The 72,089-nt window shown below is 35.5% G+C and overlaps 3 protein-coding genes across 4 annotated transcripts; 2 read left to right on the forward strand and 1 right to left on the reverse strand.

Moving 5' to 3' along the window:
• Positions 1-25,857: 25,857 nt before the first annotated feature.
• LOC139880727 (ABC transporter I family member 21-like) lies at positions 25,858-29,272 on the reverse strand. Of its 2 annotated transcripts, none has more exons than XM_071865497.1 (6): positions 28,949-29,269; positions 28,513-28,673; positions 28,184-28,235; positions 27,748-27,884; positions 27,390-27,476; positions 25,858-26,430 (listed from the first exon to the last, which is right to left on the reverse strand). In XM_071865497.1, the coding sequence occupies exons 1-6, from the start codon at positions 29,082-29,084 to the stop codon at positions 26,143-26,145; spliced, it is 861 nt and encodes a 286-aa protein (XP_071721598.1). In that variant the 5' UTR covers positions 29,085-29,269; the 3' UTR covers positions 25,858-26,142. The 2 variants fall into 2 exon arrangements, with proteins under 2 accessions (XP_071721598.1, XP_071721599.1); XM_071865498.1 differs by having other exon boundaries at positions 26,333-26,466; positions 28,949-29,272.
• A 1,245-nt stretch (positions 29,273-30,517) lies between these two features.
• Positions 30,518-37,742, forward strand: LOC139880753 (dolichyl-diphosphooligosaccharide--protein glycosyltransferase subunit 2-like). The gene is made up of 20 exons (XM_071865499.1): positions 30,518-30,655; positions 30,758-30,903; positions 31,682-31,874; positions 31,970-32,059; positions 32,301-32,363; positions 32,478-32,547; positions 32,723-32,787; positions 33,352-33,406; positions 34,244-34,368; positions 34,457-34,572; positions 34,671-34,740; positions 35,140-35,241; positions 35,317-35,403; positions 35,489-35,631; positions 35,831-35,942; positions 36,023-36,106; positions 36,687-36,767; positions 36,857-37,081; positions 37,176-37,298; positions 37,392-37,742. The coding sequence occupies exons 2-20, from the start codon at positions 30,761-30,763 to the stop codon at positions 37,506-37,508; spliced, it is 2,064 nt and encodes a 687-aa protein (XP_071721600.1). The 5' UTR covers positions 30,518-30,655; positions 30,758-30,760; the 3' UTR covers positions 37,509-37,742.
• Positions 37,743-40,874: 3,132 nt separating this feature from the next.
• On the forward strand, positions 40,875-41,330 carry LOC139843949 (uncharacterized). The gene is made up of 2 exons (XM_071834136.1): positions 40,875-40,965; positions 41,008-41,330. The coding sequence occupies exons 1-2, from the start codon at positions 40,875-40,877 to the stop codon at positions 41,328-41,330; spliced, it is 414 nt and encodes a 137-aa protein (XP_071690237.1).
• The last annotated feature ends 30,759 nt before the right edge of the window (positions 41,331-72,089 follow it).

Consider the following 72,089-nt stretch of genomic DNA (forward strand, 5'->3'; position numbering starts at 1 on the left):
ACAATCAGAAGCAGCTATGTCAAAGGTGTGAAAAGAATCACTCGGGGTTCTGCACCAAATTTTGCAACAAGTGTAAAAGAAATGGTCATAGCGCGGCGAAGTGTGAGGTCTACGGACCAGGGGTTAATAGAACGAAAGGAACAAATGGTGTCGGAACGAGTAATGGCGGAGCAAGTAGTGTCGGAGCAAGTTATGCCAATGTAGTTTGTTATAAATGTGGAAAACCAGGCCACATTATTAGAAATTGCCCGAACCAGGAGAACACGAATGGACAAGGCCATGGAAGAGTTTTCAATATTAATGCGGTAGAGGCACAGGAAGACCCGGAGCTTGTTACGGGTACGTTTCTTATTGACAATAAATCTGCTTACGTTTTATTTGATTCGGGTGCGGATAGAAGCTATATGAGTAGAGATTTTTGTGCTAAATTAAGTTGTCCATTGACGCCTTTGGATAGTAAATTTTTACTCGAATTAGCAAATGGTAAATTAATTTCAGCAGATAATATATGTCGGAATCGAGAAATTAAACTGGTTAGCGAAACATTTAAGATTGATTTGATACCAGTAGAGTTAGGGAGTTTTGATGTGATAATCGGTATGGACTGGTTGAAAGAAGTGAAAGCGGAGATCGTTTGTTACAAAAATGCAATTCGCATTATACGAGAAAAAGAAAAACCCTTAATGGTGTACGGAGAAAAGGGCAACACGAAGCTACATCTTATTAGTAATTTGAAGGCACAAAAACTAATAAGAAAAGGTTGCTATGCTGTTCTAGCACACGTCGAGAAAGTACAAACTGAAGAAAAGAGCATCAATGATGTTCCCATTGCAAAAGAATTTCCCGATGTATTTCCGAAAGAATTACCGGGATTACCCCCACATCGATCCGTTGAATTTCAAATAGATCTTGTACCAGGAGCTGCACCAATAGCTCGTGCTCCTTACAGACTCGCACCCAGCGAGATGAAAGAACTGCAAAGCCAATTACAAGAACTTTTAGAGCGTGGTTTCATTCGACCAAGCACATCATCGTGGGGAGCTCCTGTTTTGTTTGTCAAGAAGAAAGATGGTACATTCAGGTTGTGTATCGACTACCGAGAGTTGAACAAACTTACCATCAAGAACCGCTTACCGAGAATCGACGACTTATTTGATCAACTACAAGGCTCGTCTGTTTATTCAAAGATTGACTTACGTTCCGGGTATCATCAAATGCGGGTGAAAGAAGATGATATTCCAAAGACTGCTTTCAGAACACGTTACGGTCATTACGAGTTTATGGTCATGCCGTTTGGTTTAACTAATGCACCAGCTGTGTTCATGGACCTTATGAACCGAGTGTGTGGACCATACCTTGACAAGTTTGTCATTGTTTTCATTGATGACATACTTATTTACTCAAAGAATGACCAAGAACACGGTGAACATTTGAGAAAGGTGTTAGAAGTATTGAGGAAGGAAGAATTGTACGCTAAGTTTTCAAAGTGTGCATTTTGGTTGGAAGAAGTTCAATTCCTCGGTCACATAGTGAACAAAGAAGGTATTAAGGTGGATCCGGCAAAGATAGAAACTGTTGAAAAGTGGGAAACCCCGAAAACTCCGAAACACATACGCCAGTTTTTAGGACTAGCTGGTTACTACAGAAGGTTCATCCAAGACTTTTCCAGAATAGCAAAACCCTTGACTGCATTAACGCATAAAGGGAAGAAATTTGAATGGAATGATGAACAAGAGAAAGCGTTTCAGTTATTGAAGAAAAAGCTAACTACGGCACCTATATTGTCATTGCCTGAAGGGAATGATGATTTTGTGATTTATTGTGATGCATCAAAGCAAGGTCTCGGTTGTGTATTAATGCAACGAACGAAGGTGATTGCTTATGCGTCTAGACAATTGAAGATTCACGAACAAAATTATACGACGCATGATTTGGAATTAGGCGCGGTTGTTTTTGCATTAAAGACTTGGAGGCACTACTTATATGGGGTCAAAAGTATTATATATACCGACCACAAAAGTCTTCAACACATATTTAATCAAAAACAACTGAATATGAGGCAGCGTAGGTGGATTGAATTATTGAATGATTATGACTTTGAGATTCGTTACCACCTGGGGAAGGCAAATGTGGTAGCCGATGCCTTGAGCAGGAAGGACAGAGAACCCATTCGAGTAAAATCTATGAATATAATGATTTATAATAACATTACTACTCAAAAAAAGGAGGCGCAACAAGGAGTTTTAAAAGAGGGAAATTTAAAGGATGAAATACCCAAAGGATCGGAGAAGCATCTTAATATTCGGGAAGACGGAACCCGGTATAGGGCTGAAAGGATTTGGGTACCAAAATTTGGAGATATGAGAGAAATGGTACTTAGAGAAGCTCATAAAACCAGATACTCAATACATCCTGGAACGGGGAAGATGTACAAGGATCTCAAGAAACATTTTTGGTGGCCGGGTATGAAAGCCAATGTTGCTAAATACGTAGGAGAATGTTTGACGTATTCTAAGGTCAAAGCTGAGCATCAGAAACCATCAGGTCTACTTCAACAACCCGAAATCCCGGAATGGAAATGGGAAAACATTACCATGGATTTCATCACTAAATTGCCAAGGACTGCAAGTGGTTTTGATACTATTTGGGTAATAGTTGATCGTCTCACCAAATCAGCACACTTCCTGCCAATAAGAGAAGATGACAAGATGGAGAAGTTAGCACGACTGTATTTGAAGGAAGTCATCTCCAGACATGGAATACCAATCTCTATTATCTCTGATAGGGATGGCAGATTTATTTCAAGATTCTGGCAGACATTACAGCAAGCATTAGGAACTCGTCTAGACATGAGTACTGCCTATCATCCACAAACTGATGGGCAGAGCGAAAGGATGATACAAATGCTTGAAGACATGCTACGAGCATGTGTTATTGATTTCGAAAACAGTTGGGATCGACATCTACCGTTAGCAGAATTTTCCTACAACAACAGCTACCATTCAAGCATTGAGATGGCGCCGTTTGAAGCACTTTATGGTAGAAAGTGCAGGTCTCCGATTTGTTGGAGTGAAGTGGGGGATAGACAGATTACGGGTCCGGAGATTATACAAGAAACTACCGAGAAGATCATCCAAATTCAACAACGGTTGAAAACCGCCCAAAGTCGACAAAAGAGCTACGCTGACATTAAAAGAAAAGATATAGAATTTGAAATTGGAGAGATGGTCATGCTTAAAGTTTCACCTTGGAAAGGCGTTGTTCGATTTGGTAAACGAGGGAAATTAAATCCAAGGTATATTGGACCATTCAAGATTATTGATCGTGTCGGACCAGTAGCTTACCGACTAGAGTTACCTCAACAACTCGTGGCTGTACATAACACTTTCCACGTCTCGAATTTAAAGAAATGTTTTGCTAAAGAAGATCTCACTATTCTGTTAGATGAAATCCAAATCAACGAAAAACTTCAATTCATCGAAGAACCCGTCGAAATAATGGATCGTGAGGTTAAAAGACTTAAGCAAAACAAGATACCAATTGTTAAGGTTCGATGGAATGCTCATAGAGGACCCGAGTTCACCTGGGAGCGTGAAGATCAGATGAAGAAGAAATACCCGCATCTATTTCCAGAAGATTCGTCAACACCTTCAACAGCTTAAAATTTCGGGACGAAATTTATTTAACGGGTAGGTACTGTAGTGACCCGAACTTTTCCATGTTTATATATATTAATTGAGATTGATATTTACATGATTAAATGTTTCCAACATGTTAAGCAATCAAACTTGTTAAGACTTGATTAATTGAAATATGTTTCATATAGACAATTGACCACCCAAGTTGATCGGTGATTCACAACGTTAAAACTTGTAAAAACTATATGATGACATATATATGGATATATATATAGTTAACATGATACTATGATAAGAAAACATATCATAAAGTATATTAACAATGAACTACATATGTAAAAACAAGACTACTAACTTAATGATTTTTAAACGAGACATATATGTAACGATTATCATTGTAAAGACATTTAATGTATATATATCATATTAAGAGATATTCATACATGATAATATCATGATAATATAATAATTTAAAATCTCATTTGATATTATAAACATTGGGTTAACAACATTTAACAAGATCGTTAACCTAAAGGTTTCAAAACAACACTTACATGTAACGACTAACGATGACTTAACGACTCAGTTAAAATGTATATACATGTAGTGTTTTAATATGTATTTATACACTTTTGAAAGACTTCAATACAATTATCAAAATACTTCTACTTAACAAAAATTCTTACAATTACATCCTCGTTCAGTTTCATCAACAATTCTACTCGTATGCACCCGTATTCGTACTCGTACAATACACAGCTTTTAGATGTATGTACTATTGGTATATACACTCTAATGATCAGCTCTTAGCAGCCCATGTGAGTCACCTAACACATGTGGGAACCATCATTTGGCAACTAGCATGAAATATCTCATAAAATTACAAAAATATGAGTAATTATTCATGACTTATTTACATGAAAACAAAATTACATATCCTTTATATCTAATCCATACACCAACGACCAAAAACACCTACAAACACTTTCATTCTTCAATTTTCTTCATCTAATTGATCTCTCTCAAGTTCTATCTTCAAGTTCTAAGTGTTCTTCATAAATTCCAAAAGTTCTAGTTTCATAAAATCAAGAATACTTTCAAGTTTGCTAGCTCACTTCCAATCTTGTAAGGTGATCATCCAACCTCAAGAAATCTTTGTTTCTTACAGTAGGTTATCATTCTAATACAAGGTAATAATCATATTCAAACTTTGGTTCAATTTCTATAACTATAACAATCTTATTTCAAGTGATGATCTTACTTGAACTTGTTTTCGTGTCATGATTCTGCTTCAAGAACTTCGAGCCATCCAAGGATCCATTGAAGCTAGATCCATTTTTCTCTTTTCCAGTAGGTTTATCCAAGGAAATTAAGGTAGTAATGATGTTCATAACATCATTCGATTCATACATATAAAGCTATCTTATTCGAAGGTTTAAACTTGTAATCACTAGAACATAGTTTAGTTAATTCTAAACTTGTTCGCAAACAAAAGTTAATCCTTCTAACTTGACTTTTAAAATCAACTAAACACATGTTCTATATCTATATGATATGCTAACTTAATGATTTAAAACCTGGAAACACGAAAAACACCGTAAAACCGGATTTACGCCGTCGTAGTAACACCGCGGGCTGTTTTGGGTTAGTTAATTAAAAACTATGATAAACTTTGATTTAAAAGTTGTTATTCTGAGAAAATGATTTTTATTATGAACATGAAACTATATCCAAAAATTATGGTTAAACTCAAAGTGGAAGTATGTTTTCTAAAATGGTCATCTAGACGTCGTTCTTTCGACTGAAATGACTACCTTTACAAAAACGACTTGTAACTTATTTTTCCGACTATAAACCTATACTTTTTCTGTTTAGATTCATAAAATAGAGTTCAATATGAAACCATAGCAATTTGATTCACTCAAAACGGATTTAAAATGAAGAAGTTATGGGTAAAACAAGATTGGATAATTTTTCTCATTTTAGCTACGTGAAAATTGGTAACAAATCTATTCCAACCATAACTTAATCAACTTGTATTGTATATTATGTAATCTTGAGATACCATAGACACGTATACAATGTTTCGACCTATCATGTCGACACATCTATATATATTTCGGAACAACCATAGACACTCTATATGTGAATGTTGGAGTTAGCTATACAGGGTTGAGGTTGATTCCAAAATATATATAGTTTGAGTTGTGATCAATACTGAGATACGTATACACTGGGTCGTGGATTGATTCAAGATAATATTTATCGATTTATTTCTGTACATCTAACTGTGGACAACTAGTTATAGGTTACTAACGAGGACAGCTGACTTAATAAACTTAAAACATCAAAATATATTAAAAGTGTTGTAAATATATTTTGAACATACTTTAATATATATGTATATATTGTTATAGGTTCGTGAATCAACAGTGGCCAAGTCTTACTTCCCGACGAAGTAAAAATCTGTGAAAGTGAGTTATAGTCCCACTTTTAAAATCTAATATTTTTGGGATGAGAATACATGCAGGTTTTATAAATGATTTACAAAATAGACACAAGTACGTGAAACTACATTCTATGGTTGAATTATCGAAATCGAATATGCCCCTTTTTATTAAGTCTGGTAATCTAAGAATTAGGGAACATACACCCTAATTGACGCGAATCCTAAAGATAGATCTATTGGGCCTAACAAACCCCATCCAAAGTACCGGATGCTTTAGTACTTCGAAATTTATATCATATCCGAAGGGTGTCCCGGAATGATGGGGATATTCTTATAAATGCATCTTGTTATTGTCGGTTACCAGGTGTTCACCATATGAATGATTTTTATCTCTATGTATGGGATGTGTATTGAAATATGAAATCTTGTGGTCTATTGTTACGATTTGATATATATAGGTTAAACCTATAACTCACCAACATTTTTGTTGACGTTTAAAGCATGTTTATTCTCAGGTGAATACTAAGAGCTTCCGCTGTTGCATACTAAAATAAGGACAAGATTTGGAGTCCATGTTTGTATGATATTGTGTAAAAACTGCATTCAAGAAACTTATTTTGTTGTAACATATTTGTATTGTAAACCATTATGTAATGGTCGTGTGTAAACATGATATTTTAGATTATCATTATTTGATAATCTACGTAAAGCTTTTTAAAACCTTTATCTATGAAATAAAGGTTATGGTTTGTTTTAAAATGAATGCAGTCTTTGAAAAACGTCTCATATAGAGGTCAAAACCTCGCAACGAAATCAATTAATATGGAACGTTTTTAATCAATAAGAACGGGACATTTCAACAGCTGCCCGCCAGTTCATCTGGACGGCGTCCCATAATCTGGACGGCGTCCAGTCATTCAATGTTGGACGGCATCCCAAGTTTTTGGACGGCGTCCCAACTAACTAGGAAAACAGGATGTTACAACAAATATAATGGTTCTTCGGAGAGACTTAAGCCAATGAGTAATGAAGTTGCTGGTAAGTTTACTGCTAATGTGGTGGAATATAAACGGTTCTACTGTAACGATGATGAAGGGCAAACTTATATATCAAAGTTTTAATAAGGTTTATTCGAATGAAAAATTGAAATTGATTTGCTGGAGCTGTGACAAAACTGGCTACTTGGAGAGGGATTGCAAAGTTATTTTTGGTAATGACAATGCTAAAAGAGCTAGCACAGATATGTGTTAAACGTTTACTCAGGTTCCGAGTAGTTTCAGGTGCATAACTATATGCATCAATCTTTTCTTCCGTAGATGAAGTGCGGTTGGTTCATCCTCTCGATTGAGGTGTTTTCAAGAATCATGAAAGGTTTGAACGCATATTGTAATCGTCAAGATACAAATGAGGTTTAGGATAAAATCAAGTGGCAAACTTGAAGAAATTTTTAGTTTCATATGTTATAATCAATATTTTAATTCATTTTAATTGTCCAATGTTGGTAGTCCACAGTTAATAGTCCACAATTAGTAGTTCAACAATTCATATATAGTTTAATATATAATATTCGAATTAATTAATACGTATCGTGACCCATTGTATACATGTCTCAGATTCGATCACAATTCAAAGTATATATATTATTTTAGAATCAACCTCAACCCTGTATAGCTAACTCGATCATTATTGCATATAGAGTGTCTATGGTTATTCCAAATAATATATATAGATGCGTCGATATGATATGTTAAAACCTTGTATACGTGTCTCGATATTTAAAATGCGTAAATAACAGTATTTAAATGACGATAAATAAAGTGCATAAAATAAATAACAGAAATTAAATGACAATAAATAAAATTGGGAGAATTAAATTGCGATAAAATAAATTGCGATAATTAAAATATAATAAGGAATTAGCAGTTAGCTAGGAACAGTTAGCTAGGATTTTGTTAACGTAGATTCTTAACAAAATTTCTCATAGTTAATTTGTTTGTTTCTAACAAATTTTATTTTGTCCAATGTTTTCTTCATTATGCCACTTGTTAGATTCTGATAAGTCAAAATCCAAATATGAAATTTGAATGAAAATGGTTATTCTGTGGTGAACGGATTCGTATATCTGTGGATGTAAGTAGGATAGTATATGACCGTTGAATCAGATTCGAAGAATGTACAGTGTAACTTATTAATGTGAAATCTAAATATTCCTCGGGTATTACCTACCCGTTAAAATATTTTCACCACTTAACAGTTTGTACAAAAGAATTTTTAATTACAATCTTTATGAAAACATATAGACATATATATTTTCTTCAGATGTAATCATAGATTTAATGAGTTAATATGATATTAAACTCATTTGATTTACCGTTAGAACAAGAATATATAATCTCTAAAACTTTAGAGATTACATAATCACCATGTCAAACGAAGATAAATGATGTAGAACATCATGTAGAACGAAGATAATCGATGTAGGACATCATGTAGTATGATGATTATGTTGGAGGTACAGACTGTAAGTTTGAGGCGTGTAGTGTTGAGGCTTGTGCTGTGGATGTTGTTGTTGGTGGTACTGGTGTTGCCGGTGTTGTTGCTGAAGCTGGTAGATTTTGCACCACATTTTCCAAATTGATTACTCGAGCGCGAAGCTCGTTGACTTCTTCCATTACTCCAGAATGATTGTCGGTCAGGACGAGCTGATGAATAAGATTTAGAATCTGAGATAGTATATAATCGTGACGAGATACTCTGGAAATGAAAGGGAAAATGGTGTCTTGAACAGGTTCGTCGGTAAGTGCTTCAGGTTCATCGCCAAGAGGGCAATGTGGTGGATGGAAGGGATTACCTTCTTCTTGTCTCTAATGATTTAGTGGACTACGAACCCATCCCCAGTTCATCCAGAATTGATGATGACTGATTAGTTGATCCATTTCGGTTACACTGTTTTCAGAGCTCGTGTGAAAATTCATAACGGAATAGCTGTCGGAATCTAAGGAATTTGAACTAGTTGCGAGTTCCGTCTTGTACGGTTAGATAAAGGGTTTTCGATATGAAATGATTTTTGAATATCGGATGATATTCTAATTACATAGAATACCTAATATAGTACAGAAGATCCCGTAGATTACGAAGAAATTTACGGAATATGTCAGGCAAAGTTTACAGTAACAGATACGCTAAGATATGAATTAGCAGATACTCTAAGATATGAATTTTATCTATACACTATTTATGCAATCAATGTAGTAAGATGTGTCTAGACTAAGAATAGTAAGCAGGTAATTTCCTAAGGAGGATAAGCAGATGATTTCCGACTACAAATGATAAGCAAAACTTTTGACATGCAGCTAAGGTCGAAGTCCAGACTCATAATGCATCCTAAAAACTACTAGTTAGACACACTAATGCAAGACCTGGTTCGCTAAGACCACCGCTCTGATACCACCTGTAGAGACCCGTCCTAATCCATAAGGACGAATACATTACATTTGGTAACATTGCGAGGTATTTGACCTCTATATGATACATTTTACAAACATTGCATTCATTTTTAAAAGACAAACTTTCATTACAACGAAAGTTGACAGGCATGCATGCTATCTCATAATATATCCAAACTATGAATGACTTATTATCAATCTTGATGAACTCAACGACTCGAATGCAACGTCTTTTGAAATATGCCATGAATGACTCTAAGTAATATCTTTAAAATGAGCAAATGCACAGCGGAAGATTTCTTTAATACCTGAGAATAAACATGCTTTCAAGTGTCAACCAAAAGGTTGGTGAGTTCATTAGTTTATCATAATCATTCATTTTCATTTTTTTAATAGACCACAAGATTTCATATATTGACACGTGTAACTCGCGAATTAAAATTCATTCATATGGTGAACACCTGGTAACCGACCTTAACAGGATGCATATAGAATATCCCCATCATTCCGGGACTCTCATCGGACATGATAAATCGAAGTACTAAAGCATCCGTAACTCGGATGAGGCTTGTTGGGCCAAATACATCTATCTTTAGGATTCGCGTCAATTGGTGGCAATTATAATAAACACCAATTCTTAGGCTACCAAGCTAAAAAGGGGCATATTTAGTTCGATAATCCAACCATAGAATGTAGTTTTGATCACTTGTGTCTATTTCGTAAAGCATTTATAAAAGCAGCGCATGTATTCTCAGTCCCAAAAATATATATTGCAAAAGCATTTAAAAAGGGAGTAATGAAACTCACTCTACAATATTTTGTAGTAAAAATATTCATACGACGATACTGAACAATGCAAGGTTGGACTCGGATTCACGAACCTATATCATTTATATATTTATTAACACATATAATTAAAATCGAACAAATTTTATATATATTTAGTAATATAAATATTATCTCAATAAATTATGTGTTTCATTAATAACTTAATATTTATTTTATATACTTTATAAAGAAAATCTTTAATATAGTTTTATTAAGTATATTTTTATATGATTAACTCTTAATGAAAATAATAATAATAATAATAATAATAATAATAATAATAATAATAATAATAATAGTAATATTGATAGTAATAATAATATAGTTGTAACAATAATAATGATACTAGTAGTAAAAATAATAATGACAATAATAATAAAAATAAATATGATACTAATAATAATAATACTAATAATAAAACTGATAAAAAATAATAATAATACTTATTTTATTAATACCTAAAATGATAGTATTAATAATAATAATAATAATACTTATATTAATACTGATAATGGTACGATAATAATAATAATAATAATAATAATAATAATAATAATAATAACAATAACAATAATAATAATAATGGTAATAGTAATACTACCTCATAGAAGTAGTCCTTAAAAAAATGCCCAAGTCCGGGTTTGAACCCGCGACGTCCCGCTAACCCGATAACATCCTTAACCATTGCTCTACTCATGTTTTTCTGATATTATTCCTAACTTAAATCTATATAACCCGTTTCTGTTTTCCTTCTTCTTCCTCTAAACTCATTTCATGATCATCATTGTATCATGTATTATCATTATCAACATCTATCTATCTCATACGATCATAACAACTTTGTGATCCTAATCATTAATATTTTAACTTCGTTAATCACCCCCTCATCATTTTTAATCTACCATCATAACCATCATCAACGTGAAATCATAGTATCTACTTCATCATTTAATTAACTTGACATTATCCTAATCATCTTCCATCGTCATCATAATCGCTCATGATCATGCACATAACATCATCATCTCACGGTTTCATCATCATCATACCCATTATCATCACCCTTCGTTACTCGTCAACATATCATAATCACTACCATCATTTTCAACATATCATAATCTAACATTCTCGTCACTTATCATAATTAATATCATCATCTTACTCTAACGATTCACCATCTTCATTATTCATTTAAAATTGGCTTCGGCCCACTGGATCACCGAAACATATCAGCTCATTAAGCAGTCCATATGCGATTTATGTATAATCTGAATGGCCCAACTGTTTATTGAAGCCCGATCTAATTTGTTCAACCCGCTAACAAAAGCCCAAAAGAGATAAAACACCTAATACATTTAACTGCTTTTAAGAAAACGTATTGTCGTGTTTGGTTTTAAAAAATTAAAAACTAAGCTGCTGCCTAAAATAGAAATCATGGCCCGTTTCTTGATCTAGCAATACTAATTCTTCCGATAAAAAAATTTGAAAGGAGCCTTTTTACTTTTGTCTTTGTCGCCAAAATGGAACCACAAGGACCCTATACTTTTGTTAATTAAATGATCTTTTCTTGCCCACTTTTGCAAGTCGACAAAACCCACTCAATAAGTGGTATTGCTTCATTCCTCATTTATTTTATAAGTTCAACAAATGCATCCTTTTTCTTTGTTTCTATGCAAGGTTTAACAGAAAGGGAATATCACAATTGTAGTCTACTATGGTGACGTTAATGGTGACCAACAGCAGTTTTACAGTTATGGTTTTTATTGGGTGGGTTGCAAGTAATAGTAAGACATCAACATTTAGAAGTGTAGCAGCATGCAATAACATAAATGATTCGATTATGGGGCGGTTCACGAAGGTTTATAAACATAAAATAGTAGCTGTAGAAATATAGCAGTAATGTTCCTGGTGGTTTGAAGGAATAGGAAACGAATAATAGCGTGTGAAGTAGGTTACAATGGAGATGATGGTTTCGTTTGGGTTGCAACACAGAATATAAAGCAGTAAGTGAAGTGAAGTCCGATGGTGGTTGTTCAAGAAAGTTATCAAGGTCGATGGTGTTTGTTAAACGACGGTGGTGTTAAGAGATTATCAAAGTGGTACGTGGCGTTTGTTTCACGAAAGGAAAAACAAGAACATAAGAAAGAAGAAGACAATACCGGGAGTGCAGGAGGTCGATTCGATGGTTTGGATAATTATAGTGTAGCTCATAACGGTTATGGTGGAAGATAGTTTCGTGGTGTTTGCAAACGGATAACGAAGAAATAGATGTTGCAAATGACTTGTGTGGTTGCTATGGTGTCGACAGAAAAATATAGAAGGAAGGAAGAAAAAAAAGTGTTGTGTGCAACACTCCATGTATGCATATGTATCTCATATATAATTTAGTGGAGGAATAAAGGAAACAATCAAACACAGTAAATCCAATTCATTCAAGTAAACACAGTATTTCAAATAGTAATTATAATATAATTATTTAATAAAACGTGCGATAACTTAGCAGCCATGAATTATTAATTTGGATTTCGTTCCCGGACTGGATTTCGTGTTCCTTTGTTAATCAGTGGCGGATAAAAGTCTTAAGAAAAATCTCATATTTTTAAATTAAGTAGCTTTATTTATTTTGGTCATTATGGTATAAAATTCAGTCATTAATTTATTAAATAAAAATTACATCAACTGTCCCTCTCAATTCTGGAAAAAATATAAAAAGTGTTAAAATTAAATAACTAGATCCTAAATACATTTTTAGTAAGCCTAAAATTTATAGAACTCATTTTCGTATCACCGTTTATTTTAAAATTACATAAGTTTGAATTTCACTTGCTTAATATCAATCGAAACATCAAACGAGTATTACAATCATTTAATATTTATTTTTAATATACTTTATATATATAGATATATTTTAAATAATAATTATTATAATATCCTATTTTTTATTAATTTTTCTAATAACAACAATATATAATCCTTCAAATTATATTTTGAATTATTATTTATATATACATACACACATATCTATTTACAATTAATTATTCGTAAATAGTCGGGCACAGTCTAAAGGTAAATGATTACATGAAAATAGTTTACAAATTTTAATATTCAATATTACAGACTTTGCTTATCGTGTCGAAAATCAAATAAGAATTAAGTTTAAATTTGGTCGGAAATTTTCGGGTCGTCACAATACAGATGATGAATTAGTTGAAAAAAATCCTAAATGTTAAATCATCATCCCCATCAGAGATTAAAAGATTAATAGAAAAAATAAGGAAATCTCCTTCAACATCTGAACAATCTTTATCTGAAAATGATGATCTGTTTCGAGACGCTCAAGATCCATATGAAGATTAAAATGTTTTTATAAAAACCGTTGGTGTATATACCTTCAATGTAAGGTATTTCGTTTCTCATTATCAAGATTATTTAATTCTCAAAATTGGGGGTGTGTGTGTGTGCGCGCGCGCGCGCGTGTGTATACACTGTGTGAGTAAAATAATAATGTGAGCATACTAATTTGGGAGTATACTATATTTTCAAAAACAATTATCAAGAATCATTGCAGGTGCAATAATTGTCAATTATCAAATTCAAGACAAATGAAAAAGTAAGAAACAATAATTCATATTAAGACAAAAGAATGGTGGAATTTTCAATATGTCATATTTGATTGTCGGCCATATCAAGAAAAGGAATTTTCAAAGGACAATTATTAGAGACAAATGACGTACATTTTCAAAAAAGTTAAGAGACTCCATGATAAAAAGAAGACAAAAGAAATTAATTGAATAAAAGCATCCGGTATCATCCACCAGTTTCCAGTTTCAAGACCTTTTTTATCCTATAAATCAACAAGGAATTCTCAAAAGAAAACAGAGTTCTTTTTCATATTTTACAATTTTCAAAAAATGTTTAGATGTCTAAAAAAGATTCTAAGTTAGTATTATCAACTTCTCGATGTTCAAAATCTTTAGATTTTCAGATTATTCTTTCTCCCGAATCTTGTATTGATTGTTCAAATATAATCAAAGAAGGTAATTAAGTTTTCAATTGATAATGTCTACATATTTAATTTTATAATTTATTTGTCATTCTATTCAAATAAAATTTTACAATGTTATTATACTCATCACATAATCATCTTCATATGTTCTAAAATATTAATAATTTGATTCAAATCACTCATATCATGGGTTAAAATGGTATCAGAGCCAAGAAAGTGCGGTTACTTATATAATATGAATGAAAATTTTATTCATACTAATGGCTCTGATACCATTAGTGTGTGTATATATATATATATATATATATATATAATCTCTACATGTTCTATTTATAATTTGGTGGTGCCAAAATTTGAAATTATCATATTTAGTAATTAAAACTATAAAAATTATTAGTAAGGACATAAGTTAATGGGGGGACCATGGCCCACCCCAACCCCTTAAATCCTCTGTCACTGGAGTTTCACCATGCGCATGACGAAAGTTTTTAAAAAACGTGGGGCACATATGCTTTGATAAAAAGAAATTCATGCTTTAATATTTGTACATTGTTTACCATGGTGTGTGTATATATAGTGTTTAGTTATGAATTAGTTAGAGCATTCACAGCGGTAGCGTGAAAGGAGCTTCCTTCTCCAAGCCATTGAAAGACTCCAATGTTAGCAAGCTTCTTTACCAAGTCGTTGAAATGACCGTCCTTCAAGATATCAGTGTTGAGCATATTGAACCACGGAGCTGTAACATTTTTATGTTGTACACAATTCATTATGAGGGGTACATTGTATTAATTAATTAATTTAAGTGGGTCTATTTGATGGTAAAGGGGTATGTCATGGATATTAGTGAGTGTGGTGGTTAAGTGAAAGAAAGAAACTGGTGAGGTGGTGCTAATGTGGCAGCAATGTGGTTCCAAGACGGGTGTCATGGATAAGAGTGGTATTAAAGTGTTTTGGTGTTTATGTATAACTAATGTTGATTTATAACTTATGTGAAGTTAAGAGGAGTATTTTCTGGACATGATAACAAGTTGTCTTTTTTTTTTTTTTTTTTAACGGCCAAGAATCATAAATATATTAAAAATCAAACGCTCCCTAGCAAGGTGCTAAGAGAGAATTACAACGGCATAGAAAGTCATAAGTTCTAATTTGAACTAAATGAAACCTATGTTTAATCCAACAAAATGAAAGTAATCTAATTACATTAAAGAAACTACTAATATTACAAAAAAGTTCGTTAAAAACTACACCATTACGAAACCGCCACAACGACCATAACGAAGTACATACGATCGCCACGATTCGATTTTGACAAGAAGAAGATAATTGCACCCCCTAAATCAAATCCATAAATGTATAACCCGTTGTCTTTATCTATCATGGAAAAGTATAATATGATTTAAGCAGCTGTGGTGAAATATATTGTGCAAAGTAGAAGAATTGATCGTCGAATTATATTAAAACAAACAATGTGATTGTATGGGTATAACGATTTCTTAATTAATATCTTACAATGCTCTTAAATCTCTAACTGCATGATGTCACAAACATGACTTTTCCTTTGAAAAAAAAAATTCAAAAAAGAAAAGAAAAAAGGAGAGGCCTCCTAGATGATGTTATAAAAGATTTTCTTTTTGAATTATTTTTTAGAGCTTTTAATAGAATTAGTAATTACAAATATAATACAAAAAAAAAACAAATAATAATAATAAATATCAGGCGCATGATGCTGTTCAAAAAATTGCAGCCTTTTTTCATCTTCCGAAAAAATTTATGTCAGGATTATTTTGCACGCCTCTTCTTTTTAAATTAGGGTTCAAATCTTATTTTCATCTGTTTTTTCATCTTCATCAAAAGCTTCTACATCATCTTCTTCTTCGTCTAATTGAAATACAAAATCACTTTCATCGCCATCTCCATCCATCCATAAAAACCCTAAAAAAAAAAACCTCAGGCCATCATCATCATCGCCATCTACTTTAAACTCCCTGTATTGACTAAGCATGAGTAATCGACTGTATTGACTTCATTCATCCGTTCGTGATCTAAGGAATTTATTTCAACCTAATTGTGCGGTAATCGAAGACTATTGAGGAATTATGTTCATACTCTGTGGAGTACCGCTATGTGTAAATCAACTTCATTTACAACTCGAAAAGCTAACAGGTGCGATTTTTTAATTCTCATTAAATTGTTTTACTTCATTAGTAATTGTTATATGGGTGATTAAAAAAATGGTAATTCAGGTTAAACGAAATTGAATAAATGGTATGTTGTGTATAATAGAACAACAAATCAAACATTAAGCAGCCTTTTAAAGACTGAAACAACTACTGTTGTGTATTTGTGTTGTAAATGTATGTTGAATTAAGTAACTACTGCAAATATTTGAGATTAAAAGGTTTTGTTAATTAGCATGTTATCATATAATGAGACGATAAATAAATAACCACCGAATAAATGATAAATACAGATGCATACTGTTGGCAATGTCAAGAATCATATAAGGCCTAAAACAAATATTTAATCACGAATATCATAATAAGCACGATTAAATTTTAAATATGCATATGTAAAATTAAATGAACAAGAATTGAATTACATAGAGTGAAAATTTATAGACCTGGATTTATTTACTGACTGAAGAAAAATGTTAGGCATGATTTTTTTAGTGTTTGAGTATTTAAAGGCATATTAGGACCTTTTTACAAATTCCTTCAATGTACTTAATGGATTGTTTTCATTCTCTTCATTTTAATGTTTGCTTTGACATCATGTTTTCAGATTATGTGATTGGGTCTGTGTGATGTAAATATCCCTGCTTGGATTCATCTACATCAAGAACTATTTGTGTTTGAATAATTTTAGTTAAATTATGCAACTTTGTTATTTTTTTTTTTTGTTTCCAACCACTCAATGATGTTGCAGACCTGATTAACCACTCAATGTTGTTGCAGACCTCATTAACCACTCCAATGTTGTTGCTCAGCTCATTATGGATCCAGACCTCATTTTCATTTCGAAATCTGGTATGTTAAGTTTAAAATTAGATTGTGTAAAAGCGACAGAAGTATACTGTTTCTAGCGATATTGAGTGTATATGCTTTTCTGATTTATTGTTTCGATTCAGATTGTATATTATACATTGTAGTAGTTGTATCTTTTATGATGGTCAAAAGGCTCGATTCACTGATAATGGGTTTTGTTTAAGATAGAACATAATGAAGATATAATATATTATCTTAAGATTCAACTAAGGTTTCAGTTTTAGTCTTTAATTTACTTGAATTCCGAAATTTTATTGCATTTGCAGCAAGAACCACAACATCTGTACCGAAGGTAAATTCGTTTATAAAAGGATTGTGGAGAGGATGTTATGACTGTCAATATCTTTAAATTCAATATGGGTAAGATTTATATATATATATATATATATATATATATATATATATATATATATATATATATATATATATATATATATATATATATATATATATATATATATATATATATATATATATATATATATATATATATATAGGGGCAGGATCAATGGGGAAGTAACCAATCGGGGGAAAGCGGGGGGAAGCAAAAATTTTTATATATTTGTAACCTGTTATAAGGCGAGTTTGGGTACTGGCTTACCATGTTTTTTTATGTCAAATAATATGTTTCTTGATTTTTTATCAAGTTTGATTTGTACTCATTGACAAGCTGGATAGGAGTCTAGATGGGAACTTAAATGGTAACAGTTGCTTAAGATTGAGATCTTGGTTATATAGTGTAGTGGTATGGCACTCTATTCTTATTTAAAGTCATAATGGTTTTAAATTTGTGGTTTTTGAAAGTTACAAATGGGGGCAAACTGGCAACAACATAGAATTCTTTAGAAGATCTTGACTTTCAAGAGTCAAATATCATATTATGCTATGTGCTTTGGCAATCACTCCTAATGAGGTCTGTGATTTGTATAGCAAAAAGTGTATTATCATTGCTGAAAGGTATTGGGTTGAAGTTGTTTTACAAGAAAAAGATGCGGATAAAAAAGGTGATGGTTAGAGTTTTCTTTATAAATGTGTGTTGAACGGTTGACTTTTCAGAGTCAAAAGTCATATTGTATTTGAAAATATAATATAGCTAAAAGTAGTAAAGGAATAGTATGGTAGATGTTATCACCGAAGATTATGCAGAAGATATGTGGCAACAATGTAAGTTAAATTAATATGACAACTGTTGATTAATTTAAATAATTATATTAATTTACACTTATTGTTATGATAAATAATTGTTTGTTGTATTAGTCATCCAACTTCTTTGAATAAATGGGTCAGATTGGGATGAATCGTGCAACAAGTGTGTTTGAAGAATAGGATTTACATGAAGCCTACAAGTGTGTTTGAAGAATAGGATTTACATAACATAATGTCTCTGCTACACAAGGGGCCTCAACCTATATGATTTTTCATGTTAATTATATAAATATCTTTTAACAAACACATAGTCCATAAATGATTCATGTAGAGTTGGAGATCAAGATAGAGGTGTATATGTGTGGTTAAATGGTATTGTGTTTATCTAACACGTTTTATGATAAAGTTTTCTTAGTATGTATTTGTCATATAATTTATTATGATTTATGTTAGTTTTTTTAAACAGACCCGTATTTTTGTTGTAATTTTGTTATATGTTCAAGGAAAAATATTTGTGGTATGCTTTCGTTATATGCTTTTGGATTGCAGTTTTTGATTGTGGTTGTTTTGAGTATTCAGTTATACACTGTTGTTTTCTATTTCGTTGAACTTAATGAATTATGCTATTTTATCGACATGTTGCTTATATAACATCCACATCTCGGTTAAATAACATTCTTCAAATATAACATATCATTCAATAATTTTTTCTTTAAAATCCAGTGAATCCACGGGTTTCTGCACTAGTTACGATGAATAGGGCCACAAGGTGTCAAATATGGTTGGTGGATCTTGAATGTTTGGTGGCTCAATTCATATTCAATGAATTGTATGCTAAGATGTAAAAGTTACTATGCTTTTAGTTGGCCACCTACCATTTTGCTTTGACCACATGTTTGTGGTGTTTTATTTACATATACATACGTATGAGTGAATGAGTAGGTATCATCCATGGATTACTTCACCTATAAAAGGGAATGGCCAGGAGCTGCATTCTTCATCCCATAATTCATTCTCCATTCTTGTACTAAAAGATTAATTAGAGAGTTAGTGAGTGTTAGTCTCCTAATTACAAGAGATATAAAGATTAGTGTTTATCCTTGTAATTAGAGAGAAGTGTAATTCCTATTATTCTTATTAGTGAAGCGTTTCTTTCCTTGCCCGTGGTTTTTACCCTTTTGGGGTTTTCCACGTTAAATCTCAGTGTTCCTATTATTGTCGTTATTTCAATTATTACTAGCGGTTTGCTATAATTTGGTGTCGCTTTTCTTAACAAGTGGTATCAAGAGCTAAGGTTCTAATATCTAGTGTGTATTAATCTACTTATCGTATGCTCTGTGGTTGTCACTGGAGTGGATCGTCCACATCATAAAATAAGTAAGATTAATTTCACTCGATAAAAGTTCTCGGGTACTATTTCTCAAGAAAAATAATATTGTCGAAAAGAAGATTGTAATTATAGCAATGTCTACGAAATTTGAAATTGAAAAGTTCAACGGGAGTAACTTCTCGTTATGGAAACTAAAGATGAAAGCTATCCTGAGAAAGGATAAGTGTTTGGCGGCCATCAGTGGACGTTCCGCCGAAGTCACTGATGAAAAATGGGAAAAGATAGACGGCCAGGCTATCGCAAATCTTCATCTGGCACTAGCAGATGGCGTTTTGTCTAGCATAGAAGAAAAGAAGACGGCGAAAGAGATTTGGGATCACCTCGTAAAATTGTACGAGACCAAATCACTCCACAACAATATATTCCTTAAGAGGAAACTTTATGCGCTACGCATGAATGAATCTACTTCAGTTAATGAGCACATTAATTCTTTGAATACTCTATTTTCTCAACTCGCTTCATTAAGCTGCAATATAGAGCCAAAAGAACGTGCTGAACTTTTACTTCAGAGTCTACCTGATTCATATGATCAACTCATTATTAACTTAACCAATAATGTTCTCTCGGAGTATCTAGTCTATGATGAAGTTGCGGCTGCTATTCTAGAAGAAGAAAATCGGCGCAATAACAAGGAGGACAAACAGGCCGGTTCACGACAAGTGGAGGCCTTATTGGTGTCAGGAGGGAGATCAACGGAACGTGGCCCAAGTGGGAGTCACAATCACGGTAAACCAAAGTCTAAAAAGAAAAAGACCTATACATGCTACAATTGTGGCAAGAAAGGTCACCTGAAGAAGGATTGTCGAAGTTTAAATAACTCAAATCCTCAAGGAAATATTGCAAGCACTTCAGATGATGGGACTGCTTTGGTTAGTGAGGCAGTGGTAGCAAATGAAGGCAGAAAGACATTTGTTGATGTCTGGTTATTTGACTCGGGAGCTACTTTTCACATGACCCCTAGAAGAGAATGGTTCAAACAATATGAACATATCTCAGGAGGATCTGTATACAGTTGTAATGATCATAAACTAAAGATCATTGGAATTGGAGATATCATTTTGAAGATGCATGATGGTACAGTTCGTACTATTCAAGGTGTGCGACACGTGGAGGGTTTGAAGAAGAACTTATTGTCTTTAGGACAATTGGATGATCTTGGTTGCAAGATGGTGATACATGAGAAGATCATGATAATCAAGAAAGGCGCGGTTGTACTTATGAAAGGAGAAAAGGTGGGTGCTAATTTATACATTCTGAAAGGCGAGACGGTACAGGAATCGGAAGCATCTGTTGCTTCGAATAGTTCAAGTGATAAAGTTGCTATGACATGGCATCAAAAGCTTGGACACATGTCTGAACAAGGTATGAAGATTCTTGTGGAAAGAAATCTTATTCCTGGTCTTACAAAGGTATCGCTACCTTTCTGTGAGCATTGTGTAATCAGCAAGCAGCATCGCCTGAAGTTTAACACATCAAATTCTAGAAGTAAATTGATTCTAGAATTGGTTCACTCTGATGTGTGGCAAGCACCAGTTCAATCCCTAGGAGGAGCAAAGTATTTTGTATCATTTATTGATGATTACACTAGGAGATGTTGGGTGTACCCAATCAAGAGAAAGGCGGATGTGTTTGAAGTTTTCAAAGTTTACAAAGCGCGGGTTGAACTTGAATCTGGTAAAAAGATCAAGTGTTTGAGGACAGATAATGGAGGAGAATACACTGGTGATGAATTTGATAGGTTTTGCAAACAAGAAGGTATCAAAAGGCAGTTCACGACAGCATACACTCCTCAACAAAACGGAGTGGCAGAGCGGATGAACAGAACCTTGTTAGATAGAACAAGGGCGATGTTGGCAACTGCAAGCTTGAGAAAATCATTCTGGGCAGAAGCAGTAAGTACTGCCTGTTACGTGATAAATCGGTCACCATCAACTGCAATTGAGTTGAAATCGCCGATGGAAATGTGGACTGGAAAACCAGTTAATTATTCTGACCTTCATGTATTTGGAAGTCCTGTGTACGCAATGTACAATTCTCAAGAAACGACAAAGTTAGATCCGAAGTCCAGAAAGTGTTTGTTCTTGGGGTATGCTGATGGAGTTAAGGGGTATCGCTTGTGGGACCCCACTGCCTACAAAGTAGTCATCAGCAGAGATGTTGTCTTTACAGAAGACAAAGATCTTGAAGATGTTAGCACTTCAAAAGAAACTATACCGATACAGGTGGGTAATGAATTTCATAAAGATTCTTCTGAAGCAGTACCAGAGCACGATGAAAATCAAGTAGTCGTTGATGAAGCTCCAGCGACTCGTATTTCTAATCGGGAAAGAAAACGTCCAGGGTGGCACTCGGATTATATTATGGAAAGTAATGTTGCATATTGTCTTCTAACAGAGGAAGGAGAGCCAACAACTCTTCGCGAGGCACTAAATCATTCAGATGCATCTCAGTGGATGACAGCTATGCAGGAAGAAATTGAAGCTCTTCATAAAAATAAAACATGGGAACTTGTGCCATTGCCGAAAGGTAGAAAACCTATTGGAAATAAATGGGTGTATAAGATCAAGCGAAATGGCGATGATCAAGTGGAGCGGTATCGTGCAAGACTGGTGGTTAAAGGATATGCTCAGAAAGAAGGTACGGACTTTAATGAAATATTTTCTCCTGTGGTTCGACTTACAACAATTCGAGTAGTTCTAGCGATGTGTGCTACATTTGATTTGCATCTAGAGCAGCTAGATGTGAAAACTGCATTTCTTCATGGAAATCTTGAAGAAGAAATTTATATGCTTCAACCAGAAGGTTTTGAACTACAAGGAAAAAAGAACTTGGTTTGCAGGTTAAAGAAATCTATGTATGGTCTCAAACAGGCGCCGAGATGCTGGTATAAGAGATTTGATTCTTTCATAATGAGCCTTGAATATAACAGACTTTATGCAGACCCTTGTGCATATTTCAAGAGGTTTGGGGACAATGATTTTGTCATTTTGCTGTTATATGTAGATGACATGTTGGTTGCAGGCCCCAACAAAGATCATATTAATAAGCTGAAGGCTCAATTGGCTAGGGAGTTTGAAATGAAAGACTTGGGTGCCGCAAACTAGATTCTAGGGATGCAAATTCACCGAGACAGAGATAATAGGAAGATTTGGCTTTCTCAAAAGAATTATTTGAAGAAAGTCTTGCAGCGCTTCAATATGCAAGATAGTAAGCCAATCTCAACCCCACTTCCTACTAATCTCAAGTTATCCTCCGTTATGTGTCCTAGCAGTGAATACGAGAGAAAGGAGATGTCTCGCGTACCGTATGCATCAGCAGTGGGAAGTTTAATGTTCGCAATGATATGTACAAGACCAGACATTGCACATGCAGTGGGAGTAGTTAGTCGGTACATGGCGAATCCTGGTAAAGAGCATTGGAATGCGGTAAAGAGGATCCTTAAATACATCAAGGGAACCTTAGATGTTGCATTATGTTATGGGGAACCGAAATTTATTGTCAAAGGGTATGTTGATTCAGATTATGCAAGTGATATCGATAAAAATAAATCTACCACTGCATATGTTTTTACACTTTGTGGTGGAATAGTAAGCTGGGTTTCAAAACTGCAGCCAGTTGTGGCGACGTCAACAACAGAGGCAGAATATGTAGCAGCTACTCAAGCTACTAAAGAAGCAGTATGGTTGAAAATGTTGTTGGAGGAACTCGGGCACAAACAAGAGAATATCACTCTATTCTGTGACAACCAGAGTGCCTTGCATCTTGCAAGGAATCCGGCATTTCATTCAAAGACAAAGCATATACGAGTTCAGTATCACTTCGTTCGTGAGAAAGTGGAAGAAGGAACCGTGGATATGCAGAAAATTCATACTGATAAAAATGTGGCTGATTTTCTAACAAAGTCAATCAATCGTGACAAGTTTATTTGGTGCCGTTCCTCATGCGGCCTAGCGGAAACGTAAGCAACATCATTGGCAAGGAAGGATTATCGTGTGAAGATTGATTGAGCTTCAATCGAATCTTCAAGTGGGAGATTGTCAAATATGGTTGGTGGATCTTGAATGTTTGGTGGCTCAATTCATATTCAATGAATTGTATGCTAAGAAGTAAAAGTTACTATGCTTTTAGTTGGCCACCTACCATTTTGCTTTGACCACATGTTTGTGGTGTTTTATTTACATATACATACGTATGAGTGAATGAGTAGGTATCGTCCATGGATTACTTCACCTATAAAAGGGAATGGCCAGGAGCTGCATTCTTCATCCCATAATTCATTCTCCATTCTTGTACTAAAAGATTAATTAGAGAGTTAGTGAGTGTTAGTCTCCTAATTACAAGAGATATAAAGATTAGTGTTTATCCTTGTAATTAGAGAAAAGTGTAATTCCTATTATTCTTATTAGTGAAGCGTTTCTTTCCTTGTCCGTGGTTTTTACCCTTTTGGGGTTTTCCACGTTAAATCTCAGTGTTCCTATTATTGTCGTTATTTCAATTATTACTAGCGGTTTGCTATAATTTGGTGTCGCTTTTCTTAACACAAGGGTCATTGGTAAAGCTTTGGAGCTTAAGTTAGAAGAGCAAACGGGGGCTAGGCGCTAGGGTGAGCTGAGGGGGACACGTAAGTGGGTGAATGTGATTCTATTCTAATATAATGAGTTTGGTGTTCAAATCACTAGAAATGGAAAAATGCATCTACACATGAATTAGTTTATATATTCGTAGTAGTGACATGCGTAATTAGTTGTCCTTTTATGTAAGAAAAAATAAATAAAGAATTACTATAATGGAAATTGATAAATTTTAGCCAAAGTTCTGGTTCAAGTAATGGCAGTTGTAGAAGTCCATACAAATTTTGGAGTAGGTGAGGTGCACAATAAAGACTTTCTTTAAGAGAAAACACAACAATATAGAGGCTATTTTGTGGGACATGAAATGCTTCCTTCTATTCTTATACGGGTGAATAAATACCACAATTATTGCTTCATACAGAAGTATAAACCTACCACTTTTCTACTTCTTTTCTAAACTTTTTGCAACTTTCCTTTCTTTCTAGAAGACTTGAACGTTTGCATTGAAATGAAAAATGCAAGCATTTAGTACTAGTAAGACTATTTGTAGTCATGGCGGTGACATGATAAGGTGATAAGTTTTTTTTTGGATGACGGTGACATAACAAACGGTGGGATTAAGGGAAGTAGTGACGAAGGTGTTAGAGATTGTTATGAAATATATGAGCGATCTAAGTGATAGGATTGAAAGTTGAGTGTAAATTAAAGAAGAAAAGAAACAATAACGCTTGTGATTTGCCTCGTGCTTCTCTCAAGCAAGCCTAAAAAAATCACCCACCACGCCCCCTACTGGCGTGCTGAGGTGTGCTTCGAACACAAAAGCTCTAACATGATGCGTCACTGCCGTTGCAATGAGCCTAATACTTTCGCATAGTGTTTGGATGGTTTTAAATTTAGAGGTGGTTACCAAATGTGATATCAAGATCAAGATCAAACTTATTAACAGTCTCATGTTTAAACTTCACTATCATTATATTTTCTCATGTTTGAAAATCACTATCATTATATTTTGGATTTTTTATATTTCTCATTTTTAAACTTCACTATCATCATATTTTGGGTTTTGGAACAGCCGGAGAAATGATCATAAATGATTATTAAATAACTCACTTAGGCTGCATACATCTGACTAAATATATTCTCCCTCTTTGAGTGACCTCTTCAGATAGTCGGAATAGGGAAATCGTATTTGTTTACAGAAGTAATACAACATGGCAAGTGACTCCTCGAGAGTTCTTCTCTTCGTCAATCTTAAAAACCAAGATTACCAATTTAAGCAACAGTCATTATTACTAATTATCAAAAGATCGTATTATCAAAAGATCGTATATGTATTTGTTTTTTTACCACTATGAATGCAAGGTAAACTACCAATGTTGTAAAAAGATACATATATAAGAATGCAAACACCACAATTTAAGCTGGAAAGACATGTGGTACTCATATATAAATATCAATGACTGGTAATGGGAAACAAAACAACCCCATAGTAACCTATAATTGTATCCTAATGTCCCTAAAGACAAAAAGAAAACAACTTTACAAGTAAAGAATGATGACTGACAAGCAAAAGCTTTATTTAATTGTAAAACTTACAGATTGGCACAGAAGTGTTAGAAGAATATCATCTGTAGTATGCCATGTGCCTCGACGATTTGAAAGGGGAAGAATCAAATGGGGAGGTCTTTGGGATTAAGGGTGAAGGATTGACAGGTTTCTTTTTAGGGTTTTTAGTTTCGGAACGTAGCCAGCACTCGACCACAGATAGCAAATTGGAGGAGTTCTTCATTTCAGGAAGATCGGCCAACTTGTCGTATCTCTTTAAGTCTCCATCTTGTATATAAGCCAGGTCTGTTGCCCAAGACTCCAGACCATCAAAAATATGTGTTGCATATACGATTGTTGATCCTCGCTGTTAAAATTGTGAATGGTACTTTAAGTTCAAAAACTGAATACAGAGATACAAAACGAAAGAAACAGGATTGTGTGCATGATGACAGATTAATAATTTAAGACCTTAAATAGCGTTTCATTCAATATTATATTTAGAAAATCATAAGGGGGAATTTTAAGATGATAAGTCAAGTGGTTGAAATATAATAGATATTTGCCATTGAATGTATTCTTAGTTCTTGCTCTGTGATTGGACTACAAAATAGTGTTATTTATCGCTTGAGTGAAGGACAAAGCTCATAGCTACAAGTGTCATTTTTGAACCTTTTAGCTGTGAATGGGTCAATTAGGGTTGTGTTTTACCACAAACAGTTCAAATACATAAATTAGCTAAAAGAATTGTAGTCAAGTGGTTGAAAGACGGCCAAAATCTATTTTTGATGCAAATTAACCTCCTAAATTGTTTTACTCAAAGAATTAGACTAGTATAGTTTAACAAAATGAGCAAAAAACGTTTGGGGGTCAACCTAACCCTGCCCAGCCTGTTTTACCAGTTACCAACCCACCCAGCCACCTCTTGTCTCTAGACAAAATCCATGGCGGTTTAGGATGGAATTAGGATGGTAATCATCAAATAGTCTTTCGCCTAGCTGTAAGTGAGTGGCCCATCAACCAAGCAGTTGTGGGTTCAAGTCTCATTTAAGACATGTGGTATGAATAGAAGTTGTGTAGGGCTTGTGTAGGTGACTCTTTGTGTTTCAAACATATCGTCAGGATGGTATCTGCTACTAATGCAAGGTCACGAGACAAAAGAACTTGAATGGGTGAACATTAATTCTATGTAGTCACATTGCATACAACTCTAAAAGAAATAATTTTATAGTAAAGACACATATCAACAACTTTGGGATATGCATGGATATATATGATCTTAGATTGCTAAATATGTGCGTAACAAGTAAATCAAGTACCCCGTACCTGCTCACACTCCTCCTTGAAGAACTCCAGCAAATCCATCCTCGCAACAACATCCAGGTCAACTGTAACTTCATCTAACAAAAGAACCTGAACCAAAAACATCTCCTTAAGTCACAAATAAATTCCAATATAGTGTACGCAGCTAGGTAATGACAAGAGAAGATTTTTTAAATACAAAAGTGAATGACAAGTGAACTATCAATAAACGTATACATAGATCATCACATCAAACCCCAAAACCCAAACTGTAGCATATCTTCTCTTAAAAGAACTATATATGAAACTAGGAACAAATGAACTAACATAGCTGAGCATTTATAATTTCACGTTTAGAGACTGATAGGGAACAAGAACTGACCTGAAAAGGATGAAGGAGGCCCAAGCAGATTTGTACTCTCCGTCGTTGCCCATCAGAAACTTTATGCATCCGCCATTGTAGATCAATGTCCAACAAGTCAATCAACTTCTCTCTTCTAACTGGGTCAATCCCTTCAACTGAAGTAGCAGAAGATGAGAAATTCAGGTTGACTTATAATTTAAAGCAAACAGTAGACTGATTATATTGTGCGTTTATATCATGCAGCAAATCATCATAAGCATTAATGTGCATGAATCTACAAGTAGTCCATCTTTACAAACTAACAGGATAAACATTTTAAGTTAAAGAATCATCAAAATGCCTGAATAATTTTGAAGCGTTGGGAGTTAAGGACTCCAGCATTACATTACATATATACATATATACGAGTAATATATAATATGTATCTAGATATCTAGATAAAGCAATAACTAACCTCCAAATATCATATGTTCCGCGGAGAAGTCTCCTTGTAGTGGCACTTCTCCCTGAATTTAAGAAAAATAATACGATAAACTACAAACTGGATATTCAATTGGTGCGTGAGATACCATTTCACTTTTGAAATCATGAACATTTAATTATCAAAGACGGTAATCATATAATGCTAGTGACAAAATGCCAGGAAAATAATACTTAAAGCATAATGTACAAATGCAAACCTATGTTATGTAACAAACTAACATTTCACCATTTATATTCAAAAGGGAATACTACGGACCAAATGTAACACAAATGTCATAACAATAACAAAAATGGACTTACAGCGGAACCGATAGTTTTAGTCCAAGATCCACCCAAGTAGGATAGATCACCACTACAAACCAAATGTGTGTCATGAAAAGATGAAAAATCTAGCACGCGCACAACATCCTTCCCACCAACCATATGTTTTCCAGCTAAAATCTTCAGCAAAGTAGTTTTACCTGCAAATATACAACAACAAATAGATGAATAATGCCTGTGTCAGCTACACCTCAGCTTAGGTGAAACAGTCAAGTAATTATGCTTATGTAAATGATTTATGCTTTGCATTTGCTGCACTGATATGTTAGCTGAATGAAAACGTGTACACATGATGCTAATCCATCAAATGTACAATTAAAACCCCAAATTTTTAGTTATAACTGATGAATAACGGCCAATTTTGTATCTGAGGATTAACAATATTAGGAACGAATAAATTAGGGTTAGCAAATACCAGATCCGTTTGCACCGACAAGAAGGCAACGAGATCGAGGTGAAATCTTGAGATTAAAATCAACAAAAATAGGGTTATCACCACTGTATCCGAATTGCATGCCGTTTACTTTGATGCTACTTGATTCTGCCTCCATTTTTGCCTGATTCGAGTTCTGTATTGGAGTGCTGCGAGTATTTGTACCTTTACGGTGATTGTACCTTCGTTCTTTGAATTCGGGTTTGGTGACGTGTTTGTATATTATGGGTACACGTGTTTTATTATGATTTCTCCACGTTAGCAATGTTTGTTGTCACTTACGGTTACCACTCGCGAATCGCAATACGTTTTTGACGGTAGTTGGAAGGATGTCAATTCTTTTTTAATGAAATTTTGAGTAATGATAATGTCGTGTGTTTGTTGGAAAGATTTCTAGTCCAAATACGTAACTAGTTTAAGATTTTAATAAATATTTACATAACAAGCATTGTACATAGAAATTTCATACGGCAATTGGTGATAGTTTGTTATGTTATTGATGAAGCTGTTGGCGGTCTATACTCTATAGTGGTAGCGGGTAACCTACGGTCGTACTAGTGGTGGTTGGTTGACGTTTGCTGGAGGTTGGAATTTGCGGATTTGTAATCGTTAGAAAATATAGTGAAAATGGTCTAGTTCCTTTACAGTTTGATTCTGCTTTGGGTTTTGTTCGATTGTTGCTCGTTTGGTTCATTCATTCCATTTTTCCGTCGTCGAGTCTTTAGTGGGCTTGGTGTTGTTGCCGGCATAGTTGATTTTGTTGACTTTGGAAAATAGGCATCGTGTAGGTATTCTTGGGTTGTCCGATGAATGGTATGAATTTGCGGTTTTTGATGAGTAAAGTTGCGGGGTTGAATACGTGTGTGTTTAAGGCTTAAGTTTTGTGATTTGTTTGTATGCAATTTGTATTGTAATTTCAATAGTGCTCGTTCTGTAATTCAATGTTGTCGTTCATATTGTTTAGAACGGACATAACGAGATTTGTCGTTTGTGATTAAGTACTTCCACAACAGATTGTCATGATCTGCTCAATGTTTGTGATCAAGTACTTCCACAACAGGTCGTAATAAAAAAACTTGACTCTTAATTGAATTGAAATAAACAGAGAAGAATATCTTAAAACATACTCCATATAATTAATTTAAAATAAAACATAATTAATTGGTCTTTGAGAAATAATCCAATGATGAATATTAGGGTTTTTCGTGGCACAATATGAAGCTGGCGTTTATAAATTTAGAGACTCAAATAAAAAATGTAGATTAAGCTCAAATAAAAATAAGAGGAGGTGATTCTCAAAAACAAATTTTTAATCCACACACACTTTTGTATTATAAATTATAAACTCATAATTAAACACCTAGATTAATTTAAGGAGTTAAATTTATATTATTATTATTTTTGTTATTTTAAGTATAAGTAAAGATATAATTAAGTGACACGTTTGTGTATGAATAAAAAAAATGATGTGTGAGAAACTGAGAATCACGTTCAAAAAACTAACCATGAGGATTAAAGTGAATAGAAAATTAGAGAAGGGGTAAAAGCTGAAACATATTTCCAGTGCAATACCTAAGCTTGCATTCAGGCGTTGAAAATTAGTCCGTACAAAGACTGAGAACTAACACACACACACACACACTACACTTGTGTCGATATCTCGTTTCTCTTCGAACTCCGATCAAAGTCGTAAGATCCTCATTTTAATTACAATTATATATCTTCGATCAAATTTGTAGTTATTAGATTGCTTAATTTCGTTTACAATTTATTGTTTAACTCTTAATACAGGCAATGACGATAAAATTAGGTTTTATCATTGTACTAATAGCAGTAACGTCGATCTGTGAAACTGTAGCGGTATTTCAACCGATCTCTGAATCTCACCGGTCCGCTGCATTAGAACTGTTCTCTCCCGCCGGTGGATCGTTTTCTAGGTTCGCTTAAACCTCAATTAAACTTCCATATCGAGTTATCTGTTTATGTATGTATGTATGTATGTATGTATGTATGTATGTATGTATGTATGTATGTGTTTTGTATATTAAGGAGCATATGATGAATTAAATGTTTGTATTTATCTGTATGATACCGAGTAACGGATTGTAGGATGTTAATGTGATATGTTTGTGTGTTCATATATGTTTAGAGGCAACAAAATGAGTACACACACTGACTTGCGTGCTAGTGTTACGAGAAGGACAGAAATGAATTTGCAGTTTGAGTTTTCGCTTATTGATAAACAAAAGAGTAGGAACACTTAATTGGTTGATGTTGGCCTCTGGCTATGAATGGTAGACGCTGATCAGTAGTATATCTTCGGGGTTTAAAAATGATGTGCAATACAGTTTTGTTGTTTGTGAGGAAAATAGTAGTCAATATTACTATATAAGTACCAAAGGGCCTTTGGCCTAGCGGTATCGAGGAGCTCCTCTGACTTTAAGGTCATGGTCCCGTTTAGGATATTATTCGTGTAAAATTATATATGGTGCGTGAGTCTTCTGTTCTAATAAAACATAACTATATAAGAAGTCATTAACAAAGCATGTTCTTGGAGGATCCTGATATGTTAAATTACCGCTTCTTTGAACATTCTCATCTTTTCCTCGTATTATGTTTAATCCTTCGCTTGGATGTGTACTAAAGTGATAAATTATTGAAAACGTATTTGGCGCTATATCACTTAGACGACTGATTAAGGGTTCTATATTTCAGCTTAGAAGAAGCCTATGAGGCTTTAAGGACATTCGAGGTTCTTGGAATAGGAAAGAAACCTGATATAAAGGACCACACTTGTAGTTCTGTGGAGGATACTCTTTCATCGCTTTCTTCAAACTCAAAGGACTTGTATCACGCCTTACGAGTTAATGGGCTATTGAAATGCAAGATCAGTCCGACAGTTTTAAGGGTGTGATTAATCAATCTTACACAAAATATTGCTCATATATATAGAATTCTGTCTTTTAAAGGGTTAAATGTCTATACTAATTTTTACTTCTTTAGGGCATTGTCTCAAGACTTAAAGATGCTATTAAAGATGCAGCTTCGCTTCTTGATTATCATCATCCGATTGGAGGCTTGCTATTTATTAAGGTAACTACCTATTTTTTTGGAGAAATTCAGTACTTCAGAGCTTAATTTTTTGCGTAAGTTGCTGGAAATTCTGTCATGGCTACTACTTGGTAACAAGAAAGCTATATCTGACATACTGAAGCTAATATCTAGTAAGACGATTGTCAGGTTTTATCCTATTGTTATATATATTGGCTTTGCATTTACTTTTTCTTATTAAATTATTTTTTTATTTTTTATTTTGTCATTAATTTCGCTGCAGGATCTAAGTTCCGAAGTGGATGTACATCTTGAGAATGCTGATGGGATTTTACGTTCCATAAAGGTTGGTTTTATATATATTGTCAAGGATTACATTTCACTCCTTGATAGCAGAATTTTGAAGTGTTTATGTTGCTTTATATGTGAATGTTTTAGTTAACATTGTAATAATTTTCAGGCTCTCAGTCAAAGTGATGGAAGGTGGCGTTATAATGCTAACAATCCTGAGTCTAGTACTTATGCGGCAGGTAAGCTTTTAATTGCACAATGATATTGGTGTTAATGTCTTTATTGAAGTAGTATTTGTCAAATCAGTATTACATTTTGTTGTACTGCTGCAGGTTGGTCATAGTCAATTTGATTAATTTTCACACATTCATGTTTCTTGGTCAACTACTAATTTCATAAAACAACTTGAATCAGGAGTGGCATTTGAAACCCTTTCTGGAGTTGTATCATTAGCTGCTTCTGTTGTCGATGAAAATCTGGTAATTTGTACTGTGCTTGATTGCCTGTCCGTGTCTGTCATGACAAACTTGAACCATTAACATTATTTGTATCATTGTATGCAACTATGCAGCTATAAGTCCACAATGTCTACTGTATCTGTTTGAAAAATGTGTTCCAATTTTTTTGTACTTTGTACTCAAACAGTGGGCTTATGACGATTTGTATCAGCTGAATTAAGTGTCTCATGGCCTTATGTATTACTGTATTGGCGTTTCTGATGCATATGTAAATAATTTGTTAGAAATGTTGATCCATATTTGCTTTAATCATCTGAATATAGCTGACTAGAATTGTGAAAGTTAGCTAATTCTGTTATAATAATAATAGTTGCTAGCAGAATATATGATTTCTTTTTCTGCATGCTAATATAGGTCAGTAATTTAGTAGCACTCTTTACAATCACTAAACATGATGCTAATCGTGCCTTTCCCATCTTCTTCCCTACCGTGAACGCATTTGTGTGATGTTTACCTCTATCAGTTTTACTGACTATATCATGAATGGTTCTTGCTGTTATCTAACTTTTGTGTGCCTTGGTGCAGATTGTTACTTTGAAAAAGGATATTGTGAAGCTCTTTGACAGTATTGAGAAATATGGTTAGTGCATGAATAGTCTCCTCCTTAATGATTTAATATATTAATGATTAAATAGCGTGGAACTAGTTCTATTGGGCTAATTCGTATACAGTTTATATATATAATTATATATATTTCAAGGTGTACCAATGCTTTTTTGCTGCTTTGGTTATTCTCTTCATCTCCCACCTCAACATGCATCTGGAATATTTTCCTTCTCTTATGTTATGACATAGGGTGAAGAAATCTACTTTGCCCATGTCATATCATTCTCTAATCTCTACGTTTTTCTGGAGAAAAGTGAGACCATACGAGATGTATAATTGCCACATGAAGTTATTGAAATCTGAGTCAACTAGTTGCAAGCTTATAATAAGTCCACTTCGCAGTATGTTTGTCTCGTGTGGAGGTTTATGTGCTTGATTTAAGACTCGTTGATCGGTTACGGATTGACTAGTATTACATCTGTATTAGTAGTGAACTTGATGACAAACTGGGGGGAAAATTTAGTGTTTGTGTAATGGGCTTGTAATTTTTAATCGTGTCACTTGCATATGAAATTTAAATTATCTTTAAGATGTATGGACTTTATTATAGCGATCCAATGGTAAAACTGGCAAATAGGAATAGCCGAATAGCAAATAATAAGTAAACATTGATTTTGATCTTATGGTAATAGATTGGAAAGTTTTTTTGCTAAAGTGCAATAATAAAGAGTGAGTGATTATTTTGATTCTCTATTAGTTCATAAAAATATGAATTATATGCACGATGGTTAAATCCACTTGTATTAAGAGGTGATCGTGTCTAGACTCTTGAATACACTTGTTAGCCATTTATCACATGATTGTTTTGTAGATGATGGGGCTTACTACTTCGATGACAAACACATTGATGTAAGTGGACAAAACGGCCCACTCGCAGCTACTTCTGCAGTTGTTCGAGGGCTGACTGCTTTTTCATCCGTTTCTGGAGGTTTAAACGTGCGATACACTCTCATGTTGTCTCAATACAGGCCACTTTCTATTCCAGTTATTATAGCTTATTTCTAGTGTTGCTCAAATTTTGCAGATACCGGAGGACAAGATATTGGGTTTAGCAAGATTTTTTCTTGGCATTGGAACCCCTGGCAATAGCAAGGACTTGTATTACCAAATTGACGCTCTATCTTGCTTAGAAAATAACAGGCAAGTCTAGTCTGGTCATCACACTTAGCCACTTAATGCATTAATTAATCAAGAGTTTTTTGTGTTATAATTTAATCACAAAATATCTCTTGTTGCAGCGTATCAGTTCCTCTAATTTTGTCGCTTCCAGCTACCGTGCTTTCATTGACCAATAAAGATACACTTAAGGTGTGCGCTGTTTTGTTTGGCCTGTTTCATTTTGCTGTTATTTTTCAAATTCCATTCTGTTATACCCCTAGATTCTGAACTTCCATTGGTGTAATGAGATATGGAATATGAAGTGAAACATGATCACTAAACAGGTTGGCATTGCCTAGAGACTGCTTACCATCTTATTACTTCCATTTTCGGAATATATGCTGCTACATGATCATATCATTGAAGGGTTTAAGCAATGGCTTAAATGAATAACCTCTACATTTGGATAATATTTGTTTAAAAACACGTGTTGATTGTTTTTCAAATGTGACCTGCGCTAATATCTGATTATTATTTGATCAAGTTCAAACGGATTCTCACTTGAAGTTTATGATTTCAGATTGTTACATCTCATAATTCTGCTTGTAGGTCAGTGTGAACACTGTGCTGGGGTCTTCGGCTCCTCCTTTGTCTGTGAAACTTATGCAAGTTTTCGCATCTGGTTCAAAAGACGCCTCGGTCCTTAAACAGGTCTTCTATGAGTTGGCAAACGTTACCCGTGACTTGCATCGTTCCTTGCTTTAATTGTTATTTTTCTTATTTCAGGAACTTCACTTTGATCCAAAAGAAGCTATTTATACCATGGATTTGCCAGAAACTGTTGATATTGGGGAGTATGTTTTCGCTTTTGAGGTGCTTCAAATTGATCCAAAACTGATACCTATTTGTTTCAGCCTTTCTTAGCGTTCAATAGAACTTATTTTTTTTCTTTCACTAGGTTGTGCTTTCAGACCCAGAACACAAAAGAAAATTTGCAACTGGAGGCCGAACGAAAGTGCCAGTCTATGTTACAGGAATTGCTGAAGTTGGTAATGCTGAAGTTGCGGTGCTTGAGGGCGATATTGTAGAGTCTGAAAAGAAGTATGTCTTTCTAAACCTCCTTTGAAAATAGAAACCGACTGAAAAGCGACCTTAACCATAGTGGACTTGCACCCAAATGCATGCAACATGAACATAAAGCAGACACATGACTTGATCATCGTGTCTTGTTTGCTCCTTATTATTGCACATGGAAACTGACATTTTTGAATGTGCATTATGTAAATCTTCGGTTTGTTAGGCTTGATCTACCGGGTAAGACTGATCTGTCTTTATCAGCAAACCACCTTCAAAAGTTGCGCTTATCCTTTGAGTTGACAACCCCATTTGGCAAATCATTCAAACCTCATCAGGTATCCGACCAGCTTCTAGACTATTTCTTCGTAACCAGTTTTTGTCGGCTTAACTTATCTAACTCCTGTTTACTTTGCAGGCGTTATTGAAGCTGAAGCATGAAACTGGAGTTGAGCATATATTTGTTGTGGGAAACCGTGGGAAGCAATTTGAGATTACTCTGGTCTATTTCTTCCTTATTCTTATAATGCTGTTTTATGTTCAGTTATGAAAAATCATATGTGTTTCTTGTAGGTGGAAAGATGGGCGGGTCAATGGGTCGGGTGATGGCCCAAATGGGTGAATAATAACAAGGGATAAAATTCTGTCTGCTGATAGCTTAGCTCTCTAAACTTTCTAATGTGTCTTGAATTCTACTCCACGTTAATTCTAAAAACGTTGTTACGACGACTATATTTTTTTTAAAATGATATAGAATTTTCCAATTGAATCTATATATAAATTGTTGAATAATTGATTTCAAAGGTTGATTATTTCAGAATAATGCTCTGTGCTACTTCCAACGCAATTGACCTATTTACTTATAATATGGCTCATTGACCTGTTGGAGTTTGAAACAAAACCCAAATTGACCCTTTCTTTCGTAAGTGGCTTGAAATTGCCACTCTAGATCCCAGCACAATTCTACTAGTTCCAAGCAACTCAATGTTATAATTTTTTCGATAGGAAATTGAGCATATATGAAGAGTTAAACATGACACATCATTTTTCATCCTTATAGTTGTTTACTTTGCCTGTTTCAGGATTTTCTTGGTCTTGTTGAGAAATTTTTCTATCTCTCTGGTCAATATGAAATTGAGCTGACAGTGGGTGACTCCGTCATGGTAAATGTTACATATTACTATATTAGCAATAACTTTATGTTCATTTTGTTGTCATTCATATTGTAAGCATACTTATTTTGGTCTCTCAGGAGAATTCCTTTTTGCAACCTCTGGGCTCTATCGAGTTAGATCTGCCCGATGCACCTGAGAAAGCCGCCCGTCCTCCTACAAAAGCTGTTGATCCTTACCTAAGATACGGGCCCAAGGAAGAGATTAACCACATCTTCCGGGTTCCAGAAAAACGTCCTCCTCAAGAGGTTTCTTTTGCTTTCTTGGGTTTGGTTCTTGTCCCATTCCTTGCATTCTTGGTTGGGGTAAGTTCATCTGTTATATTGTTAACTATCCTCTTGTAGTTGACTAGTAGTCAACCTTTTTTTTTGTAATATTTTTTAAATTTCTTTGTGTTAGCTATTACGTCTTGGTGTGAATTTGAAGAACTTCCCAACGTCAGCCATACCAGCAGCATTTGCCATCCTCTTTCACGGTGGCATTGCAGCTGTGCTCTTGCTCTATGCGTTTTTCTGGGTGAAGGTACGCCTTCCATTACACTTTTTTCTGATCGTTCAACGACTTCCATTTTCATGCCACCTGTAACACCTTTATGTTTTTGCTACCTGCCCACAGGTGGATCTTTTCACCACTTTGAAAACATTGGGAGTTATGGGGATCTTTTTGATGTTTGTGGGACATAGAACTCTTTCCTACCTTGCTTCAACTTCAGCCAAGATAAAATCGGCTTGAAATTTTTAAGACAAAATAGATACCATAAAGTAGAGAGATTATATATGGGGTACTACAGTCACTGAATCATGTCATTATAACTAGATGGAGGTTACATTAGAATTGAATTTTGACCATTGAGTTTAATCTTGTAATATTAACCCATCCTGGTTTGATCTTTGTTCCAGCCTCTTAGGTTAGATTTAACATAAGGGGCTGTTTGAATTAATTTATAATGAGAGCTTAATTGAATTACTGCATCAGTTACATACACAAAACTATCCAAAAAAGTTTAAGAAGTTGTCTTGCTAGACTTATTTTTTGCTGTAGAGAATACAATTAAAGGCGGACAATAGGTAAGTAAATATGACTACCGCGTGTAGATGGAGATGAAGCACCACTCACAGAGAGACATTAAAGTACCTCTGGTTTGGGGGGGAATTAATATGACTACGCAGGAAACACGAACACCTACTTGGAGCGTAAGAGGGTAGCTACAAGTACAACCAATCTATTGTTCTGAAACTTAATCCCGTTATCAAGCAAAACTCTTTGGTTCCGAACATTACACGGTGACCCCCAACCTCGTATATCAACGGATCAACCACCGGATCATGTGACTCCCCAAAGCTATCTGCATTTGCAGTATGTAATGTGCCAAATGGCCCTCGAATTGCCAATGAGGAATATCAAGCCAAGCACAGATGAAATTATCTTACCTATGCCCCAAAAAAATAAAATTACCTAAGGCATTATTTGAGAAATGAACAACAAAATCAATGTGAAACAAATAACTAACTGAAATATATTCAACAACTAATAAATGTATATAAACCTATTATCAATTGATCGAACCAGAAGCATAAATTAAAGTCCACACGACGATCATAAGTCCTTAAGCAACATCGTTTCCTTCATCGCCCATAACTACAACAGCAAAACACAACTCTTGATTTCTTCGAAATGACCACACTTGAATCTTTGTATTTTCCCTCAAATCATTCATGTAGTCCCTCACAAACTGGTTCCAATTGTTCGAAAACATATAACTACTGTAATGTTTAAAGTGCAATTTTCTTAACACCATCTTTTTTTTATACATTTGCAGCTTTGGGCCCATGAATCCAACCTCAATCCCTCTTTGTTTATCAAGAAGTACTTTTTCATCAGGTTTCAAGAATTCAGAATTTTGATTTTGATTAATCGGTATGATTAACCTGTTTTGACATATTTCCAAATCGCTACGATTTAACCTCTTTTGAATTATTAACTTTAAGTCCGAACCCTTGATCTCGTCAATGAACCTCTTCAATAGCTCGGTTACCTCATTACTTATAATAACCATCGGTTCATGCTTCATCTTTTTCAGTATCTTCATCTTCTTCTTCTTCATTTTTTTCGCGATTTTTGGTGCTAACCGGTTCATGAGTGCAAATTTCTTCATCTTCTTACTAAGTTGTTCAATTTTTTCAGAATAATAATACTCCTCATCTTCAAACTTAGCAAAACCAAGTCGTTTTGGCCTTTTTGTTGAATCTTCTTCCGTCAAGATAAGCCTGATGATATCATAAATTACAGAGAATAAATGATTTAGTTTCTTGAATATTCAAGATCAGTGTTGTAAAAAACCTGATTACTCGCCGATTAATCCTCGATTAATCATTTTTAGGAGCAATCCGTTCCGATTTCCAAAAATCCGTTTAATTTAACGGTCAACGTCAATTGATGAATCAAAATCAAATTTTGTAATCAAAGTCGGTCAAATTCAAGATAGTTAACATTTTAACATGAATTTAAACTAAAATTTTATAGTTTTGAAGCAAAATGAAAAATTTTATACAATTATGTTAAAAACTATCTATATATTTATGGTTTTTTTCTATAGTTACACACTTATTTTTTAAAATTTAATATTTAAATGTATACAGTACAATACGATTAATCTCCGATTAATCCCCGAATTACCGATTAATCCTTCCAAAGTCCTAACCAATTATTCACCCGATAGCGAATTTTGCAACCTTGTTCAAGATTATGGAACTTTTTTGGTTCATAAAGCATCTGTACATGCATGAGCAATGCAGATAATTTTAAAAAATGATTAAAAAAAACTTAATCCTTTAACTAATTAATAACCTACACAAGAACTTTAAAAATTAAATAAAATAAAATCTGGGTTTTAGCATTCCGCTTATATACCTTTTCTTGAACAAAGAAGTTGTGGCGGTAAGACGATCTTCAAACGAAGAATGTTTGGGAAGCACCATTGTAGTGTTGATGCAGAACTGATTAACTTTCAAGAAATTGATTAATTTCTGAAAGAAAAAAAAAAAAAAAAAAAAAAAAAAATCCGTACAGTGTCTCCGTAAAAGATGTTTAAGTTGTTAAAACTCTATAAATAAGTGAAGCATTTGAAACTTGGCAGAAAGTACGTTGAGTTTTATACGGAGTATATACTTAAAATTTTACTGTACACAGTATAAACTTAACATAAATAATTTAATTTGATTAGACTACTCTTAAAGCAAACATAAAAAAAAAAGTAAATAAATAAAAGACCGGTCAAACATGCCGGCCAAATTTGACCCCTGATGTCATTAAGGTAATGTCAGGGATAACGCCAATGGGGCGTCATTTGAGGTTTCAACGGAAAGGGAAAAAAAAAAGGTTAAAGCAACGTGGCGTGTTTTGATTGGTCCACAAAATCTGACCGTTTGGCAACGATTTTAGGCCGTTCGATTTTTTTTTCTTTTTTATTACTTTTATCTATTTAAACCTATCTCATTCTTTTTTATTACTTTTATCTATTTAAACCTATCTCACAATTCAATTTTACACACCAAAACATACATTATCTCTCTTTTTTATATATTATAGTATAATCATACATTTTTTATAATTATGTGATGGTATTCACGTGAATCTGATTCCCATTCGAAGAATGCTCATTTTATTCAACAATTAGAAGAAGAGTCTGATGTCGAGACTAAATCGTGTGTTCATTGAGTTATTATATTCCGAGAGAACGTGAGGTCACATCGAACTTTTGTGGAAGATTATTTTTGTGAGTCGCCAAAGTATCTGACTTCAAGATTTAAAAGACGTTTTAGTATGCGATGTCAATCAATCCTCCGAATATCACAAGGCATAACTAGTTTCTCTAGTAATGATATTCCCGAGCATTTTAGTTATTTTACATAACGTATTGATGTTATCGGTAATTCAACTTTTACTAATTTACAAAAATGTACTAAGCCCCTATGCCAATTAGCGTATGGACCTACAGCCGATATGTTCGATGAATATTTACAAACGAGTGAGTCATCATCAATATTGTGTCTAGACCACTTTTGTAAATGTGTGATCACTTTATACAAAAGTCAATACATGAGAACTCTCAATGCATATGATGTTGCAGGATTATATAGTGCACACGGGGAGAAACATGGTTGCAAGGGTGTGCTCAGGAGTATCGATGGTATGCATTAAGAGTGAATGAATTGTCCCATTACTTTGTAAGGACAATACACTCGGGGTGATCACAAGAAACCAATCATTATGCCTAAAGCAGTGGCTTTATACGACTTGTGGATTTGTCATGCTTTTTTTGGGATGGCGGGTTTCAGCAACGATATAAATGTTTTGAACCAAACCCTTATTTTTGATGAAGTTAAGAAAGGAATGGCTCCAACTGCACCATCTGAAGTAAATGGTCATGAGTACACCAAAGGTTATTACGTTGCTGATGGTATATATATCGACTGGGCGACTCTTGTCAAAGGATTTTCGTGTCCCACAGATGAGCCAAGGATTAAGTTTTTCAGATCTTTTGCTAGTGCCTAAATGGATGTAGAGATGTCATTTGGGGTTCTACAAGATCGGTTTCATATTTTAAGACTATCTATAGGGGCATTATGTCAATAAACAGAATGCGAAAAGTAATGGTGTGTTGTGTCATCTTACAAAATATGATTCTAAAAGGTAATGGTTTTGCAGTATGTCAGAGGAAGGAAGATTTTATTACCGAGGACGTGAAGAACCTTCTCGAACGTATAATAAATAGAGGACGAGATCAAGACACCGTCACAAGATAAATAAGGGATAGAGCGGTGCACGACCAACTTACCGAGGATCTAACCGAACAGATTGGACCCTTCCATCGACATTTTGCACTAAGCATTAATTTATTTTATAATTATTAAAATCATGTAGTTGTTAAATAATCATTAAATTTTATGTATTGTTGAATTAATGAAAGATTAATTTATGTCTTTTTTTTATATATTTGATATGTATTTTTTTTATGTGATGTAATTATTTATTACATTTACTCAAAAGGAAAAAGGAAAATAAAAACTAGCGGACCTTACAAAAATTTGACATTTGACTAATGAAGGTCAAATCTTCACATTATTAAATGGTTAATAGCAGTGTTAGAAAACTACAGCTTGTGGAGTTTTTCTTTTATTTTTTTAATCAACAAAGTGTTTGATTGGGTTATGTTCAGTATTTGTATACTGATAATCAAAGCTAAACAAAATCGAGGTTATCTTCTCTTAACCAATCGACTATTTGTATCATCCAATCCAGGTAATTTCGGGGCACAAATAGTGGTGTAAAAAAAATAATTTTTGGCCGAGCCATTTAAAAATTCGAAACATGTTTTTCAAAAAATTGGTTATTGAAAAACCCGATCGAACCGGGTAAAATCGACCAGTTTTCACCCATTATAACTGGATATTTACGATACAAACGCAACTGTTGCCTCGAATCGGTTTTCCGGTAATACCAATTGTTTTCAAAAAACTGGTTAACACCGATTTTTTCTAGCTTACCGTTTTTTTTTTTTTTTTTAATTTTTTGTTTGTTTTAAATTCTTTCCTTTTTTAGAAAATTTTGTTTGATGTATGTAACGAACTAGAGGGGGTGAATAGTTCCTTAGTGATTTGTTAAAACTTTTTCGATTACTTTTGTTGTCTTAAGACCAAAGTATGAGTAACATAAAATAGTATGTGTTTGCAAAAGATAAAGGTAAGGAACACAAACATAAAGATTTATAGTGGTTCGGGTGGATGTTAACAAATCCACCTTAATCCACTCCTCGATTCACAAATCGAGAAAGTTATCTTCACTAGCTTTCTCCAAATACGGTGGAGATCCGGTTACACCAAAAGCTCTTCAATAAGCTACATCATGACCATCTTCGATCACCCCAAAGACTACCTAGATCTCACTTGTCTTCACCTTGGACAAGCACCAAATTTCTCACTAGAAATTTAACCAACTTCCTAATTCCCTTTAAGGAAGAGGGATCACTAAGTACAATGATGTTCTTACCACAAGAACTAACCTAAAGCTAGTATGTCGCCCACTATTACAAATTCCCCAAAGATAACTATACCACTTCTTTGATTACTATCAAAGAATGTAGTTTACAAACTCACAAATGATATAAATTAAGCTTTGGAGTTTACACATAATTCTACTAATTAAGTAGAATCTCTCTTTCTCTCTTAATCATGATCTCTCTAAAGATGTGTTGTTGAAGCTTAGGAGATCATCTCATAGTAATTTGGAAGTGTGTTAGAAAGAAGTTGTCTTCAAGTATTATCAAGCCTTGTTTAAATAGGCAAAATAGAATTGCAATGAAGTGGCACACATAGCCATTGAAACAACTAGCCAAAACTTTCATGGTACTTGCAATGGTCTTGGAAACAATCAATGATAATGACTCTTCACCACAAATAAGGAAAACATCTTTTTCTTGGTTTACCATTGTCATAAACTTCCTCACTAAATGTAACAACCCAACCCGATAACCGACCATAAACAGTCCCAAAAAAAAAAAAAAATTAAAAGCTGCTGGACAGGGGAGTGCGCGGCGCGCATCCCCTGTAGTGCGCGGCGCGCACAGAGCACTCCAGCTTCTGTCCGAACTGTTTTTAACACACAAAAAGATGGACCACTTCCCGACATTTTTAGACCGAACGCTTTTCACAACAAACTTATATATGTAAAACTAACATGAATCAAACATAAAAATTATGTTTTACAAGCGGGGCCCACACGACCCAAAATACAAGTTTAATACAAGTTTAGAGTTTCGACCACCAAAAAGTTTAAGTTCCAAACTACACAATGAGCATGGCGTTTGGGATTAAACTACCCAACTACCGGTCAAACTCCAAGAGCTACTAAAGCCAAAAGCGTCCCCTAGCATCAAGCGGGATCTCTAGTCCAATACGATGCCCTTACCCTTGTCCAAAACTGAACCTATAAAATGGTAAACAACGAGAGGGTAAGCAAAGCTTAGTGAATGCAATAATTATACGAATACATATATAATTATACCTACTTGCATACACTTACACAAACCGCAAACATGCTAGCAACACAATTAGCTTATCGTCACATTAACAAGCTATAATCTCCAATACCACAAGCTAGCAACAACCGCATAATAATATAACTCGAAATGATATAATATGCTTACAACACAAGTAACCATGGTCGACCAATAGTACAAGGGAACGGCGCTCGCGAAAACGCCATCGGTGTTCATAACATCCATTAGGGCACTTAACACCTCGCACCACTAACCCCTAGGGTGGCACCTTAACACCTCGGCACATCACCCCGAGTGGCATCTTAACACCTCGATGCAACACTCATTATTTTACGGAGTGGTGTCTTAACACCTCGACACTACACTCCTAGGTGGCATCTTAACACCTCGATGCTACACCCGAGTGGCATCTTAACACCTCGATGCTACACTCTTCACGTGAAACATGGTGTCTTAGCACCTCGACACTACACATTTCACGCTACAACAAATAGATACATTATATACATACGCATATAATTATTCCACTCACCTCAAAGTCTTGTGAAAAGATACCCGAGCTTGCGAAACCTTAAAGTAACGTACCTATCACATTATACATATAATCAAACGCAAACTCAAGTCGGTCAACCAAACCCTTTCACCATTCTAAGCCATTTTGACCCAAGGTGCAATTTCAACCCATTTGCACCCTTAACCCTAAATTGGGTCAACACACACCAAAACCCTAATCATTCGTCAAGATAGGTTTAAAACACACTTAGGTCACAAGGCTAACTCGTTTTCATACTTGCTAGGCCGCTTAGGTCATTAAAGACTCATTTGACCCATTTCAAAGTCAACACACCCATTTGGGTCATCCATACCCAATAACACCCATTTACATATCATTAAAGTGTTCTAGTACTTTAACTAACCAATTAAGTTCATAATCATCAATCTAACACTTGAAAACCCTAGTTAGTCATCTTTGAGTCTTCATGACCCAAATTCATCCAAAAACACCCCATTCACCCACAAATGGGTTTTAAGTTCATCATTAACCTAACTCTAACCCTTTCACAAATTAAACAAGGAAACCAAGATTAGAGCATACCACTATGATCAAAACGTAGCTAGAGATAAGATGAACGACTTTAATGCTTGAACTTTAACCCAAAACAAGCTCCTTCCTCTTGGATTTAAGCTTTCTCTCTCAAAAATCACAATCTCTCTCTAGAATTAAAGTTAAAGTGATAAGGTTGTTGATAATGGAGTAATGGTGCTCCACAAACTGACTTATCTGTCTTTAACCCGTCCATAAGTGAATTTACCAAAATGCCTATCAAAATATCTGATTTAAAAAGCTGGAACCCGGCTACAGTAAGGGTGCGCGGCGCGCTCCCTTTAGTGTGCGCGGCGCGCACTAGGCTCAGCTCACTCAGTGACTTCTGTTTAACTGCACAACATCACCCACACTCTATGTAACATATTTACACTGCTGTACAAACTGATTAGGGTCTTACAACTCTCCCCCACTTAGATTGGATCACGTTCTCGTGATCCGCACCAAATACTAGAAGTTAAGCACTCTACCTTGAACATTTCCGTCTCCAATGCGGAATTACACTTGTAGCAATCACTCATCCGGGTTCTCACTTCGTACACTAACGCATCATAATACAACAACCGTACTTCACACTTTCATTCGATCAAAATTCTCACCACTCACTCGGAAATACACCGTGAAAACATCATAATATATCTTTCCAAAAGCCATAGCACTCCATCATTTCACGATATCGGGTAATCAACCCACGAGACCTAATAACTACAACCGTTTGCTCTTACGCCGAGTATCCAAACCCGTACCCTACACTCTACAATCGTCCTAAAAGTAGTACAATCCACCGACAATCATTGTCGTTACGCCTATCAATCGTGGAATATTCGGGAATCATCCCGACATTTTTCGAAAATCTCTCGTATCCCTCTATCGGGAACTTCGCCATACCGTCTCACGTCGCTAACTACCTTCGCAATTAACTCCAAAGTCCAACTTGGGACTTTTTCGAAGACCATCGAAGCTTTCCTTTCCTAAATGAGCGACACCCGTTCGCTCATCACGTCTACTAGATAGGAACTTTTCCTCATTCTCCGGCGTTGGTCATACTAAATAATCCTTCCAAGGACTCGCTATAAGATATTCAAACCTCGGTCTTTCAAATCATTTGAGTGTCAACGCTCGCTAAACATCACACTATACCACCGTTGTAAATTCGAGTTTCTCACCGGTACCCAAAATCAAAGCAATCACATCATCGGGGTCAAAAGTTACACTAGTAGGTATAAGGAGGCACCTGACGTTGTGTTATCCAACTCCGATTACTAACACCGAGTCTCCCAGACTCGACCCTTACGGGGTCGACTCCTGATGTCACACGTCACCTAACTACACGCGGTCACACAATCACAAAACCGCCATTGAAATCGAATCGTCAATTAATCATTAATTCGAAGATTATTCCAATAACTAAATACACACTTGCACGCATTCCGAAACGTGCAATACACACAACATCTGAAGTCTATAATGATCACTTAGAATACGCGAAGTCTTCAGGTATTCTTCCAACTTCTCTAGGCAATCATTCTCTAAGAGTCAACATTAATAACCAAATTGTCACCCGCAATTTACTAAAGTCCACAATTCCGAGTACAAAGTTTGCTCAATCCCTTATATCGGGAAGAACTTAACCGATCTCGTGCCAAGATATCAATCCCCTAGCGTACCCTTACCAAGTACAATGCTAAAAACCACCAAGTCTCAACCTAATGTCAACAACCCAAAAGATGAAGGCCAAGTAAAAATGAATCCTTACGGATAACACCTTCCACCTAACACCCCTCTTAGTACGCATACACGGCTAATACGCATCTACCACAAGTATTTGATCAGAACACGGCTATTGTATCACTAGTCACACAACATGGTCCTCATGACCGAACCACCGGCGTATACAATCAGTAGTTTTCAATACTAACAATAAGAAGGTTATTCAATACAAAACTCAAGGTGTACAAAAACGGCTATCGTGATATATCCGTAGTGCGCAAAAACGGCTATTGCAACACTACCAACAATATGTGTGTGAAACACGGCTACCGCACTATTAATACCAATGTGTGAGTAAAACCGACTATTACTCAACCATGTGCACAAAACGGCTATGTGCACAATTCCTACGGGCAATTAAAATCGCAAATATACAAGTAACGGTTCTTCCCGAGAGCCGCTTGCCATCCATCACAACCAAGGGTGGTAACGAAGAGTTAATCCTTCCGGATATCCCTCATCACCTATCACAAGTCAAACGCGGTTAACAGAGAGATGACCCCAAATAAACACATATATCTAATTTCCTCGTAGTACACAAAATGGCTATTTTGTAACTACTACCCAAAGTATACGACAATGAGGCATCATACCCTTTCTCAAATCCCATTACGCTTCCTTGGTAGGAATATAAATCCTAATAAAGTCGACACCATTTCTTTGATGTAACACTACCAACTTCCCAACGTAGAACCTCTTTCCTAAATCAAATCGTCAAGATTACAAAGTCAAACGATTTCGCCATTTACCGTCGTACACGACCATACTTGGCGTCGGTCCCTCTTCCTGAATTCTCGAGAGCTCAATTCAATAATAATAAATACTAACGTCTACCGTCACCCGATTGCGCCACTAAAGTGATGACACAATGTCAACATAACACGTATCCTTTTAGAACGAAATTACCGCTACCCGCAAGGTAGACTTTTCCAACTATCAAATCCTTTCTACCCGTTACCACTACGAAAGCATCCGGTCAACGATACACACATGCTCTCAAGGGTTTCACCCACTTCACTACAAACGCGAACACGCGCTCACAACCTAACGCCAAAGTTGGTTCTCATGGCTTAGTGGATTCATTTACCCTATCACTAAGAAATGCTTGATTGCACCAAGTCTTACGCCCTCGTCCGTCAATACAAATGTCATCATAGGGTGTTTCCATTAGGAATGTCACCCGCATCAATACTACATATTACCACTATGCATTCGTCCCCAGGGCGCGTTTCCACGAGTCAACGACTCAGGCGCTACCCTGGTGCACTATCATCAAAACCATCAGCAAACTGAATCTTCACCGAGTTCACTTGAGTCTAAATAGATCTCGAAGCAAAGTTTAAGTCCCTAATACATACACCGGAATTAATCGGCACAAATAAACAATAATAAGGCATATTTGTACCAAAGACGAAAATACCTGAAACATCATCGTTGGACCCTTGCGCTCCACTGATCATCAGATAGTCACGCTCTAACCTCCTAACCCGATCTACAAACGATTCGGAACATTCCGACTTACGGTGTCCCTTCTTTTGGCAAATAAAGCACTTGATCGTGCTTAAAGGTACACTCGTACAATCCCGTGCAAAATGACCTCGTCCTCCACACCGAAAGCACGTAGGCCCATAACCTGTCTTACTCCTCTTCTTCACTTTTTCAACACCTCCGGGCGTACTTCTCGCCCTTTTACTAGGAGCACCTCTTGATTCTAACTTTCTCTTACCCAAAGAGTGATCAGCAAATTTTGAAGCATGAGATTCAATCCCCATAGTTGCTCCTTCGTCACCGTCACCTTGAGGTTTAGGAAACCTCTTTTCTAACTCTTCCTTCACGACCTTAGGCACTCGGTCTCGAACCATCTCGGTCACTATTCCCTCGAACAACTCTTGGAGAACTTGCTTAACCTTGTTGGCAAAAATCAAGATATAGCGTTCGAACTCTGCCTCAATCCTTAATGTTAACTCATCCTTCCCCTCATGAATAGGCGCGTACGTTCCGGTTCCATCTTCCATCTTCATTCTAAAGAATGCATATAGATTAAACAACGAAACGAAAAGGAACGACATACATATACCACACCGCCCCATCTTGGTTGATACTCGTCGTACATTGCTTGTTTGACACGTCTTGAACCCGTAACAATGGTAGCTAATCATTGTTACGCGAGCACGTCGCATTAACTTGCTAGTACAACGTCTATCTCGCTTGATGATTGCTAAAACAACACAAAACGATTAGTGCAAGGTTAGTTCACATAGACCTAAGCACTAACCAAATCCCCGGTCTGACCCGTCTCCTACAAGTCCCGCAAAAAGCGCATACACATTAAAGTCTAAGTCTAGGCACCTATCTCAATTCACCTAAATCCCTTAGACCATGCTCTGAAACCACTTGGAACAACCCAACCCGATAACCGACCATAAACAGTCCCAAAAAAAAAAAAAATTAAAAGCTGCTGGACAGGGGAGTGCGCGGCGCGCATCCCCTGTAGTGCGCGGCGCGCACAGAGCACTCCAGCTTCTGTCCGAACTGTTTTTAACACACAAAAAGATGGACCACTTCCCGACATTTTTAGACCGAACGCTTTTCAAAACAAACTTATATATGTAAAACTAACACGAATCAAACATAAAAATGATGTTTTACAAGCGGGGCCCACACGACCCAAAATACAAGTTTAATACAAGTTTAGAGTTTCGACCACCAAAAAGTTTAAGTTCCAAACTACAAAATGAGCATGGCGTTTGAGATTAAACTACCCAACTACCGGTCAAACTCCAAGAGCTACTAAAGCCAAAAGCGTCCCCTAGCATCAAGCGGGATCTCTAGTCCAATACGATGCCCTTACCCTTGTCCAAAACCGAACCTATAAAATGGTAAACAACGAGAGGGTAAGCAAAGCTTAGTGAATGCAATAATTATACGAATACATATATAATTATACCTACTTGCATACACTTACACAAACCGCAAACATGCTAGCAACACAATTAGCTTATCGTCACATTAACAAGCTATAATCTCCAATACCACAAGCTAGCAACAACCGCATAATAATATAACTCGAAATGATATAATATGCTTACAACACAAGTAACCATGGTCGACCAATAGTACAAGGGAACGGCGCTCGAGAAAACGCCATCGGTGTTCATAACATCCATTAGGGCACTTAACACCTCGCACCACTAACCCCTAGGGTGGCACCTTAACACCTCGACACATCACCCCGAGTGGCATCTTAACACCTCGATGCAACACTCATTATTTTACGGAGTGGTTTCTTAACACCTCGACACTACACTCCTAGGTGGCATCTTAACACCTCGATGCTACACCCGAGTGGCATCTTAACACCTCGATGCTACACTCTTCACGTGAAACATGGTGTCTTAGCACCTCGACACTACACATTTCACACTACAACAAATAGATACATTATATACATACTCATATAATTATTCCACTCACCTCAAAGTCTTGTGAAAAGATACCCGAGCTTGCGAAACCTCAAAGTAACGTACCTATCACATTATACATATAATCAAACGCAAACTCAAGTCGGTCAACCAAACCCTTTCACCATTCTAAGCCATTTTGACCCAAGTTGCAATTTCAACCCATTTGCACCCTTAACCCTAAATTGGGTCAACACACACCAAAACCCTAATCATTCGTCAAGATGGATTTAAAACACACTTAGGTCACAAGGCTAACTCATTTTCATACTTGCTAGGCCGCTTAGGTCATTAAAGACTCATTTGACCCATTTCAAAGTCAACACACCCATTTGGGTCATCCATACCCAATAACACCCATTTACATATCATTAAAGTGTTCTAGTACTTTAACTAACCAATTAAGTTCATAATCATCAATCTAACACTTGAAAACTCTAGTTAGTCATCTTTGAGTCTTCATGACCCAAATTCATCCAAAAACACCCTATTCACCCACAAATGGGTTTTAAGTTCATCATTAACCCTAACTCTAACCCTTTCATAAATTAAACAAGGAAATCAAGATTAGAGCATACCACTATGATCAAAATGTAGCTAGAGATAAGATGAACGACTTTAATGCTTGAACTTTAACCCAAAACAAGCTCCTTCCTCTTGGATTTACGCTTTCTCTCTCAAAAATCACAATATCTCTCTAGAATTAAAGTTAAAGTGATAAGGTTGTTGATAATGGAGTAATGGTGCTCCACAAACTGACCTATCTGTCTTTAACCCGTCCATAAGTGAATTTACCAAAATGCCCATCAAAATATCCGATTTAAAAAGCTGGAACCCGGCTACAGTAAGGGTGCGCGGCGCGCTCCCTTTAGTGTGCGCGGCGCGCTCCCTTTAGTGTGCGCGGCTCGCACTAGGCTCAGCTCACTCAGTGACTTCTGTTTAACTGCACAACATCACCCACACTCTATGTAACATATTTACACTGCTGTACAAACTGATTAGGGTCTTACACTAAATATGACAAATGCTGAATTTTTGTTCCATGACAATTAGAAACCATCCAAACTTCTTTTTGTAAGTCTTCCATGCATTTGTTATCATTTGGTTGAAAGTATATACTTTCATTGGTTACTTGCAACACTCCAAACTACATAACCCATGACTTCAACTATTTGTCTTTTTCTTTGATGGAAGTATCTAACTCTTTAGAACCTTGTTACATCTTAATTGAACTAGTTTGAATCTAGTTGAAACATTTTGACAAACCACAAAACTCCAAACACCATAACCCATGTATGTAACACTTTATCAACTTATGAGTGGAAGTATCTATCTTCATTGGTGGCTTGCAACATGCCAAAGATGACCATTTTAACACTGTTGAAGACTTCTTAAAAGTTACACTAATCTTCCAAGTTAATTATACTTAACCATGTAAGTATAATTTCAAGGGTATAGAGAAGAGAATCTCTTTAGTTGGGATTTAATGACCATCCTAATTATGTCTAGATAAACTTTAGTATTAAAATGATATCTTGTAACACTTATGTGTTTAACTTTAATCCAAAGCTAAAGTGTCATTAAGTGTGATTAATCGATATTAGCGCTTTAATGACAAAAACTCTTTTTGATATGAAGGAGCCAACTATTTTAAGCATGTTTACATAAGTTTCATAAGTTATAGATGCACGAAGTAGTCGAACCAAAATTGTAGAAAATTCGGACAATGAAAATTGCGGTCGACCCACGGTTGACCGTGGAGTCGACCGTGCAACTTGTTTCGTAGATTCAAGGTACAGGGCATCCCACGGTCTGACCTGCGGTCGACCGTGGACCCAGCCATACTCCTTCAGTGTTTTTCAAATGACTCTTTTAACTTATCTATTTTGTGTATTGGTCGTTTGCTAGAGATTGTGTAGGCTTGTGAACTTGTGTCGTTCTATACGTTGTTTAAGCACATACAACTTGGTGTCATCATCAAAAAAAGTGGTTAACATTTGAATATTATCATTGGATCACTAACCAACATTATCCCCCTTTTTGATGATGACAACCCTATGTAAGTGTGCTTAAGCGTACAATACAACACATGTTTTAACGTCACTTACCATACACTTTCTCCCCCTTTTGTCGAAGCAAAAAGATTAGCTCCCCCTGAAATTAAGCGTGCCCTAGAGTAAAGCTCCCCCTTGAATCATACATAGCTTGAATCATACATAGCTGTTGATGATATAGCTCCCACTAGAAATGTGCAATATAAGATTCGTAGAGAAAGGATTAGTACACACATGTAATAACATATAGCAAGCATAAGAATCATTGTGGTAAATTTTAATTTTTTTTTAGTGTATTTTTTTTTAAATCCAGCTGGGGCGGGTGACCCGTCCAGTCCTAACAATCTTCCGCCCGTGAGTGGCACCTCGTGCCACTTTTAGTGTGCCAGGGTCGATTGCACTGAAATGGTGGCAATTTTTGGTAAAAACGTTGCAATGGCTCACCAAAAGTTGCATAGGTTTCTTGGAAGTTAAGACACGATTTTATTATGATTTTAAGCCTATTTTAACACCATTTCAAGGGAATTGATTACCAAGTGTTGTGTCACTTGATTATGGCCATTACCAAAGGTTGCAATTCTTCGATTGCACATTTTCGACTATTATAAACAGAATACTCCATTTTTCTAGAGAAAGGTTACAATTTTTGATACACTTTCAATAAATAACATCTATAATATACTCTCTACAATTGCCTAGATTTATTATCTTTTAGCCTTGACGATAAATCATTCTTTGTTCTACCATAATCAAGATTTCGTATAATCCGATGCTAATATGATCGAAATACTTGATTAGAAAAATGTTCACACGATTCAAGGCATAATCCAGTGATTATGTTTAACTACCCTAACCTCTAATATCTAACAAAAATTTAGTACTAAATCTAGCATCATTTTAGTTAAAGAAAAATAAAATAAAACTCTCACATACGAGCAAGGTTGCAAAATTCACTATTCGGGGTGAATCGGTCAGGACTTTGAAATGAGTAATCGGTAATTCGAGGATTAATCAGGAATTAATTAGATTGTACTTTATATATTTAAATATTAAATATCAAAAATTATATGTGTAAATATAGATGAAAACCATAAATATAAACATAAATTTTAGATAAATTGCTGAAATAGTCCATGTGGTTTGTATCAAAATGCTAATTTAGTCCGTGTGATTTTTTTGATGGATTTCGTCCCCGTGGTTTGCAAATGTAGCTGATTTCATCCCTCTGACTGACGGACGTCAAAAATTTCCGTTAACTTCTGTCATATGCTAGACATGTGAGGGCATTTCTGTCTTTTTTTTCTTATCTTCTTCGACACATCTATCACCGTCCTCTTTATCCCTTAAAAAAAGGGAAACACAAACCCTAATTTCTTTTTATTTTTTTTCAAAAATATTTCATACATCATCATCCAACTTAATCATAATCTCAAAATTATAAACCTTAATTTTAATCATCTTATCTGATTATAAACTTAATTTAATCATAAATACAAGTCCAGATTGAAACTATAAAATTACATACCCATTTACACCTGCATCTTATTCTGAAAACCTAATTTCTTCATCACCTTCACATTTAATACTCATAAATTCACAAACCCACAAAACTTCAGTTTCATCACAAAGCTTCAATCGTAAACAAATTTTAGTTTCATCAACTTGTTCACTCATCATCGGCTCTAACCAGAATCTTTGAAGCTTCGTTAAATTGTAACCTCAACAACACTTTATGACTTTTTGGTTGTTGGTACTAGATTCCGGTTCGTAAACACCGACACGTGTAATCGATTCAGATCTAAAACTAATTTAAGGTGTCCGAATGAAGTTTCCAGCAATTGATTCTGGCGACGAATGAAACCTGTGACGCCTCGTACAAAATCAACGTGTACGGATCATCAATAACATGATCATTACAAGGTCAAACACTATATGCTGTTTAAAAACAAGTTTTGCATTCATGAAAATCGTCAAAAGTTTTACAAAAGATAACGTGCTTCTACGAATAGAAAACATAAACATAGTATGTGACACAAAGGTCATTACAAAGCCATTGTTCAAAAATAATATAAGTTGCGAATGAAAAATAAAAGTTCCATGATTGAGACATCTCTAAGCAATGCAGCGAAAGTCTAACACAGTGAGTCTGTAAAAGCAAGTCTATAAAACCAAGACTATAACAGCAAGTCTAACAGCGGAAGCAACAACGTAAAAGCACCTGAGAAGTACATGCTTAAAAAGTCAACACGAATGTTGGTGAGCTATAGTTTGTTTGTAATCAGTAATGTAATGTAGACCACGAGATTTTAGTGCTTCAACCAGCATTTCAAATCAGTATTTCAAATCAGTATGATAAAGTATATGCTTTTCCGTGGGCACCCGGTAACTAACTTAACGTAAAAATAATATATTACCCCCTAAAGGTACACATGGCGAGTGCGTATGTTCTCGAAGTATTAAACACCCGTTAAATGCTAGCGCGACTAGCCCGAGTGGGGATGTCAAACCCTATGGATCCATATCTAAGATTCGCGTCTACCGGTTCAAAAACCAATAGTTAAACGTTACCGTGCTAAGGGGAAAGTTTATGCCGTTATATAACCCACACATATATAAAGTTTAAGTACTCATGTCAAGTAAGTAAAACATAAAAAGCGCATGTATTCTTAGTCCCAAAAATAGTTAAAGTAAAAAAGGGAAGCTATAACTCACAGTGATAAATGAAGTAAAAGTCGATATGAAAAGTATGCAAGTAGTAAGTCGGTCCAAAAGGTCCTGAACTTAAGTCAAAGGTTACTAAGTCATTAAATCGTCCCCAAAAGTTTAAAAGTAAATAAGTTAAGTCTTGAGTATCATCATCATCATCATTATTCGTAAAAGATAAAGTAAGTTTTCAACAAGAATAGAGATCGAAACAAAAGGCTGACTTCGGACAGCTGCTACGACCTCTATATAAACCAAAAAGACGCGTGGTCAGTGGCCAAAGCTCCATATGTGAGTCCTCTTACAGCTATCCATTTTTCAGATCCTAACTCGATGTCGTTTGACCGTGGCGACGGTTCAAGCGCGAGTAGGTCATAATTTTCAGCACGTCGTTACAAAGGCGTAGTGATTTTCGGAAGGCTATAAATCCTAAACCGTATATCGGATTTAGGCGAGTCTTAAATGAAAAGTCATCTACTCGAAAAGAACTATCTGAAAATCCACTTTCCAGAAGTCCCAGGTGTCTGATCAGACCCCAAAAAACAGTAAACAAGTGCTCTAGTGGGTTTCTTGGTGCTTGATGCTCATCACGGTTCTCATCCTTGATGCGTGTAAGCTTCAAGTGTACAACTCTTTGATGTTTTAGCATCACTTTGACCAAGTTTCAACCATCAACATACAATGTCAAGACTAAGAAGTAATACAAATCACTTAAGAGTTTTAGATGGATGATGAACCAAGGTTACATCATGTTCTTAGTCTTAACACAAATACAAGTTCTATTCAAGATTAAAGCTACAAACTTTGATTCAATCAAACAAGCAAGACATAAATTTGATCAACCAAAGTAATGGAACCCTAAGCTAGAGAGCATGGATCCTTTAACAAATAATTATGAGATTTCAAAGCTAGAAAGCTTGAATCTTTTATGTTCTTGAAGATCTTTAAAGCAAGAAGCTAGATCTTCAAGTTTCATGAAGATCATAAACACAAGTTTTGATCTTTTAGCAAAAATAAAGTGATCTTAAGCTATAAAGCTTAGATCCATCAAAGTAATGAAGATTCAAAGCTAGAAAGCTTGAATCTTTTATGTTCTTGAAGATCCTTAAAGCAAAAAGCTAGATCTTCAAGTTTCATGAAGATCATAAACACAAGTTTTGATCTTTTAAACAAAATAAAGAGATCATAAGCTAGAAAACTTAGATTCAACAAAAGTAATGAAGATTCAAAGCTAGAAAGCTTGAATCTTTCATGTTCTTGAAGGATTCAAATCAAAGTTTGAATCTACAAGATATAACAAGATCAAGAAGCTAAAAAGCTTAATCTGATGATGATGATGATGATGATGATGATGATGATGATGATGTCGTGTATAAGAAGTAAAGAAGAATAAGAAGAAAAATTAAAACTTACAATTTTAGTGTGAGAAAGACTAGAGAGAAAATTAGAGAGTAAGTGTGTGTAAAATGAGAATGAAATCAAGTGTGAAATGGGTGAATGAGGCTTGATATTTATAATGGTGGTGGGTGGTGTAGGCCGTAGGTTTTGGGGGGGGGGGACAAGGGGACAACTTTTTGCTTTTTGCTTAGTGGTGGTCTAAAGGTGGTGCTTATTATTGGGATCCCATGCAACATATGTGATTGGTTAACATAAATGCTAGTATGTTGGCTCATCTTAATGGGTTTTTGTCCTACATCTTAATGGGTCATAAACTTATTAAAATTGGGCAAACTTAAGAGTCCATTAGCTAGAGTAGGGTGGGCTTAAGTCCAATAACGTAGAAAGTCCACTAAGACTAACTAGTGTGCATTAGTAAGTTACTAAGCGTAATTAAGCAACCAATAAGCCAAGTAATTGTAATTAGAAAATAACAATTAGTATTACGTAGTCATAATATTCCAATTATGACGAAAGTTAAACGTGTACCTAAATACATAGCTCGTTCTAAACGTCAAGTGAAATTAACGGTCATAAAAGCATTCGAGGATCAAGTTAAGTGATTAAACACTTAATAGCACGTTGTAAGGTATTAACGGAAGTAATTAATCATGAAATAAGATCCCAGAGCATAAACTATCTCAATACGCACATATACGCGGATTCGTGAAATTATAGAGCACAAAAATATAAGTCAAAAAAGTCGGGTCGTTACTTTACCCACCCGTTAAAGAAAATTTCGTCCCGAAATTTTGAGGTGGGACCAACAACAGTACCGAATTTGAAGAAGAATGAGCGTATCAAAGTTCCGAGAGACTCATGGGCTCAGAAGTGAACTATTTACCTTGAAAGGTACTTGGACGTATATAAGTAAGAATAGGTATATGCTATTAATTATGTCTATAGACCTTAGAGATAAACCAATTGATTTCGTTTCTTGTTAACATGAATGTGTCATCTGAATATATATCCACAAAAGGAAAGATGATGTTTTTAGCCTTACAGGCATCTTCAGTAAGCTGGATGCATGAAATGCATCATGAATGTTACCAACTCATCTAAAACATTGAGCGCTCATGTCGCAATATAAAGATGACCGATAGAATGGAAAACATGGTGATCACAACCATGCGATTTGATGTCTGGATAGTGTTAGCCACGAATTTTACTAACCCCTTAATTTCGAAAGGAGGTTATAGGCATAAAGAACCCGATATTTAAGAAACGTTTCATTTGAATAAATGAATTGAAATTTTAGCTGAGAGTAACTAATCATACCTACATGCAATGCAAACCATAATTATTTATAGTGTCTTCAAGACGGTCTGAACGAATCATGAAAGATATCACCCAGTTTAACATACTGCATGTGAACTTATCCTGGGATGGAATGAAAGGACAGTTCCATAATGTAACTATATGCTGTCAGTTACATGCTGAAGTTAGGGTTAACATTACTAGAACAACATATAGTTGCAACCAACCAACGAAGGAAGAAATATATAGAGTAACCACATCAGTGTTATAGATGTTTTAAGAAGTCCCTTCCAAGAGGATAACAAGATTCATAGATTTTTAAAGTAATTTACATTACATTTCCGAAAGAAAATCGCACGAAAGGTGTGATCTTTGAACGAGAGTGAACTCTTCGTACAACGAGCGAGTTGATCTGAATTTATCCTTATACTTAAGGGGATGTATAACACCTCGCCAAATTTCCATCTGACGGCGTGTTAATCCAGGTCCTACAGTTAACAGTTACGCCCTCTATATGAGACGTTTAAAGCAATCGCATTTAATTTTATTAAAAGTTAACATTCAAAACATAAGTCAATAATCCCAAAATAGAAACACTGTTGTGATCGTAACCACAAGCCAATAGTATTTAAACAGTTATAAAAGTTTTAAATGCGAAAGTAAATAATATTCTTTAAAAGTATGCTGACTCCACGGCCAGACATGCAGCAAACACAGCGGAAGTCTACCTCTTAAGGACCCGAGAATGAAAACACGCAAAAACAGGTCAACAAATAATGTTGGTGAATCTACAGGTTTAAAGTATTGTAACAGTATTTGAAAAACAGTTATCAGAAAAATAATTTAGTTTCCTTGACCACGAGATTTTACATGTATAACCCCAAGTTGCAAAACATTTGCATAATCTGAGCACCTGAATACTAGCAATGACCCGAGTACAGAAACCACTATACCCGCCTTTACCTCGTAAAATGTTATACACCTGATCAAGCGTATCTAATGTTCAAAGTAAATGCACCACAATTAATATTGTAGGGTGAGGTTGTCAACCTAACGGATCCGTCCATCTAAATTGTGCTTACACCGATGGTATTAAAAGTATTCAAGCTAGAGGCTTTTTGATCAAACTCAATATGCATATATATAGTACTCGTGTCAATACAAAAGCATTTGATAATGTAAGTATAACAGCGTGTATTCTCATCCCTAAAAATATGTAAAAAGCGGGACTGTAGACTCACCTTTGAATAAAGCTCGAATTGGAAAACAAAACTTGTACGGATTATAGCTGAGTAATGTAACCTAAGTATACGTATTTAGGTTGGTCAATATATGTATCTTAAATAAGTGTGGTTTCATAGTATAAATTTTCTTATTTCTCGACTCGACGCGTTTCAAAGTAAAAGTCAACATATAGTCAAGTAATTCATGCAAGTCAAACAAGTCAACCGAAGTCAAACCGAAAGTCAAACTTGGTCAAAGTAGTCAAATAAAGTCACAATCAGTAGGTTCATGTCAAATGTTGATCAACATGTCAAACCTAAGTCAAACAACATGTTTTAGGTCATAAATGGTCAATTTCACAATTTCAGTTTATCGTTGTGCACAAAGTTCATGAACACGTAGCATACTTAGCACATTATCTCATAGTACAAAATACATACAAAAATGGAAAAATCCAGATCATAAGTATACTCAAAATCCATTCTAAAAAGTCCGGCCAGGGTCTCATAAGATAACTAAAAGTCAAAAATCAGAAGGGGTACATTTGTAGTTTGCCAAGTCAGTTTCTGACCGCGCACGGATTTCGTTTTGGCTATAACCGGAGTTAGGAACATGCGATTGATATAAGACTAGTGGCCATAGTTCAAGGACAAGTCAAAATAGCACATATCAAAAAATGGAGCAATTTTATTTAGCCAATTTATACAGTTTATTCATGCAAGTTAAATGTTCAGTTTTCAACTCAAATCAGAATTTGCATAATGTGTGGCCCTATTGTGCCCAATGTATAAGGTTTCAGAGATTAACATTAACTAACCATATGTCACATATCATATTAAGATTCATTTTCCAGAAGCATACTTGATAATTCAATAAACACACACCACAGAGTATAAAACAGAGAACAATTTGCAGATTCGATTCTAGTTTAGCTAGTCGCTTTCGCATGCGATTATTCGAAGATCTAGATACAATTAGCCTATGATATCTACATGAAGAGTGAATTAATTTTTGTGTAAATTTCAAATATGTAAAGCTTTAAACACATAAGTCAACACATTTTATCATACAAGGCTATTTTCATGCAAGTGCTGTATATATCCACTTTTACACTAATTCAAGCATATCTCAAGTTATACATAAGCAAATGACATGATATCCTAGTGTAACTTGAGTGTTTTTAAATTATCTTTTCAGTGGTATAAGTTCCACATGCCAATTCGTGGTCTATCAAACTCAGATTTCTGATTACACAACAAAAACACAACGTTAATTTCAATTGGTCATAACTTGATCATCCGGAAACAAAATCAAGCGAATCCAAAGCCTAAACTCAATAGTTTGTTGCAAGGAATCTGAATATAACATAATATCATGCATTTGAACTTAAATTTACTGATCATGCAATAACAAATTCGGTTCTTAACCCTAACGCATCAAACGATCAATTTAACGATAACAATTAACATGTACGCGTATAGACTTGAGCAATTGACAACATAACTATGAAACATCCATGAAAATCAGATTTTTAAGATTAGGGTTTAGCTAATTATACCTTATATCGTGAAATTAAATACACCAACGCGTAGAGGACGATGTGAATTACACTTTTCGTGTTTAAGGCTTGAGCAAAAGATTAAAAATTGATGGTGGTATGGGTGATGGTGGTCGACGGCCTGGAAGAGGGAGGAGGAAGAAAGAAGTCGACTGCCTTTTGTGTTTGTGAGGGTTATGTGGTAATGTAATTAGGTTACAGTAATTTAAACTAGGCCTTAACACACCCACTAGTAACAAATAAGCCCAAAACAAGAAAAATAAGGGGAGTGGGGGAGGGGTCGGCCGATTGGCCCAAGTGGGGTATCCCCGGGCTCGTGTTTTGCAATTCCGTGTATTCGTGGCTCGTTTCAAGTGTCGTTTAGTCGTACCAAATGCCCGGAACGCTAAACCGATCGCTAAATGCAACCAAACGTTAATTTATTAAAAATCCAATAAATTAATTATTTTTGAAAAGTTAATAATTAATAATTTAATTATTAAAATAAACCCGAGCGTTTCGTTGTTCAAAAAGCAGTTATCAAAACTGTATCGTTTTTATCATATTTCTTTATATGGAATATTTATTCGAATTAATATCAACCCATATTAATTATTGTAACCCTCCAAGGATCAGGTACGCATTTATTACTCATAAACACATAAACGTCAAGTAATTGCCGTTAAATAAACTAACGGAAGTAACGAAAAAAGCAGGGTTGTTACATTACCCACCTTTTATTAAAAATTTCGCCCCGAAATTTTAGTGAACGCCCGTTGAAGTAGTTTCCTCGGGAAACAGTTGCGGGTATTTCAGTCTCATCTGGTCTTCACGCTACCACGTGAACTCTGGTCCTCTTCTCGCATTCCACCGAACTTTAACGATAGGAATTCTTCTTTGTTTAAACTATTTGACCTCACAGCCCAAGATTTAGACAGGTTCTTCAATGAAATGAAGTTTGTCATCGATACGCAGTTCCTCTAAAGGAATAATCAAATTCTCATCGGCTAGGCACTTCTTTAGGTTGGATACATGAAAAACGTCGTGTATACCACTGAGTGCTTGTGGCAGCTCCAATCTGTAAGCTACCGGTCCAACTCTTTCAGTTATCTCGAACGGTTCAACGTATCTGGGACTCAGTTTACCTCGCTTCCCAAATCGTACAACACCCTTCCAAGGTGATACTTTAAGCATAACTTTGTCACCAACTTGGAATTCTATGTCCTTTCGTCTAACGTCGACATAACTCTTTTGACGACTCCGAGCCGTCCTCAATTGTTCCTGAATCTGTAGGACTTTCTCAGTTGTCTCCTGAATAATCTCAGGACCTGTCAACTGACTATCTCCCAATTCGCTCCAACAAATGGGAGATCTACACTTCCTTCTGTACAACGCTTCGAAAGGTGCAACTTTAATGCTCGCATGGTAGCTGTTATTGTATGAGAACTCAGCTAATGATAAGTACTTATCCCATTCGTTCCCAAAATCAATGACACATGCTCGCAACATGTCTTCAAAAGTCTGAATTGTTCGTTCGCTCTGGCCATCTGTCTGGGGGTGATATGCGGTACTCATATCTAAACGAGTCACCATTGCTTTCTGTAACGACTGCCAAAACCTGGAAGTGAATCTGCTGTCGCGATCGGATATAATAGATATAGGCACTCCATGCCTAGAGACGACTTCCTTAATGTAGATCTGAGCCAACTTCTCCATTTTATCAGTTTCTCTTATCGTTAAGAAATGTGCGGACTTAGTGAGACGATCCACGATAACCCAAATAGTATCGTAACTTCCCACCGTTCTCGACAGTTTCGTGATGAAGTCCCTGGTAATACCTTTCCACTTCCACTGGGGAATCTCTGGCTGAGTTAATAACCCTGATGGCTTCTGATGTTCAGCCTTGACCCTAGCGCAAGTCAAGTACTTTTTGAAATAGGTAGCAATGTCAGCTTTCAAATTCGGCCACCAATAAAATGCCTTCGAATCTTGGTACAATTTATCTGATCCCGGATGAATTGAGTATCTTGACTTGTGTACTTCCTCTAACACTAGTTCTCTCAATTCACTAAACTTTGGTACCTAGATTTGATTAGCAAAGTACCATGTTCCGTCCTCCTTGATGTCAACTTTCTTATCCATTCCTCTGAGAAATTCAACATCGACATTTTCTTGTTTCACGGCTTCTTGTTGTGCTTCGCGGATCTGTGATGTGAGATTCGTACGGACAACTATGTTAAGAGCCTTAACCCTAAGAGGTTTATCTCGCTCTTTTCTGCTTAAATCATCCACTACAACGTTTTCCTTGCCTGGATGGTATTGAAGTTCGCAGTTATAATCGTTAAGTAGTTCCATCCAACATCGTTATCTCATGTTGAGCTATTTCTGGTCGAATATGTGCTGTAAACTCTTATGGTCAGTGAAGATAGTAAACTTGGTTCCATACGGGTAGTGTCTTCACATTTTAAGTGCAAAGACAACAGCTCCTTGTTCAAGGTCGTGCGTAGTGTAGTTCTGCTCGTGAATCTTTAACTAACGCGATCTATAAGCAATAACCTTATTCCGTTGCATAAGCACGCAATCCATTCCTTGTCGTGAGGCATCACAATAAACAACAAAATCTTCACTTCCCTCGGGTAGAGACAATACTGGTGCAGTTGTTAACTTCTCCTTCAACAACTGAAATGCAGTTTCTTGCGGTTCTGACCACTCCTACTTCTTGCCCTTATGAGTCAACGTGGTTAATGGTCGGGCAATCTTAGAGAATCCTTCAATGAGTCTCCTGTAGTAACCAGCTAGACCCAAAAATTGCCGGATCTGAGTTGGCATATTTGGAGTTTCCCAATTCTTAACCGACTCAATCTTTGCTGGATCGACCTGTATTCCATTGGCCCCTACAACATGGCCAAGAAATTGTACCTCTGGTAACCAAAAGTCACAATTAGAGAACTTTACATACAACTGATCTTTTCTAAGCATGGTCAATATCGATCGTAGATACTGTTCGTGCTCTTCCTTGTTCTTTGAGTACACCAATATATCATCAATAAACATAATGACAAATTTATCTAGGTATGGCTTACACACACAGTTCATGAGATTCATGAACACTGCTGGTGCGTTCGTCAAACCAAACAGCATCACTGTAAACTCATAATGTCCATAACGTGTTCTAAACGCTGTCTTCGGGACATCAGCTTCTTTGACTCTCAATTGGTGATACCCGGATCTCAAATCAATCTTCGAATAACAACTAGATCCCTGTAGTTGATCAAATAGGTCATCAATCCTCGGTAGCGGGTACCGATTCTTGATTGTCAACTTGTTCAATTCTCTATAGTCGATACACAATCTCATCGACCCATCCTTCTTCTTAACAAACAAGACCGGAGCTCCCCAAGGTGAAGAACTCGGTCAGATAAATCCTTTATCTAACAATTCTTGCAATTGGCTAGATAACTCTTGAAGCTCTGGGGGTGCAAGTCTGTACGGTGCGTGAGCCACCGGTGCCGCTCCTGGCACTAAGTCTATCTGAAACTCAACTTCTCGATGCGGTGGAAGAACAGGTAATTCCTCCGGAAAAACTTCAAGAAATTCCTTAACTATAGGAACGTCTTCGGGTCTCCTTTCTTCCGGTAGGATCTAGCTTACGTGAGCCATAAACGCGATACATCCCTTTCTCACTTCTGAACTTTCAAGCAGTTAATGAGATGTAATTGTGAACCGTTCTTCTCTCCATAAATCATCATAGGTTCACCGTCAGCAATAGGAATACGAATAGCCTTTAGGTCACAGACCACCTCGGCTTTGTTATCAGCTAACCAGTTTATTCCAACCACAAGGTCAAAACTTTCCAGTTTAATAGGTATCACATCAATGCTAAAAGGCTTACCCTCTAACGTCAAAGTACAACCATCATAAATCTTATCAGTTCTCATCAAGTTACCATTCCCTAGTTCTATGAAATACACACTATCTAAGGGAGAAACAGGATTCTTAACATTGTGACAAATATCCTTAGATATAAAACTTCTATTAGCGCCATTATAAAAAAAACATAAACATTAAGATAGCTGGGTGAAAACGTACCTTTAACTGAGTTAAGGTCATTGCATGTCCCACTGGGGTGATGGATGGTTGCAGTACCCTGAGTAGATCCACCCTTCCTCTTTCTCGGACAGTCCTTCGCGTGATGGCCGGCTTTACCACACTTATAACACTTATTCTACTCGGCATTGACCTTACAATCTAGGGCCAGGTGACCATTCCTTTGACACTTAACACAAATCAGCATCTTGCAGCCCCCACGATGGTGCCTTCCGCAATTTCCACACAGTGGTAGTTTTCCTTTGTAATTCTTGTTGGATGAAGATCCTTTCTCGAAGTTACGGGACATCCCTTGTTTCTTACCTCGGTCCTGTGTAAGATTTCCGACATAATCCTCACACTGTTTCCTTTTCCCATTAATTTCATTTCCCTTGGCAGGTATCTCTTTTCCTTCCATTTGGCTAACTTGTTTCATCCTGTTAGTCACCATGTTGATAACTCCGAGTATTGTCTTTGGTTGATGGGAAAGGACAAAACCAAACACTTCCATTGGCAATCCCAACATGTACCTCTCGATTGCTCTATCCATTGATGGGACTAAATGTTGGCAAAGTAACGATAGCTCTCGGAACCGGTTAGTGTAACTAGCAATGTCAGTTCCAAATGACCCTTAAGTTCAGAAGTTCATTTTCCCACCTTATTCGCTCTCGTCTGGGACAATATTTCTCAATCATACAATCAAAACCTGCAGCTATAAGAGCTTCCGTCACTCGTTGGGTAACGAGTTCTTCAACTTGAGCCTCAAACATTTCTGAAGTGAACATGTTTTCCTTCTACACAAACGATACATCGAGGTAAGACCAATGAAATTAGAGTTATTAAAAAATATACTAGCAACGACTGTTGAAGACTAGTAAATAATAATAGTCCGAAAAGATTCGTTAGTAGTGAGAAGTAGTGTAAGTAGTATTAGTTGTGATGAGTAGTGATGAGTATTGATAGTAATGATAGTAGTGTCACCAGTGATAGTAGTGGTAGTAGTGACACTAGTGGTAGTAGTAGTGGTACTAGTGTTATGTAGCGATAGCAATGGTAGTAGCACTAAGTAGTAACATTAATGGTAATCATGGTAGTATCACATAACACAAGCATTATAAATCATACAATGTTACTAAATATAAAATAATACCGCATGCAATAAAAGATACTAATTATTAATAGCATAATCCACCATTATTATAAGTAAAATCCAAAAGTGATAAACCAAATTCCAAAGTAATAACCCAAACAATAATCATAATGTACTAGTAGACCGGTTTATAACACCCGGTAGTCTTATATAATCAAATAAAGAAAGGATGGTGGATGAAAAGAAAAGAAAGCTCATGGTCAAATGACCCTTCACTTCCTCTTCTGTCGGATACGGGAGGCAGGTCCATCATTCCTCGGCCTATCACGTTCCACCTCCAACGCAGCAATCCTGGCAGTCAAAGCTGCTATCAACCTCTCCAAATCGGAGAATCTCGCTTAGGCCTCATACGTATAAGTATTTCTACCTGTGACCCTTGAGTCCAACCTATCAAGGTCATCGGGGTGCGGGTATGTCCTCGCAATATAACTCAGAGCATTAACACGATTAACTACATCCCTGTTGCGGTTAGTGTGAATCAAATCCAATGCATAAAGATTAACGTGATGGTTAGGTATCTGATGTGGAGCAGGTGCTGGTGCTGGGGCAGGAGCAGGTGCATTCACCTCAGCCACACTTGTGTCGTTGCTACTGTTTCCGGAATCCTGTGACATCTATCTCACAATACAAGAACACATAAGAAAGTAGATTAGTCTATTAAATAACGTTAGTCATAAAGTACTCATGTAACAACTAAGTCCCGGTCGTAGTCTAGACTCTCCAAAGTGTCCTAATGACCATATCAGACACTCTAATGCAAGTCCTAGTTTCCCTACGAACCGTTAGCTCTGATACCATCTATAACACCCCGCTAAATTTCCATCTGACGGCGTGTTAATCCAGGTCCCACAGTTAACAGTTATGCCCTCTATATGAGACGTTTAAAGCAATCGCATTTAATTTTATTAAAAGTTAACATTAAAAAATGTAAGTCAATAATCCCAAAATAGAAACACTGTTGTGATCGTAACCACAAGCCAACAGTATTTTAACAGTTATAAAAGTTTTAAATGTGAAAGTAAATAATGTTCTTTAAAAGTATGCTGACTCTATGGCCAGACATGCAGCAAACACAGCAGAAGTCTACCTCTTAAGGACCTGAGAATGAAAACACGCAAAAACATGTCAACAAATAATGTTGGTGAATCTACAGGTTTAAAGTATTGTAACAGTATCTGGAAACAGTTATCAAAAAAATAATTTAGTTTCCTTGACCACGAGATTTTACATGTACAACCCCAAGTTGCAAAACGTTTGCATAATCTGAGCAGCTGAATACTAGCAATGACACGAATACAGAAACCACTATACCTGCCTTTACCTCGTAAAATGTTATACACCTGATCGAGCGTATCTAATGTTCAAAGTAAATGCACCACAATTAATACTGTAGGGTGAGGTTGTCAACCTAACGGTACCGTCCATCTAAATTGTGCTTACATCGATGGTATGAAAAGTATTCAAGCTAGAGGCTTTTTGATCAAACTCAATATGCATATATATAGTACTCGTGTCAATACAAAAGCATTTGATAATGTAAGTATAATAGTGTGTATTCTCATCCCTAAAAACATGTAAAAAGCGGGACTGTAGACTCACCTTTGAATAAAGCTCGGATTGGAAAACAAAACTTGTACGGATTATAGCTGAGTAATGCAACCTAAGTATACATATTTAGGTTGGTCAATATATGTATCTTAAATAAGTGTAATTTCATAGTATAAGTTATCTTATTGCTCGACTCGACGCGTTTCAAAGTAAAAGTCAACATATAGTCAAGTAATTCATGCAAGTCAAACAAGTCAACCGAAGTCAAACTTGGTCAAAGTAGTCAACTAAAGTCAACATCAGTAGTTTCATGTCAAATGTTGGTCAAAATGTCAAACCAAAGTCAAACAACACGTTTTAGGTCATAAATGGTCAATTTCACAATTTCAGTTTATCGTTGTGCACAAAGTTCATGAACACGTAGCATACTTAGCACATTATCTCATAGTACAAAATACATACAAACATGGAAAACTCCAGATCATAAGTCTACTTAAAATCGATTCCAAAAAGTCTGGACAGGGTCTCATAAGCTAAATAAAGTCAGAAATCAGAAGGGGTACATTTGTAGTTTGCCAAGTCAGTTTCTGACCGCGCACGGATTTCGTTTTGGCTATAACCGGAGTTAGGAACATGCGATTGATATAAGACCAGTGGCCATAGTTCAAGGACAAGTCAAACTAACATATATCAAAAATCAAGCAATTTTTATTTAGCCAATTTGTACAGTTTATTCATGAAAGTTAAATGTTCAGTTTTCAGCTCAAATCAGAATTTACATAATGTGTGGCCCTATTGTGCCCAATGTATAAGGTTTCAGAGATTGAAATTAACTAACCATATGTCAAATATCATATTAAGATTCATTTTCCAGAAGCATACTTTCTAATTCAATAAACACAAACCACAAAGTATAAAACAGAGAACAATTTGCAGATTCGATTCTAGTTTAGCTAGTCAATTTCGCATGCTATTATCCGAAGATCTAGATACAATTAGCCTATGATATCTACATGAAAAGTGAATTAATTTTTGTGTAAATTTCAAATATGTAAATCTATAAACACGAAAGTCAACACATTTTATCATACAAGGCTATTTTCATGCAAATGCTGTATAAATCCACTTTTACACTAATTCAAGCATATCTCGAGTTATACATAAGCAAACGACATGATATCCTAGTGTAACTTGAGTGTTTTTAAATTATATTTTCAGTGGTATAAGTTCTGCATGCCAATTCGTGGTCTATCATACCCATATTTCTGATTACACAACAAAAACACAACGTTAATTTCAATTGGTCATAACTTGATCATCCGGAAACGAAATCAAGTGAATCCAAAGCCTAAACTCAATAGTTTTTCGCAAGGAATCTGAATATAACATAATAAGCATTTGAAAAACTTAAATTTACTGATCATGCAATAACAAATTCGATTCTTAACCCTAACGCATCAAACGATCAATTTAACGATAACAATTAACATGTACGCGTATAAACTTGAGCAATTGACAACATAACTATGAAAAATCCATGAAAATCAGATTTTTAAGATTAGGGTTTAGCTAATTACACCTTAGATCGTGAAATTACACCCACGCGTAGAGGACGATGTGAATTACACTTTTCGTGTTCAAAGCTTGAGCAAAAGATTAAAAATTGATGGTGGTATGGGTGATGGTGGTCGACGGCCTGGAAGAGGGAGGAGGAAGAAAGAAGTCGACTGCCTTTTGTGTTTGTGAGGGTTATGCGGTAATGTAATTAGGTTACAGTAATTTAAACTAGGCCTTGACACACCCACTAGTAACAAATAAGCCCAAAACAAGAAAAATAAGGGGAGTGGGGGAGGGGTCGGCCGATTGGCCCAAGTGGGGTATCCCCGGGCTCGTGTTTTGCAATTCCGTGTATTCGTGGCTCGTTTCAAGTGCCGTTTAGTCATACCGAAGGCCCGGAACGCTAAACCGATCGCTAAACGCAACCAAACGTTAATTTATTAAAAATCCAATAAATTAATTATTTTTGAAAAGTTAATAATTAATAATTTAATTATTAAAATAAACCCGAGCGTTTCGTTGTTCAAAAAGCAGTTATCAAAACTGTATCGTTTTTATCGTATTTCTTTATCTGGAATATTTATTCAAATTAATATCAACCCATATTAATTATTGTAACCCTTCAAGGATCAAGTACGCATTTATTACTCATAAACACATAAACGTCAAGTAATCGCCGTTAAATAAACTAACGGAAGGTTAACGGAAGTAACGGAAAAAGCAGGGTTGTTACAGGATGCGCGGATGAGAAGATACGTGAACCTTTGGTCATAAAGAATGGTTTACTCTAAGTGAAAAGAATATCAAAAATGATTTCTTGTACCTTAACATACCGAATAATAGGGATGATGTTTACGAGGGTGTTGCGATTAGCCGTGAAATATTGAGAGTAGAAACCCACCTAGTGCCTTTCCTACAATAGGGTGACCACTGAGCGTACCTCATAAAACTGATTTATCGGCCCTCAATTTTGCCATGTCTAACCTTAAAAGGAACATTTTTATGAGCGCAAAGACTTCCTAACAAATTTTATAAAACTGCCATCCAAAGTGGCTCAAGAGTTTTTAACAAAGATCTTAATGGCAAGCTTCATCCCTAACGGAGGGCGAGAAGAAGTGTGATCCTTACATGGTGTAGTTTAATACGAAAACCTTTAATAAAATCAACCAAGGAAGTTTTGAAAATCCTTTAAACATTTGATGTGACAACACAAACGGAACGAAGTTCTTAGTAGATTTAAAAGTATGTATAACGTGTACCATTTTGCATAAAACTATTTGTCTTAAGTTAAACAACTCTATAAAGGAGCGATTTTTAAATAATTTGAAGGTATAACTTAGTATGTACTAACCAAAATAAGTAAAGGTAAATTTATTAACTTAATTATATACATACATGTATGATTTTATAAATCGCATAAGTGACAGAAAAATTTTATTACTTTCATTTGTCCATAAATCTCATGAGGACCGCACAAATAAACAACGTGTAAAATTTTTGATAAACATAGTTTTTCGTATTTCAGAGGTTACAAGTTGAAAAAGATCTAGTGAAAAATCTTTGAATCATCGAGTGACATGTTACTAGGTGAATGAAAACTAATGAATTAAATGTAGTTTTGATAATTATCAAGACATAAGTCTTTGGGCCAAAAATGTTCACGTGCGAAGCCGTTGCTAAAAAGTGAGGTATGAAGGATAGAGCATGAGGACGAGAAGTTAATCGCTTCTTGACTTTGCAAAATGCCAAACAGGTTATGACTAATATTAAAGTCGGAATACTGATGGTATTAATATCACTAAATGAGAATCCCCTGGAATAAGTCAGGACTTAAAGTTATGTAAGAAAAAGCATCGTTCCAACAGGTGTGGCAAATAAGATCCTTGGGGTAACGCAATAATTTTGAATGGTTTAAGTGTTAGTGGATGCCCGAAGGCTCTGCATGACGTGGTAGTAAGTGCCTTTATCACACACACACAACACGTGAATCTCTCGATTTCAACGTTTGTAAAGTCTTCATGATGACTTGAATACAGATAAGCAACAAAAAAATTTATATAATAAGCAATGAAATTTTTATAGAAATCGTTTTAGGTGACAATGTAAGAAAAGAAACGAAGTTCTTAGTAAACTAGAGTTATGTACAACATGTACTATTCTCAGTAAAATATCTTTTAAATAAAAGAATTGATTTGTAAAAGTGAAAGTAAAATTTCATATGTACTAGTCAAAAATAAGTAATTATTTACTTTATTTTATATAACATATACGATTTCAAAAATTTGCACGAATGACAAATAAAATAAATTTATTTTTATAAAACTTTCGCACAGTAAAATAGTGTGTGTAAAATTTTGGCAAACAAAATTTTCATATTTCGGAGGTTACAAGTTGGAAAAAGATTGATGAGGATTTAGTAAAAAAAAATTGAAAATTTTGGGTGATATTTGAGCAACAATGTCACGAGGTAATGAAAACTGTTGAATTTAAATGTGGTTGATTACTATTAGTAGGGCATAAGTCCTTCGACCAAAAAAATATGCTTAAGTGTGAAGCTGTTGCTTATAAGTAAGATACGAATGGGAGAGTATGAGGATGAGAATTAATCACCCATTGATTTTGGAAAAATTTTGAAATCGTATGACTAATAGAAGTAAGAAGGAAGATGGTGTGATTATCATCAAATAAGAAATCTCTCGGAATAAGTTAGGATTTAGAGTCGCCTAAGAATGAGTATCAATAAGATTCTTGGGTAGTCCTTAATATAGAATTTGAGTCGCTGAAGTGACGGGATACAATTTCCTTTATGTATCGTTGTGCAAGTTTGTCCATTGTATCGGTTTCTTTCATGGCTAGAAAGTGAGCAGATTTGGTGAGGCAGTCAACGATAACCCAGATAGTGTCATAACCGCCTACCGTTTTCGGTAGCTTAGTGATGAAATCCATTGTTATTCCTTCCCACTTCCATTGTGGGATTTCGGACTGTTGAAGTAATCCAGATGGCTTTTGGTGTTTGGCTTTGACCTTGGAACAAGTCAGACACTTCCCAACATAAGTAGCAATGTCCTTTTCTCATGACCTCTTGTGCCTTCATGCAACTAATAAGGTTCAGCTTCAGGCTACTCCTCTCCCCGTAAACTATTAATGGCTCACCATTCTCGCGAGGTATACGAATAATCTTCTCACTATAAATAACCTTCGCTTTCATCCTTGAAAGCCAGTCCGTTCCAACTATTACATCAAGCTTCCCTAATTGATGGGTGTTAGGTTAATCTTAAGGTTCATTCCAACCAAATCTTATTATACTACCGTGAAAAATTCTATCAATCTTCTCAAATAACATCTGCTTGTGCGTAGGTAACTAATC

Source organism: Rutidosis leptorrhynchoides, chromosome 1 (genome assembly GCF_046630445.1).
Source record: "Rutidosis leptorrhynchoides isolate AG116_Rl617_1_P2 chromosome 1, CSIRO_AGI_Rlap_v1, whole genome shotgun sequence".
NCBI classification, from domain to species: Eukaryota; Viridiplantae; Streptophyta; class Magnoliopsida; order Asterales; family Asteraceae; genus Rutidosis; species Rutidosis leptorrhynchoides.

What these genes read in the sequence shown, in the direction of transcription:
- LOC139843949 (XM_071834136.1), top strand. Translation starts at nt 40,875, where the DNA reads ATGAGAACTCTCAATGCATATGATGTTGCAGGATTATATAGTGCACAC. An exon ending in TGTGCTCAGGAGTATCGATG is followed by an intron (nt 40,966 to 41,007) that starts GTATGCATTAAG and finishes TTACTTTGTAAG; the next exon opens with GACAATACACTCGGGGTGAT.
- LOC139880727 (XM_071865497.1), bottom strand. Translation starts at nt 29,084, where the DNA reads ATGGAGGCAGAATCAAGTAGCATCAAAGTAAACGGCATGCAATTCGGA. An exon ending in GGAACATATGATATTTGGAG is followed by an intron (nt 27,885 to 28,183) that starts GTTAGTTATTGC and finishes CTGCTACTTCAG; the next exon opens with TTGAAGGGATTGACCCAGTT. An exon ending in GCCTCCTTCATCCTTTTCAG is followed by an intron (nt 27,477 to 27,747) that starts GTCAGTTCTTGT and finishes TTTTTGGTTCAG; the next exon opens with GTTCTTTTGTTAGATGAAGT.
- LOC139880753 (XM_071865499.1), top strand. Translation starts at nt 30,761, where the DNA reads ATGACGATAAAATTAGGTTTTATCATTGTACTAATAGCAGTAACGTCG. An exon ending in TGACAGTATTGAGAAATATG is followed by an intron (nt 33,407 to 34,243) that starts GTTAGTGCATGA and finishes ATTGTTTTGTAG; the next exon opens with ATGATGGGGCTTACTACTTC. An exon ending in TCTTGCTTAGAAAATAACAG is followed by an intron (nt 34,573 to 34,670) that starts GCAAGTCTAGTC and finishes CTCTTGTTGCAG; the next exon opens with CGTATCAGTTCCTCTAATTT.